The following is a 53517-nucleotide window of genomic DNA, read 5'->3' as shown; positions in this document are numbered from 1 at the left end:
CTTAAAATTTACTTAGCCTTAGTCCATCCAAGATGTATGGGGAAAGTCTTAATGATGAATTTGTTTATTATTCTCACACAGCTTATTATGGGATCAGAATCCCATAGCTTTTCGCTGTGCTTGACATTAACTGATGGACTGGAGTGGTGTGGATTATTTGTGGATTATTGTGATGTTTTATTAGCTGTTTGGACTCTCATTCTGACGGTACCCATTCACTGCAGAGGACACATTGGTGAGCAAGTGATGTAACATGCATTGAAATGTATGTTTGACTCCAGCAGAGGGCGGTATTTATGAACAAACTCCTCCTCCTACTTTGACGCAATGAAATGCTCTCATTTCCGAGGCGTTCCCGTTACTTAATCTGCGTTAAAATCTTCAGTCTATGGTTAAAATCCGCTGGCGTCACGCAGCAGAGATGAAGTGTGTGCGCGCTTTCAGACGGAGGATCAGTACAGCACTGTGACTGTGACATACAGGAAGCACTCAACTTCAGCTCAAGGACACCTAACCACCACAGATTTATTTCAATGGTATGAGCTGTCATTATCATGTCTTTACCTTGCTTGCTGGATCTGTCTTCTAATAAGGAGCATTTCGATTCTGTGCAGAGATGTGTGCAGTGTGTGTGTGTGTGTGTGTGTGTCTGTCTGTCTCTGCGCTTCTTCATGTACACGTTTATGAGTTCTGTCTTTGAGTGTCTGCGCGTTTGTTTGTTTCTTTGTGTGTGTCTGTTGGACCCTGGGTGTCAGGACTAAACCACAGAGATGATGTGAACTCTGTAACACTCTGATAGTTGGGTCAGCTGAATCTGCAAGGGAAATGTCTATACAAGTTCATCAGATCTGTATAATACTTAGCAATAAATCATCAAAATATAATTTTACATGCATTTGTGCATTGATAAAAAATAATAATAATACACTCACTATGTTCAAATTCACATAACATTTGTCTTCAGGGTTATGATTTTTATCAGAGCTCTTTGCAAACATCACCATGATACTCACGACTCTAATGTGTTTATATAGTTACCTCTTTGAGTCAAGCTGTGATTTGCAGAAAGACATTCAGAATTTTTTTTATTTTTCTTCTGGCATCATGGTGCTTTTCCCTTTTGTCCCACTTAGTTAATGAGAGTCTTTTTTTAGTTTGCTAATATTTTTGTAACATGCCCTGATTTTGACTTGACCTGTTTAGTGTGTTGAAACGTTACTGACATACTTGTAAAACTGTACCGCTGACTATCCAGTATATAGAGCTGAACTTGTTTATGTGTGGTTCACAGGCCTCAGGTATGGCAGAGTTGCTGCGGTTGCTCCTGAACGTGGCAGAAAAAGCTGCCAATGTGGCACGGGTCTGTCGACAGGAAGCATCACTTTTTGAACTTTTGGTACAAGAGAAGACAGGAGCTGACAAAAACAAGAAATTCGTCCAGGACTTTAAGACGCTTGCTGATGTGTTGATACAGGAAATGATTCGCCATGATGTTTGTGCCCAGGTTCTTAAATTTAAAACTTTCACCGAAATCAAATTTCATTTTAGTCAAGTTTATCATCTTGATGCCTAAACATTCTCCATTTTTGCTTTATAGTTTCCAGAGCTGACTGGCTTTATTCAAGGAGAGGAGTCAAACAAGTTTGAGAATGGACTTGGTATGTTACCCTTAGAAGCGTTTTGATTCTGTGCTGCATTTGAAAGGATTTCAGTATGCAATTGAATTCAAATTTTCACCACTCTTGTGGCACTTGTTATTTGAATTTTAACTCCACTGGAATATGTAAAGCTGTAGATCATGTGACAACAAATACATATTTCTTTGCATGGCAAGTGTTGTTTTTGATGACTACATGGAAAAGTAAAATCAGATAAAATTATGCAAATGTGAAAACAGTTTAACAGTTAAAGCATATTCAGATAATTTTATCATAGTTGAAGTACTTTGTGCTGTCCTTTAAGCAGAGGTGTAAGAAACTGTATGATTTCTTAAAGGAGCCAAGCATTCTGTTTTAGACAATATAGGATGGGCCAAGTACAAACCCGATTCCAAAAAAGTTGGGACACTGTATAACTTGTGAATAAAAACAGAATGCAGTGATGTGGAAGTTTCAAATTTCAATATTTTATTCAGAATACAACATAGATGACATATCAAATATTTAAACTGAGAAAATGTATCATTTTAAGGGAAAAATAAGTTGATTTTAAATTCCATGGCATCAACACATCTCAAAAAAGTTGGGACAAGGCCATGTTTACCACTGTGTGGCATCCCCTCTTCTTTTTATAACAGTCTGCAAACGTCTGGGGACTGAGGAGACAAGTTGCTCAAGTTTAGGAATTGGAATGTTGTCCCATTCTTGTCTAATACAGGCTTCTAGTTGCTCAACTGTCTTAAGCCTTCTTTGTCACATCTTCCTCTTTCTGATGAGCCAAATGTTTTCTATGGTCATTTCAGTACCCGGATCCTTCTTCTACGCAGCCATGATGTTGTAATTGATGCAGTATGTGGTCTGGCATTGTCATGTTGAAAAATGCAAAGTCTTCCCTGAAAGAGACGACGTCTGGATGGGAGCATATGTTGTTCTAGAACTTGGATATACCTTTCAGCATTGATGGTGCCTTTCCAGATGTGTAAGCTGCCCATGCCACATGCACTCATGCAACCCCATACCATCAGAGATGCAGGCTTCTGAACTGAGCGCTGATAACAACTTGGGTTGTCCTTGTCCTCTTTAGTCCGGATGACATGGCGTCCCAGATTTCCAAAAAGAACTTCAAATTTTGATTCGTCTGACCACAGAACAGTTTTCCACTTTGCCACAGTCCATTTTAAATTAGCCTTGGCCCAGAGAAAGTACCTGCGCTTCTGGATAATGTTTAGATATGGCTTCTTTTTTGACCTATAGAGTTTTGCCAGCAATGGCGAATGGCACGGTGGATTGTGTTCACCGACAATGTTTTCTGGAAGTATTCCTGAGCTAGGGCTGGGCGATATATCTAACGATATGATCATGCGCATCTAGTCAGTAAATCTGGTTCCTTGACTACCGTTAAATTGCCATCACCTGCTTTCAAATGGAGCGGCATTTAATAGACAGAGCCGTAGATCACTGACAAGGTACGCAATATCGCGTTTATTATCGAAGGCGATTCATCTGGGATAATGAACGCGATATTGCGTAGCTTGTCAGTGATCTACGGCTCTGTCTATTAAATGCCGCTCCATTTGAAAGCAGGTGATGGCGATTTAACGGTAATCAAGGAACCAGATTTACTGACTAGATGCGCATGATCATATCGTTAGATATATCGCCCAGCCCTATCCTGAGCCCATGTTGTGATTTCCATTACAGTAGCATTCCTGTATGTGATGCAGTGCCGTCTAAGTGCCCGAAGATCACGGGCATCCAGTATGGTTTTCCGGCCTTGACCCTTATGCACATTGTTATGAGATTCTTCCAGATTCTCTGAATCTTTGGATGATATTATGCACTGTAGATGATGATAACTTCAAACTCTTTGCAATTTTTCTCTGAGAAACTCCTTTCTGATATTGCTGCACTATTTTTCACTGCAGCATCGGGGGAATTGGTGATCCTCTGCCCATCTTGACTTCTGAGAGACACTGCCACTCTGAGAGGCTCTTTTTATACCCAATCATGTTGCCAATTGACCTAATAAGTTGCAAATTGGTCCTCCAGCTGTACCTTATATGTACATTTAACTTTTCCGGCCTCTTATTGCTATCTGTCCCAACTTTTTTGGAATGTGTAGCTCTCATGAAATCCAGAATGAGCCAATATTTGGCATGACATTTCAAAATGTCTCACTTTCAACATTTGATATGTTATCTATATTCTATTGTGAATAAAATATAAGTTTATGAGATTTGTAAATTATTACATTCCTTTTTTTACTTACAATTTGTACAGTGTCTCAACTTTTGTGGAATCGGGTTTGTGGGATTCCCTATTAGGATGCAAGATGCAGAAAAGAAATCCTTTGCAACTGCAGTGACAGACCCTGTTTACATTAAACTCAAATTAATGGTTTTCTGATCTTTTCTATTTCACAGGGTTTTTTAAGGCATTGCTCACAACATGACCACAGCACTTGATGGGTCCAATTATCAAATAGGATAGGCATTCTAAAAGCACTGATTAGAGATGCGCTTCTCAGTTAATAGCAGCGGTGGGTGATTTTTGTGAAATGAAGCAGACAGATCCAGACAAATCACAGTGAGGACAGTGAAGATGCTGTAAGTTTGGATTCAAGTAGCTTTTAGCCTGAGTCGAGTCGGTGAATATGTCAGGATTTGAATTGTGGTTATGCAAACAGTTTTAAACTCAGATGGGATAAAGCCAGTGGTTAGGTTGTTCCCACGGTACCTGGTAGGCAAATATTTGCATTATTATAATAAAGTCATAGCCATCATTATGGAGTATTTTATGAGTATATTGGAAGAGCTGCGGAATACTTAGCATGACATTGAAATGCTTGTGTTGGTTTTTAGGTGTCCAGAAGATGCCAGAGAATAATTGTCTTCCACTGTTTTTCATACCTGCAAACTTCTGACATTGAAATAGGCCATTCATAAGATTTGTGTAACTCCCGGGAAGTTTTTATTTGGGAGGCGGTTACTGTATATGAACGTTTATCAGAATGTCTTCAGAACAGCTGGCAATGGCAAATGGCATTTTCTTTTCATCTTACAACCTTATGATGCCTAATAAAGTAGTGTTCACAAGTGATTTGTGTACAGGGGTAACTGTGGTAAATCATTTATTACACAGAAATATGTGGTTTATCATTCTAGTAATTTTCTGAAATAATTTCGACTGCTGATTCTAAAAAAAAAATTAGAATTTTTTTTTCCCAAGTCTGGAATTTGCAGGTATGCTTTTGCTTTTCAGAAATTGTTTAGGCATCTCTGATGGCCAAGAACACTTAATCTCAGAGCTGTAGTCAAAGTATTAATCAAATAATTAGCACCGTTTGACTGGAATTGATGTGAACTGTATTTCTTTCAGGGGAGAGTGTAATTGTGACTGTATGTGCTCAAGAAGAAGACACGACTGCTCTGTTGGCTAAAGTTCTGGATGGTAATCAAAACGCTGCGTCGCTCCTGACCAAGGTGATCCACCAGGACCTTCAGATTAGAGATGAGGCAGCTGAATCTCTGCAGCTGTCCATCAGCCCAGCTGATGTGGGCATCTGGATTGATCCCATCGGTAGTGTATTTATTTTCTGTCCAGATTTTTACTTCGCTAATTTATTTAATTCATTTATCCTTTTATAACTTTTTTAAATCAAAATAAGGAACATGACAAGCGATTGGTTATACAGCCAACAATTCATAGTTCACAATACCAGGTTTAGTGTACACTAGATTACATCGTCACAGACTGCTGTATATCGAGTTTAAAGAACGTGTGCGCTGTAGGGATGTAACGATTCACTCAACTCACGATGCGATACGATTCACGAGACTAATTTCACACCACGATTTTCTCAAAATGTTTGGAACAAAATGAGATTCAAGACAAATTATAAATTAAAAGGTGTCCTTTAACTATTATTGCATTTTTTTTTTAATCAGACATTTTTCTATTGGTTACATTCAGCACTAAGATCAAACCAAACATTTATTTTTATGGGCATGCCAGTTACTGTGACATATCATGACTCCACTAAAAGGCTCGTCTTTCAAGTCCTACACATCGTTATGAAATATTTTGACTAATTTGACTGTGTTCTCAGTGCCATTTAAATCAGCATAGATAATGCAAAGTGTGCGGTATAATTGTGGGCCTACTCATTAAACACACATTAAACTGTACAGCATATAACTAACAACATTCAATTTCAAATGAATTCCACGTTCAGTAATTAACTACATAGCATAAATATTTAACAAACCAAAGAACTGAGGGGATACTTCCTTAATCCGAGGTTGTACATACGTGTACAAGTGTTTGTTTTTGCGTATCAGAAGTTGCAGAACTAGTTAGGAGATACTGTGAAACTTAAAACTGGAAAGATTTGTTGATTCTGGACATCGAACAAACCAACCAGTTATGTTTATGAGCCTTATTTTTTTTCCTGGTGTGTGAATTGTTCAGGTTATCTCCTCTCCACCTATGGCTGGTGTGCGCTGTTGTACTGTGACTGCTGTTGCATTATCCAGGTGGATGCTGCACACTGGTGGTGGTTGAGGAGAGACCCCATGATATGATTGTAAAGTGCTTTGGGTGTACAGCAATCCACAATTAAGCGCTATATAAATGCTTCATTCATTCATTCATCATTAACACATGTATTTGGTTACTTTCTTTTGACAGATGCTACAAGTCAGTACATTGAAGGGAAAGAGGAAGAGGAGCCAGAGGAAGGCTTTTGTCGGTTCGGACTTCCATGTGCTCTGGTTCTGATTGGGGTTTACTTACGTTCCACTGGCCAACCGGTCATGGGTGTCATTAACCAGCCGTTCAACCGAAAAGACTCCACGGGTAAAGGGTAAGAGTGCTGCTTTAGCAGTGTTAACAAGAAAACGTGTTGAGAATATTGTTTTAATATAATAAAAAACAATAATTGAAACTGAAAACCACAAAAAGATGCAAAAAACTCTGCCATTTTTTTATTTTAGATGAACATTTTTTTTATCAAGCAGTTATATTTAGGTTCAGTAATTTCATAGCAATGAAAAGGTTATTAGTCAGTTATTTTAATGTCTTATTTTCAAAAAGTCAGTTCATTAGAATTTAACATATGATGATCGTATTTTTGCGGCATGGGTCCATGGGTTTTTTTTTTTTTTTTTCAAAAATGGTGAAACAGTCCACCTCTTTGGACAAGACATAGTACACAGTTGCAAAATCACTAAATTAAATATTTTAATTGTATTTTTTGGTTGACTTATCCCTTTAATTTATTTTATTAATATGGAAAAATGAAATTATTATAATTTATTTATTTTATGAAATGATACTATAAATAGGAAAAGAAACTGTCAGTAGATGGCGGTGAATGCATTTAATTAATTCATTATTTATTCAAACAGACAATATTTTGTCTAAAATATAACACAATATTATTTTATTTTTTTTAATTTATTGCGCAAGATCACATTTGCTCTCATGCTATTTGGGACAAAAACAGCACTCGTGTGTTCTCACAACAACCGGCTGGATGTACATTATCCCGCTTATTATACAGCTACTTGCCACATAAGTAAATAATTAGATGCAAAATATTGATTTGAGTTAATAATATTTGAACGCAAAGCTTCCGTGAAGACAGCAGTTGCGAGCAAGCGGCAAATTCAAACTAAACGGACATTTAAGAGAAACGGTGCAGGCACACCACATATTACACAACATTTCACCTAGAGCTGGACAATAATTCAGTATCAATAGATATCACAATATATATTTTCAATAACGTTGATATGATTTTTAAACACATTTCTGATATTTTGATATGCATTACTAGTGTTTCCCATACATTGATTCATCTGTGCCGTTTGACTTCGCTGAATAAACATGAGCACTGCACAGTTCAAAATCAAAACAAACATGTCACGGGGTTGGAAAGGACTGTCTTCAGAAAAGTTTCGATGGCATTTGCATTTCATCTGATAAAGAAGCGTTCGTGGGTGGAGCTGCTTTGATTACATCCGTTACTGGAGAAACCGGTAGTTCTGTCGCTCTCTCAGCGACTCCTGCTAGCAGAGAGTCAGCTTGCATTTTCAATAATAAGCCCGTCTCCAGCAACATGATTTTGTTGTTGCTCTTTTTTTTCTACAGTAACTCATAGCACTTTTCATACTCTCTATAATGGCTGAAGCACATTTGTTTTAATCTATAAGAATAATCAGCCTACACTACCAGTCAAAACAGTAAGATTAAGTTTTTTTTTTTTTTTTTTTTTAATTCTCTTCTGCTCACCAAGCCTGCATTTATTTGATCCAAAGTACAGCAAAAACAGTAACATTTTGAAATATTTTTACTATTTAAAATAACTGCATTCTATTTGAATATATTTTCAAAGTACAGCAATAACAGTAACATTTTGAAATATTTTTACTATTTAAAATAACTGCATTCTATTTGAATATAACATCCAAAGATCAACAAAAGCTTGGAAATCCCCAGAGTTTGTTTTTTTTGTTAAATGGAGTCAGTATGTTTTTTTTTTATTTATATAAATTAATACTTATATTTAGCAAGGATGCTTTGATAAAAAAAAGTGATGATAAAGACATGTATAATGTTACAAAAGATTTCTGTTTCTGATAAATACTGTTCTTCTGAACTCTCTATTAGTCAAAGAAACCCAAAAAATTCTGCTCAGCTGTTTTCAACATAACAATAAATTATTTTTGAGTAGCAAATCAGAATATTAGAATGATTTCTGAAGGAACATGTGACTGGTGTAATGATGCTAAAAATCTAGCTTTGAAGTCACAGGAATAAATTGCATTTTAAAATATTTTCAAATAAAAGTTATTTTAAATAGTAAAAATATTTCAAAATGTTACTGGTTTTGCTGTACTTTAGATCAAATAAATGCAGGCTTGGTGAGCAAAAGACTTAAAAACATTAAAAATCTTACTGTTCAAAACTTTTGACTGGTAGTGTATATTAGCCTATAGTTTGAAGTTAAAGATATTAATATTAATAAGGTGAGTCTGAGACATATTTTTACAGTGATTTCACATTTCTTGTTTGTACGAATGCTAAATACAAATAAAAGGTGAACATTAATTTATTGTGCAGGTTTTTTTTTCTTCTAAAATATGGTTTTACATGAGGTGTCAGACTTGGCAAATTCATTTTTTATTAGTTTGTATGCACAGACATCTGTTGTGGGTGTTCTTGGCAGTTTTTACGAGGCTTTTTTTAATAGTGTTCATATCGATATCGGAATTATATTGTATCGACCGAAATTAAGAAATATATTGTGATATAAATTTTGGCCATATCGTCCAGCCCTAATTTCACCACAAAATAATTAAGGCAATAAAAGAATCAAGACGAAAATGTTTTAAAACCTTAACAGTTTGTTAGTTCTCTTATAATCCATTACAGCGTACAAAACAATCATATCAAAATGGCAGCAGCTGCGTTTGTATGAAACGAGAGCGAGTCCGCGATACCAGGATGACATAATTAAACAATTCTATACACCATCTTGAATCAAGATTTAATATTTTATTAGCTAAACAAACGCAAAGCTTCCACCAAGAAAAAAATTGTTCAAGGAAGAGTACAGCGCCGACTGCGCCGAGCCTGTGCTAGTTACCAGATGAGCTCGGAAGAAGAGTACAGCGCCGACTGCTGTTACCCAGAAGAGCCGTGTAATAATTATACCATATGATATAGACACGAGACAGGGGCATTTTTGCCCCAATCTCCTGAATTTTAGGGGCATATAACTGTATTGACTCTCACATTTCTAGCTAAGTAAAATGATAAACTAAGTATGTTATTTAAAAATATACAGATTAATCCTTGAAATTTTGCATACTGCAAGAAACAAGGCCTTGTTAAAACAACCATAAAACAGATCTGCATCCAGATCTCCCAGTTTGTTTGTCAGTTGTCTGTCTTTTGTGAATTTTTGCAGTTGTACTTCAGCATTTTTGTATTTCAAGTCCACCATCACCATCTTATTTGATGTGTGAACCAATGAAACATCTGATCTCAAAGACATATAACTCTAAAATGGATTGTTGTATCAATTTCCCTCCTGTTGTGTAAAATGCCTTTTGCATTGTGGTGGATTTTTTTATCAATTTCCCTCCTGTTGTGTTAAAGATTCACCTTAAAAACAGAAAACTTCATCAAAGGTTTTGTTCATCTTCAGAACACAAATTAAGATATTTTTCTGGGCCTTGAACATGTCTATGCAGGGTCAGAAAGCTCTTGGATTTGATCAGAAATATCTTAATTTGTGTTCTGAAGATGAACCGAGGTCTTACGGGTTTGGAACAACGTGAGGGAGAGTAATTAACCACAGAATTTTCATTTTTTGGGTGAACTAACCCTTTAATGTCTTCATGTTGTGGTGATTGTAGATGGAAAGGCCAGCACGTCTGGGGTGTTTCGTATGGAGATGTGAACATTTGCTCCGTCACCAAGCGCAGGCCGTTCTGTCCGCAAAAGAAAGATTATTTGTCTGTGCTGCTGAGCTCCAGCGAGAGGCCGGCTGTGAAGAATGCGCTAGCAGTCATTTCCAACGGCTCGCTGATGTACGCGTCCGGCGCCGGATACAAGATTCTGTGCGTGGTCCAGGGTCTGGTGGATGTGTATGTGCTCTCCGAAGGCAGCACGTTCAAGTGGGACTCGTGCGCTCCTCATGCACTTCTGAGGGCGCTGGGCGGCGGCGTCTCGGATCTGAGCGAGTGCCTGCGTGCCCACGTCAACGCAAACAAGGGACACGCAGCTGAACTGACCTACCATCAACCTCACACCGAGAGTCAAGGTGTGGACAGATGGGCGAACCAAGGAGGAATAATCGCATATTTGGACTCCAGCGTAATTGATAAAGTCGTGGCGGCACTTGCTGGAAAGATATGATAAAAAATATTATGATGCTCTAAGACAAAAGCTTATGTGTATGTCCAAGTTGATGTGTACGTTTGTATTGTTATGCATAATCTTATGTCCTTAAGGATGCTATTTTTATGGTAAGATTTAGTGGCGTATTCAAGTATTAATTTAAGGCTGTAGCTTTTCAGGAGAAAATATATATATTATAGTACTTATCTGCAATGTATTTATCAGTAAGTTTTATTTTTTTGGAAGAAGTTGGTTATATTTTCAAGACAAAGAGGAAACTGTTTTGCCTCATTTTCATGGTAATGTTGTGTAAATGTTTCAGATCATATCATGTTTTACAGTTAATTAACTGTTGACCGGTAGTGTACATCACAGAGAGAAGCGGATGTGCAGCCTTGATGTCTTCACATACAGCAACCTTTCTTCATTTTATGGCTCATCTTGGCTTCATTTACTGAAATATTAAATAATGGAGACTTTCTATTTGAAAAAACACAAATCATTGTTTTGTTGTCGCAATGGAAAAACTTTGAGAACTAAGAGGCTTATGGGGAAAGTGTGTTAAAGAGCACAGAGAGGACCATGGATGCCCTTTTATGTGCAAAAGCTGTCTTGCATTGGCTTCATGTCAGCGCCAATGTGCTTATGACTAGAAAAGGATGTGATCCAAGTGAATTTATAGCAAATACTGGATTAGTTTACAATCAACAAAACCTCTTTGGAAAAGGGGCATAGTTCTGTAATGCTCGAACAATATCCACTATAATGTTCTCATGAAAGGTGACAGATCAAAATGAAGTTTAATCAAGTGAAATGCTAAAAGTTATTAGATTTGCAGAAATTATATAAATGTTAATATGACAGCTGTTTACGGTCATAAATGGTAATGGTACAATAGCAAAAATCTGTTTTATTGTATTTGTTTTTTCTGACATGTTGGTGTTTTATCTCTCAATTGCATTGAGTAAATACAGCTGGATGAAGCAAAAACTGTCCGTCTTCATTTCAGGATGCAAAGCAACAAAATGTGATTCTTTTAAAGATTATTTTCTATACCCACTGTATATAACAAATGCATTTGTCAAACAAAAGCAACATATGAGCTACTCCTTTTTTTGTTGTTTACACAAAACGCCATTATTTTGTTCAAATGGTCAGTAATGCCTTAACATCAGTTTAGTGCAATAATAAACTGTCTGTTTTATTTCTATTATACCACTTCAATTAACAGCTGTGAATAGAAATTAAATAACACTTGCCATTGTCAACAGAACGTTTCTGCTGTAAAGAAAAGAACATTAGAATAGTTTTGAAATCTGACTGATGGTAAACATTTACAAAACTCAAGTTTCCCCTAAAGATTCAGTAACAATTACGCAATCGAACCATTGAGTAAACAACCATTGAGTTCGACTCAACTATAGTTACAGTGTGGTCAGTCATTCTGAATGACTGAGCAACCACATTAAACCATTATACCCACTTTATGCTTTCTCCATCTGAAATCTCTTAAGGTGGAGTCACAGTCTGAAAGAGGACTGACAAAGAGCAAAACAACATTCTGACTATAATTCTGGAGTCTCTTTAATATTCTGGGGATTTCTGTTGTTAAACAAGATCCTTTATCAGGACTTTTAAGTAAAACTGAACAGGAAGTTCCTGAAAGCATTTCTGAGAAGTTGAGAACATATGAAAATGAACAGGTATGTATTAGTACGCTTTTATGTTCAGCTGTACAGAGGGAAAGCAGTTGTGTCGTGAAGTATTTTGGGTCTACTGTAAAATAAAGAAAACGCTGCCCATGATGTCATGAGCCAAAGACGTCAGGTTTGGACATTGCAGGTTCTGTTGGCCTGGAATGATGGCTCCCGTGGATGAAGGAAGCAACTCTCTTTTAAAATGGTTCCTGAGTGTTAAAAAAGTGGTCAAAAGTGACAAGAGGACTTCCTCATAAAGGGGGGCTCTGGGGTTTTCACATCAAACCCTTTTTAGACTTCAAAATATATCCATTCAGACATTTAAGATTCACACACCGCTACATGTGTGCTTCAGCTCGTTTAAATTTTGACTGGTATCCTTTTTTTCCCCCTTATTCTAAATACAGTGCACATTGGAGGCTCTTCCAGCTCCAGAGATGCACTACATAAACAAACACAAACCAAATCAGCCAAGAGCTCCAGTTAGCAGAAAATCCCTCTCGATTCTTTCATCTTCTGATCCAAAACTTCATTCAGATTAAGTGAGTAGCTGATGATCAGTCTCTGGAATATTAACCCATGTTGAGGTTTTTTTTTTTTTTTTTTTCTACAATAAAATATTTGTAGATATTTAAAGTAATTCTCTCCTAAACAAGTGATTTAAACAATGAAACAAAATTAAATCTGGTTTTAATATGAACTGCTTGAGGAACTGGTAAAACAATTCCTCGGGATTGCATGAGCTCTATACGGTAACACCAGGAGCATCTGGAAATTTCAGCTACGTCTTCTTTCTGTTCTCTTACTAATAGCAGATGAGGAGAAAGTCATCCCTGAGGTCACATTAATCCTTATGTGTTCATACATTACAAAACATTCAGCCACACTGTGAACATTTTCCATCAGATTCACCATTTCAAACCTGACAAAACCAAACATCTTTAAAGTAAAACTTCACCCAAAAATAAAAATTCCACTATTAGCCTCATGTCTTTTCAAACTCTCTTTTTTTTTACTCAAACAAATATTTTTTTTTTTTTCTGGGAGGGGGTTGGGGGGCAAGAATCTTCATGTGGTTCATAGTAACCAGGTCGATCAATCTCAAAAACAAAAGGAAACTTTTATTTGCTACTAAAGCTCCCCTCCACTGAGACTCAGAAATGGACTACGAAAGGTTTGAGCTTGTTAATACTAAACACCATTGGTTATCATGTATCACATGACCATCAAATCAAACCTGGGCCAAATTTAATAGCTATGCTGGAGAAGAACATAATCAGTGAACAGCTTAAATTCGGGTATTTTGTTGTCGCACAAAGCTAACTGACGTCTTTAGAAGACTTAAAATGTAGCATACTTAAGTCACATGGTCTATAATGTTATAATGTTGGGTATTTTTTGTTTGTCCTGGAGCTTGACCTTCTACTGAAAAAAAAGCTCTGAGAAGATTCAAAGCAAAAATAAGGCATAAAGGCTTGGAACAACATGCAGGTGAATAAATAGTGACAATTTTTAACATTGGGTCAACTATTCTTCAGATATACCAGGAAATCTACTCATGACTCATGAGTCCTTCTGTTTCTTCAAAGAATGTTATTTGAGATGCTTGAATGTAGGTTAATTTGTGACAAAAAAAAAAAAGAGAAAAAAATGAAAAAGGACTTCAAACATGAAACAGCAAAGATCTTCTTCTTGCATCCTTCTTTGATTGCTCCTCCATGAAATTTGATCTTGCCATTTCATTCTGTATCAGGAAGCTTCAAAGCGCCAACACTTAAATGCTCAACAGAGGTCGAAAGATTCCATCCTCGTTTTGTTGCACTAGTTGGCCAATATCATGTCAAAACATGGCACCAGACAGTACTCCATCTCTGTATAATATTGCATTTCTCAGCGCTGGAATGGCTTGCGGACTTTCTTGCGTCGGCGTGGGGGCTTTCCTCCGTCAGTCCAGTGTTCGCTGGGGTCGCCCCGTTGGGCCCCTGGACTAAAGAACCCTGTTTGTGGAGAAGATCCTGAAAACGTTGTTGAGGTCCCTGCAGCTGCTCCCGAGGAATGATGAGGCGGGTTTCCTGTTGGGAAGAATCCTCCGTTAGCAGACATGTCACTGGGAGCTCCACCCTGGAAGAAGCGGTTGAAGAAGTCCTGCAGGTCTGCAGGTGAGCCTCCACCTGGTGCGTGATCTGGGGGGGATCTAGAGGACGCCGAAAGAAGAGTTCAACATGAAGACTCTCATTACAGTTACATACAGGCAGTTAATTAGGGGCCAAGCTCCAGAAGTGAACAGGCACCTCCTGTTATTGTTCTTCTGCTCAAGTCTATGGCAGTCCATAGGACCACTTGTGGGAAATTTGGTACACAAATAGAGGACAGTTTGAACATTAACCACAGCAATTTTAGGGTAACTATCTCAACCCTTCCTATTGCTACCAAATTTTGAACCACACGGGCTAGAAACAGGCTGGAAAATACTTTTTTCCTTGGCTCATGCAGATTCGAATGTCATACTCCCATCATGAAAATTGTCCAGTTAGAATGTTTCTGAAAAAACCTACTTTTTAAAACTCCTTCTAGACAGTTGCTCCAATTTTCATGAAAATTGAACCAGATCATCATCAGACAATGCTGGCAAAAAGTATTTAAAAGATTTTTGATAGATCAAACGGTTCTTTTATGATGCATCAATGAGTCAATGATCCAACAACTCATATTGTGCCAAAACTTAGCACCTGTTATTACCAGCATGAATCAAACAATACCTAACAACTGGCCATTTTGAATTTTGTCATAAAATGTTATACTTTATGAACGCATTGGCATATAGTTATGGAACCTGATTTGTGTCAAACTTGATTTTCTCTCAAAAACCTATTTTTTTAAGTCATCCTACACTGTTTGTTCGATCTATATCAAATTTCACACAGCTCAGCGTCAGATCATGCTGGCATCTCAATCTGGATCTGTGGCTGCATTTCTGCAACACTTTGGCATACTGACACCAAACTGACATGCTGAAGTGAACTATATTTCTATATTTTCAGCCCAATACAGACCCCTTTCAAACTTTGTTTTGTAGATTGATCCATGAGCAATAAGAAAAAATGTGCACTTCTACTTTAAAAAGCATGTGCAAGTTCTTATAAATGTTACAAAAAGTAAATCTTTGTATCTCAGTTGGCAACATATACCACTTCTATCACAAGATACATAATTAGCATATTTGCATATTTTAAAAATATTTCCAGTCTGGGAACCCCTGACTGAATTTGTTTCTCATGATCTTACAAACCTCGTCATCTAAAGACTTACATATATATTTTTTTAACTACATTGTTTTTGGAATATAAGAAAAACGATTGGCAATTTTTTTATTGATCAAATAAGTGTACAGTAATATAGGCAGTCACATGGTCGTTTGTGCAGTTTGCTATGACTAAATCATGTTCTCTTGATTTGTGCTTACGTGAAAGTGCAACATTTCTAATGAAATATAAAAAAAAAAAGTTTAAAATGACAACAAACCTGATTAATAAATGTGACTATATTTTTGAGGAAAGTAATTGTAATAATCATTTAACTATTATTATACAGCCCTAGTTCATATTAACTAATGTTAACAAATGGAACCTTATTGTAAAATGTTACTTTAAAGACCGACGTGTGCAAGTCTCCCACTGACTTGCATCGATAGAATGATCAGCATTCCGAATCTGTCTGACAGTGATGATATCATAATGGCCTTTGAGTAACTGATGAGGTCATAATGGTCTGAGGACAGAACAAATCTTAGGAAGAAAGTCAGAGTGATTACCTGTGGCGGCTGGTGCCGCTGCTACCTTTCGAGCCAAAGGAGATGTGATATGGCACGCGATGCATGTCTGGAGAGATACTTATTCGCTGACAGCCTGCCCACTCTGTTGAACATAGAGATGTGTCTCAGCTATCTGAACATATGCATACACAGCAATTTTCTGAGAGTGGCAATGTGAATAAACTACCAGTGATGTCAAAGACTTTGCCATCCATGAAGGCGAAGTATGTGATGCGCAGTCCCAGCATACTAGATTCAGCCCACAGGTCTCCCTCCTCGGCGCTGTGCCACTTACTACATTCAGCACAGAACCGGGCCTCACCAGGCTCACGGTCCATCTCGAAGCGCCTGTGGAAGAGGCCATGCTCAGATGAACGTAGAAATGCTGCTTATAGCACAAAACAAGCTTTGTATGGAATGACAAGACTGAAGTGATGATCAGTAATACGCACTTGTGCTTGCCCTCACATTTAGTGCACATCATTGTGTTCATGGCTTCTTTCAGGTCATCCTGCAGTTTAGTCAGGAACTCATTCATGGATTTTGAAAGCTCTGTCGCTGCCATACGCTTCCTGCAGACATAGAACCCAATGAATACAAAAACACTCAAGACTCACGCATTTGTGGTTATATCCAAGAAACATGTACAGGTCACATTTGTAATTCTCATTATTGTCATTTTTAAAACAATTAGTCACACAATGTTTTTAATAATTTTGTAATTCTCATTTTACAGATTACACTCATGTTATGTTGTCATTTTGACCATTACACTCATGTTTTTCCCGAAAAATGTTAATGTTATCACATTGGACTAAACCTTACTGACACAGGGTACAACAACTTCCCCAAGGGTAATGGATCATTTTTGTAATTTTTTGGGATTCTTTTTTTTCTTACCATATTGGTCAAAAACGGGATCTACAAACTGGCCTACAAGAGATTTCTCTTTCATTATGCCAAATCAAGTTATCACCAAATCTCGGATTCAATCTTTTTGTCATCTTGTTCTCTTTCAGTTAGCTCAGGCTTTGTGTTTCTGTAAGGAACAGACTGATCGTACGCCTCACTGATCTGAGCATATGCACCTCAATTTTTGAGTGAATCCAATTATTTGGTGACAATATGGCATAATCAGAGATTTTCAAGCTATTTTTAAAGGCAAGTCATTTTTGACTGGGATCACCAAATTACATTTTTAACACAACACAAGGGTTTAAGAGAACAAAATCACTTTGCATTAGAGTAATGAGAATCTGTGGGTAACAGTATTTAATTGTCATGAGAACATTGTCACAATGCAAAATAACAGAAGCCATTTTCTTCATGACAATATTTCATTCAAATGTTTGTGCCAGTTTAGTATGTAGATCAATCTACTCACAATTCATACTCTCGCCGAGTCTCGGGGTTACTGACAATGTCCCACGCTGCTCTTAACACCTTAAAGGCCTCACCAGCACCTGGGTGCTTGTTTTTGTCTGGATGAACCTGTACACAAACAATACATTAAACCTCCACAGATAAATATAATCCACAATTCAGCAGAGATATAATAGATGTTTCCAGGCAATGATTTGAGGTCATCTCACCTGTACTGCCAGCTGTCTGTAAGCTCTCTTGAGCTCTGATTCAGTGGCATGAATATCCACTCCAAGAACATTAAATGGGTCCAGCTCCTCTTCAGGGATCTGTAGCAGAGCGAGAGTTGATAAAATGGTTAAAGCACACTTTAGCTTCAAAGATTTGCTACCTGTCTTTATAAAATGACAGTATCCAACATCAAATCACTAAGCAACACATTCATATTTTAACATTTCAAAGATCGTTTACAGGTGTTTACAGATTACAGACAAAGTGAAATAATAAATATATATATTATTAGTTTCAGGTCTCGCCTATCACTCTACACTCTCTTCTACAATTATAAAATAAACTCAAATCAATATTTTATTTCTATGAATACACTTGTTTGGCAAGTAACTGTAAGTGGCATAAAGTACAGTCAGTCAGTCATTAATCAAAGTAAACCCTGATGTGAAGCACAAAGCTGACTGTACTTTATCCATTATTAGTCGGATAATACTTGAAGTCTTGATGAAAAGGACGTAGCGACAGATCTTTTTTTTCTGTATTGTGATGCACATCCGAGTGTAACAGATTACTGTAAAAATATATGTTGGTAACACTTTAAAGCATTACATAGGTATTCATAATGTACATCATAAAGCATTATATCTTTTCATAAATAATTGTAACCAAAGTTAAAAATGCATTATAATATTTGTAGATTTCTTGTTACACTAAAAACTGGTTGTTTGTCATTAGCATTATATTTTGTAAACATAAATATTATACTGTATTATAACTGTGGTTACAATTATTTAGGAGATTATTCAATACACCTATGCATTAAATATCATACATATTATCATGCAATTTATATATGTGTGTGTGTGTAGAAATTATTTTACTGTGTAAATTGTTTTTACACAGTATAACACTTTTTAAACTAAGTATAAACTTCAAAATATATAGCGCTGCTTGAAAGTTTGAACCCTTTAGAATTTTCTATATTTCTGCATAAATGTAACTCAAAAGATCATCAGGTTTTCACTCAAGTTCTGAACGTTGACAGAGAGACAAATCAAACAAACCAGACAAAAGTATTTTCAGTCACTGAGATGGCCATCAGGTGTAAGTGCATGCCCTACTTTAATTAAAGAACAGGGATCTATCAAAGTCTGATCATGTTTGTGGAAGTGAATCATGGCACGGACAAAGGAGATCTCTGAGGACCTCAGAAAAAGAGTTGCTGTTGCTCATCAGGCTGGAAAAGGTTACAAAACCATCTCTAAAGAGTTTGGACTCCACAAATCTACAGTCAGACAGATTGTGTACAAATGGAGGAAATTCAAGACTATCAAGACTACCCTCCCCAGGAGTGATTGACCAACAAGATCACTCCAAAGCAAGACATGCAATAGCCCACAAAGTTGCAAAAGACCCCAGGGTACCTTCTAAGCAACTAAAGGCCTTTCTCACACTGGCTGATGTTAATGTTTATGGGTCCATCTTCAGCAGAACACTAAACAAATATGTTGTGCATGGCAGAGTTGCAAGCAGAAAGCCAGTGCTCTCCAAAAAGAACATTGCTGCCCGTCTGCGGTTTGCTAAAGATCATGTGGACAAAGCCAGAGGACTATTGGAGAAAGGTTTAAAAATATGACTTTTTGGTTTAAATGAGAAGCGTTATGTTTTGAGAAAGAAAAACACTGCATTCATTTCCAGCATAAGAACCTCATCCTATTTTGTGAAACATGGTGGTGGTAGTATCATGGTTTGGACTGGTTTTGCTGCATCTGGGTCAGGACAGCTTACCACACTCAAAAAATTATTTTAGTTGTTTGCTCAGTTTACTTGAAAAAACTACATAAAACTACATAAATCTTTAGTTTTTTTATTCAGTTGTCATTTGCACTCAATTTTATTATATTAAATAAAATTACATTTGTAAAATGTTAACTTAAACCATTGAAGTTAAGTTGGGCCTACATGAATCATTTTCATTGCATTGACTGAAACTGGGCAGTGGACTTCTAGTTCCCAGCATGCTTTGCATAGGGATAGACCAGGAGAATAAATGTTGAAATTAAGTGCCGTTTAATGTGTTTTTGGTAAAGGGAAAGACATATTAAAGTTTGTTTAGTTATTTTTGACATTTAAAAGAGTTTATGTTGATTTTTGAGGTTACCAATATGGTGAAGTATAGACTTTGTGGTTAGGATATAGGTTGCATGAGCTGTAACTGTGCTAATGTCATGAGAACATTTTTATTTGATCATTAATTGCATGCTACTAAAATTGTACTTAGCATGTGAACAAGTGTTATGTTGGCTGTTACATTCTCATAAGAATTAATATGAGAATTAAAAGAAAAAAGAAAAGAAATCAGTTTGAGGGCCAGCACGTGACGCTATATTTAGTCTATATTGTCAGCATTTCTATCCTTCACAATCAAACGATCATAGAACATTTACATGTGTGTATGACAGCTGTTGACAACCTAAGAACAAGCTCCACTCTTCACCACAATGGTAACAAAACAAAACAAAAAAACATCATTTTATGTTATTTGAACTCTTTCAAAATAACTAAACATTAAAAACAAACTCTAAGAGGCCTTTCCATTTTCATAAAAATGCAGAAAGCTCATGCAGCTCTGCATGAAGGCACCAGTCTGAACAGCAACAACACTGGTTGGATCAACAAGAGTGAATTATTTTCAGGGAACATTCACAGAATATGTCAAATGAAATTGGTGTGATCTCATTAAATTAGCATGAATTTTACTCATCCGTACATTTAACTTAATTTAAGTTAAAATAAATCAGTTTAAATGCATGGAAATATACGTCATAATTTTAGACCGACAAGCTATTTTTTTGAGTTCAATGAATTCTAAGCAAATTCTAAAGGTGTAATGGTGTTCTGTAAGTGAGTATCTAGAGAGAAATGTGTGTTGTGGAGAGCAAAGCACAACAAAAAAAGAGCACAAGTCGTTATTACACTAAAGAATGGTTAAAGATGAACAAAGTGAATGTTTTGAAACGGCGAATCAAAGTCCAGATCTTAATCCAGTTGAAATGTTGTGGAAGGACCTAAAGCAAGTTAATAGGAGGAAACCCACCAACATCACGAGAAGAAGCGCTTCTGTACTGAGGACTGGGCTAAAACTCCTAAAAGCCATTGTGCAGGACTGACCAGCAGTTATTGCTGCAAAAGAGGGTCACACCAGATACTGAATGCAAAGATTCTCATACTTTTGCCACTTACAGATATGTAACACTGGATCATTTTTCTCTATTAATAAATGACAAAGTATATATTTTTGTCTCCTTTGTTTGATTGGATTCTCTTTGTCTACTTTCCGGACTTGTGTGAAAATCTGATGATCTTTTGGGACATATTTATGCAGAAATATAGGAAATTCTAAAGGGTTCACAAACTTTCAAGCAGCACTGTATACTTATAAATGTACACTATATATATTTGCTCAGATGCTGCAATCATAAGCTCGTTCCGATCATGATACAGTTTTCTCCTAAAACATAAAAAGAATAATTCATATTCAAAATATAGTTTTGTTTAACTTATCAGACATTAATGCTTCCATCTCCATGAAAACACAAATCACTACCTTTGCTAGTGCCAGCAGTCTCTGCAGTTCTTCGCCAGGTTGCCACCTGTCTGCCCCCCTGTCGGGAGACTCTGGGTTTGAGCTTTCACTCATGACGCCTTTTTTAAAGAAACACCCATGAATCCTCATGGTCAGGTCCGACACTTTCCTCCAAACCCTGCTGCTCTGGAGGGCAAGCCACCATTTCCTGCCTCTCTCTCCTGCCAGCCTTCCCACAACACACCTCATCATCTGAGAGCCAGAGCTTAGTGTGGCACAAACAAATCTCAAACTGGAAAGAAGAGGATGTCGAGCCCAACGCACAGACCTGCCAATGCCCTCTACTAAAGCCACACCTGAACACCAGCTCCAGTCCAGGAGTCGCCTCAAATCTCGCGTCATGCCTGGAATATCTGTCACTTTGTAAAGCATGTGTGTTCCAAAGTGGTATAGTGCAAGTGCAGATGATTCAACAGCAACCCCACAGCGGTGGGTCAAAGAGATGATGAGCTCCACCACCATATGGATGCAGGAAATGCACCAGGGGCTGACGAAATCTGCCAGGAAATCCCAACACACCATGACCAGCTGGATCCCGTTCTTCTGTCGTACGCGGCTGTGATTGTGCAGATGGTGGTTTCGTCGCTTCACCTGCTTGTGTCTGCTGGGCCCAGAGGACGCAAGCAAGGATTTATGAGACATGAAGGATGGAGAAGTCCATGATGGGGTTTGATCGCAAGGCCCCTGCCCTGATCCACCCTTTCTGGACTTTCCTTTCCTACCAGTTCCAGCATTGCGAGTTCTAGTCTCTCCATTGTCTCTAAACGCATTCTCTAATTCAACTTTTCCTCCTCTTTCACATTTCTCCATGTCTTTCTCAGAAATCCCATCTTGCAGCTGATCATCATTAAAATCCTCAGTTTTGGTATTTTGCTCTTCAATCTCGTCTACGTCCAAATCAAAGTCTTCATCAGGGAATTCACAATCAAAATCATCAACCGTCTCATGTTCACACTCAGGTCCTTGCGACGATATCACATGGCTGTCATTTCCATAACATGGACTGGCCAGAGAAGCAACGGGCGGCTCTATTGTATCCCATTGTACAGCCATGTCTCCCTCCATCGTGCTCAAATACCCAAGGGTTCACTCCCACACTCTTAAGACAGTCATGGAGAGATCCATCATGAACTTCAGGGTGGCAGCAGACTTAGACATGCATGCACTGTATTTAACAACAGTCTCATATTTACAAATGCAACACAGTATGGGGTCTTCAGCATGGCAGAGGATCAGAGACATTTCCAAATCACAGTGGCATTCTGAACCCCTGCAAATGAGAAGAAAAATCGGTCAACATACTCAAAATAGTACATCTGAACAAAGTACTTATATTTGAAACCATATGATGCTAACAAATAACACACTTCGAAATAAAACAACTATTAAAACTTTTTATGTACTATATACAAGGACCTCACCAACACAAACATCAACACACACACACACACAGGGTTCCAGAAGTAAAAATCTCCTTCATTTCCTCCAAAGATTTTTTTAATGATAACATATAAACCTGTTTTAGCATTGATACATGTTTCTGTAGACAAGTAATTTCTAATTAATAATTTTGAAGTTGAAATTAACTAATAATCTTGAAAAGATGCATTAAACTTGATATACTGTTTTTAACCACATAATCAATAATTGTAAATTAATAGTTTTATATTGCACCGTTGTGAATCGAGAACATCACTTGGAAAGCATCAAGACGAGCACGTTCACAGAGCCGTCCCCTGACCGGTTTTTCAAATACTTTTCGTTTCGATTCTGTGTTTGTGAGAATTAATCTCAGAGTTTGGTTCATGGCTTAGAAACTGAAGATATTTTGTAATGCCTACAGATAAAATTAAATTGAAGATGCTTCAGTCACTGCTGCATTCTATATTCAGATGTGTGGATTATCAATATGGTTATAGCCTACATTCTTAGTTATATATATATATATATATATATATATATATATATATATATATATACATATATACATACACACATATATATATATACACACACATATATTATACATGTGTATTATCTATATATATATATAAAATATACATGTGTATTATATATATATATATTATATATATGGGTCATATATATATTATATATATATATATATCACCATCAAAAGAAATGTACAAAAGTGATTTTGTGTCCAAAGAAAAAGCATTTTGTGTCCATTAAATGTAAGTAAAAGGTCTACTTTTAAGGTTTCAAATAAGTTTTTGGAGAATAAAATGTCAAAATTTGGTTGAAATAATGTTACATTGTCATTCAGTGTAACACAATATTATAAACTCATTAGTATTTGGGGTGAAAGTAACTAGTCTTTTAATATGGCATAAATTGATTTTTGTTGTAAATATGCCTGACAAGATTGTTACACTGAATGACATTTAACTGGGTGTCTTCTGTAAATAAGAGGAAAATGTATGATATTTATTTTTTGCTCAGAAAAACAAAAACAAAATTGCAATTAAATAAAACAGAAAACGTTTTGCATTTTTTTGGGGAAAAAAACTACAACAGTTTAAAAATTACACTTTTTATGCTTAAACACTTTTTTTTCGCCTTTGACCAATATATATTATATATATATATTATATATATATATATTATATATATATATTATATTATTATATATGTGTGTGTGTGTGTGTGTGTGTGTGTGTGTATGTATGAAACCTACTGGTTTAGACGTTTTTACAACCAACCCGTGTTAAAAAAAAATAGAATGCATTTACAATTTGTGGAATTAACAAATTGTTGTGTACAATATTTAACTTAGCATTTTGTTGAGTGACTCATATCACTATTACTGCCAGCAAATTAGTCCCACAGTTAAGACTACATAACATTCATTCTGATTGTTTAACCTGTCACGAAGCTTCTTTTTTTAAGCAATAAAAGCATATCACACCCATGAAGTACCAGAGAATAAAACGTAAACATGCAAACATCACATGTCTGTAACTTACTGAACACTCAGTCCTGATAAAGTGCATGAGTCTCTTCTCCTCAAAGGCTGCTCACTGAGAGTTACAGACGGCGCTCGTTGTTGTAACGTTAAATGTTTATGTTTAATACTCTTTATATTTGTTTAATCTCTTCCTTAACGATGCTGTTTTGCTTTAGCAGGCATGCTGACAGAAGAACGTCCCCGGCGAGCGTTGCTGCTTTTACTACACTAAACGAACAGTGTACAGACAGGAGAGTTGATTCCGGGTGTAAGATGAGTTTGAAGCCGCTCAACCCATCTCCTCATCTATCTTTAGCTTCTTTCACAGCCCTTCTCTCTTCATTCTTATTCACTTCCGAGTACAGCACAAGAGCTGAAACGTCACTTCCGTTTAAGTAACCCTTTCCTGCCTAAAATTAAAATACAATACAATAAAAACAACACTTAAAGCAAATGTTAAAATGCCTTGAAAAGCCATTTACGTGTTTTATTTTAGCTCCTCGTTTTATTAAAGGCAATGTTAAACGCTACAAAGTATAAATTGCTAGCAGAACAACAGCCCACGGTTTATTAACAATTTAGATTAAGAATAATTAATCTCTAAAACATTGATCAACAATTTTATCTAAGCATTTATTTTCTTCCTACATATGCCAACAAATATTTTTACTTTAATCATTTTGCTCTCTAAATAAACTGCAGAGCTTATCAATATGCTGATACATTTTGCATATCTAGAAGTTGTGTCGACTGTACACTGTTATATTAATTTAGCATATTTCTCAAAGTGCTTCATGTTACAAAACATGTCAGTTACAGCTAGAAGGGTTGAAAGATTATAAATATCCAAATTTGTTTTCATTTATTTTCTGAATATGACTGTTGTTCCCTTTCAAACGCTCTCTCACACTGAATCCGGCTTGGGGGAAGTTCTGTTTTCCTCCAATTTCCAAATACTGAAGTCTGATTTGTTAACGTTTGTGCAGCTGTAAAAACCTGTAGCATTTCAGCTCACCAAAATGGGTGGAGGCGACTGCCTATTTAAATCATCAGATTATCTCCTTGCTGTCTCTCCCCTGTGGCTCTCCGGCGAGACTATTAGAGCATATTTCACCTAAAAGAGTATATTTTCAGCAGTGTTTGCTGCAAAATGGCGTGCAACAGGTGTGGCTCATGTGAGCACTCCTGCATTCCTCAGATGAGCACTTTGCCGCCTGTTTGGCAAGCTCACGCAGAGGCTACGCTCACAGAGATGTGCTTGTGCACCAGACCCGGTCTGAATAACATTCTCATACATGTCGTCACCAATGACTATGAGCGTGACCTCAGTTTCTATAGCCATGGTGCTGCCAGCGAGCCCCCCATCAGAGACCTGCACCATTGTTTACTGGAAGTTCTCAATGAACCTTTAATGTTGTGGCGCAGCCCTTCTCGGCCTGCATCAACTTTTCAGTCTCGGCTTCCCTCATTTCCGTGATGCCACCAAACAGAAGGGAGAAGCCCCTCCCCTCGAAGGCTGTCCACCCTTTCTGAGCCCTGCAGGGCAACATTGGCCTACTATGCATCTGGTCAAGGTGGTCCCACTCTCCATTCAGGTTTTCTAGACCAAATTCCTCTGTGCCCTGGATGAGTCTGCCCAGATCATTCTGCTTTTAAGGGGCTGCGTAATGCAACCTATCTGATCTGTGCACAACTTAATCAACGACCCAAGCAATCGGTGAAGCAATGGCCAACCTGGTGGTTCTTGTTTACCACCTCTGACTCCCAAGTATTCCTCACAGAAATGTTTGGCCCTGCGGTTTGTTGCCTTGCCGGACGCTTTACAGAAATTGTTGCAAGCCATGCTCCACTTCCTGTCAGATCAGTCTAGCTCAGCTGCTTCAAACCACCAGAGGGCCTCATTAACTCAGCAGTCTGCCAAGCCAACATCAATAACTGGGGGGGCCGTGGAATGGAAAAATGAATGGCAACGGCCTCTTCGAGGGGAGGGGCTTCTCCCTTCTGTTCGGTGCCATCACAGAAATGTTCACTCAGTATTTCAAGATATGTTCAAATGACGTGTTGTACAAAATATATATTCTACTAACTTAAACTTGGAGTTTATTAAGTTAAAGAAATTAATATATTTGATTGATTGATTTTTAAATTTTCTGATATCCAAACTATAGTGATAAATTAATATATTTGATTGATTGATTTTTAGGTTTTGTGGTGTGCAAGATATAGTGTTGTGGACTTCTTTTTTAGGTTTTAATATAGTGGTTATAAGGGGGGGGGGGGGGGTTACAATGCTGCTTTCATGCGTTCATGGGTGTTGTTTACACTGTTAAAGAACTCCTCATGCTAAGCATGGACAAAGTTTCAGTTCCCAATTTGGACATATGCGTATTTCTGTGCCAAAATCTTACTTCCGGGCGAGAGTTTTTTTTTTTTTTTTTTTCTCTCGATTGTGGCTCTTCATGACGTAGACGAGGGTGGAACTCCTTATATGGGCATTTCTCCCTGGAAAATGCGCCCGCGCAGCATCACCAGAGCCAGAGCGAGATCGCGCCCATCAACGAGCTTCATCCGCGGCAGCGCTGCACGGGACTTGCTCGGGAAGAATGTCTCCAGAGAAGTGTTTTTTTGGTTATAAGGGAAAGATAACTTTGTTCAGCTTCCTAAAGAACCCAGCGTTATGTAAACAGGGGATACAGTTTGCTCAAGTGTTCGTCACTCTTTAGCTCCGCCCACGGCGCCTTCAAGAGCTCGGCTTTTTCCGGAGAGAATCATAAAGCTGTATCTTTCTTTTATAAATATCAAACTAAAGACTTTTAAGAGATACGAAGGATGCAGTACTACTCAATAGGTAGGCCTACTCAAGATTAACATGAGATTGGGTGAAACTGTGTGTTATGGCCCCTTTAAAGCAAAGCAAAGCATTGTCCCGTGGAAAACGCAGCACAATAAAAGATTTTAGTGGAAGGTAAAGTTGAGGACATCCAATCTGAATTTGTACACCACTATCGACTTAGAATTGTGAGTTATGACAGTTACTAGTAACTCATAAAAACTCGTCCCGGTGTCTTTATTTATTTATTTTTATTTTTTATTTTTATTTACAACAGTGGTTTAGTGTTATTATCCTACCTGTGTAAACTTATATTTGCTCCTCAAGGTGGCATTGTTGTTTCAGTGACTTGACTTTTGCTAAGTGACATGCAGTGCAACACACGAACACTGTTACATGGCAGATGTGTTGACAGAAGAATTTGAGTGTAGTTTCATTTGTGCAATTTAAATACAAATGCGCGATAAAATATCAAAGCACAATTACCAATACTTTCTACTATTCCACTTTTAATAGACAAGGAGTTAAATAAATCAGCTGAGCTGAATCATGCCACATGCGTGACAAATTATGGTGACATTAAGAGCGGAGACTAAACTCAGGCTTAGTTAACAGTTTATGTGTCATTAATGTACACAATTAACGCAAAATAAAACCATTCTATTCGTGTTCTATGAATATCCTGTATTCTATTTAAAATGAATACATAAAAATCATATAAAAAAGAATGGTGAATAAAAAGATTGTAAGTCCGTCTTTTAAAACAAGAACAACAAAAACAACAGCAGCCCGCGGATCAGACTGACGTGAGGTGCCGGGGAATCCCGCTGCTCTAGCCGCGTCACTGAGCAATGATCACCGCCCACAGACAGTGATCTCCGGCGCTCTGACTGCGCTCATGTTTGCTCATGTGCTGAAGCTGCTGCTTATTATACTGGGGCTCTGTAGTGCTGTTTAGCTTCTAAACGGCTGGCTTTGACATTATACAGATATGAGCTTTAACAGTGAAATGGACAGAATTCCCCGTCCGTCCACACCCTGACGCGAGAGTCGGAGAGGAAGGCGCTTCCCCCTGAGCTCAGACCGGAGAGGAAGGCTCTTATTCGGTCAGATGGCGTGCCGCAGTCCGCCCACGCGTTTCTCGCGCCCACACAGGCAGCGAAAGGAGCGTCATTAACTCACCGCTACTGCCAGCACAGCAGAGCACAGCCGAGACAACAGAACACAAGAGTTTCAAGAATAATTTACTTCAGTCTCACATCTGTAGAATAAGGTCTAACAAGCACAGAAAACAAATCAATTAGGCTACGTGACAGAGGCGTAAAGATACAAGTCTGTTAACAGAACGAAAAGTTTGATTGATTTTGAGTTGAGTTACAGAGGGTAAAATCCGATAGATTCGGTCGTCTCGGACACTGGAAGCTCAAGTGTTCTGCTGGATCCTGTCCTGGGTTCTGTCTCGAAGCCTCTCGAGGTGAGTAGTACAACTACTGACGAATCGTCTGCATTCAGCAATTAGCGACTATCCTCATTATAAATGATCAGAGGAAAACTACTGCTGCGGGTTATGTTTAACAACAACTACAGCTCAGCAACACCTCACGGAATCGTAAACTTCGTAGACATAAACTAGCTTATTATTTGTGAAGTTTATGCAAGCTGAAAAAAAAGATACGATATTTCTTTTAACAATAAAATATTCTGCAACTACTGTGAGCTTACTCTGTAGCTTATACATGACATGCACGAAATATGCAACTTAATTAGAGCTATGAGGTTTTTGTAGCTTAATATTAGATTAAATAAACGTAATACATAAATAAAATAGTAAACAGTTATTTAATTTGATAAAGCTCTCTCTCTCTCTCTCTCTCTCTCTCTCTCTCTTTCTGTCTGAAACTTTTAGATTTTTAGATTACAGTTTTCGTCAGTGTAGTTAAAGGAGGATGCATTGATGGAATTTTCACATGCCAAATCTGTCTCCAGCTATTATTTTGTAGGAGAGAGAGTGATATATAGCAAAAGCAGAAGAAATGAGAGGTTGCAGATTAAGAGGCTTCATATTACACTGCAGGAGGAGGAAATTTGACTGCACTCTTGATCTTGACTCTTGGATACAGTCTTTTAAAAAGAGGTTCCAAAAGGGTGTTTTTGCAGCAATGCCATAGAAGAACCGTAAAAATAAAGGTCTTTCATTGCCATTGATGGCTCCATGAAGAATCTTTAACCTCCATAGAACCTTTAGCACAAATGGCACTTTATAGTGGAAAAGGTTTAAAATGTTCTTAACACAGACACATAATGGTTCTTTCAAGAACTGTTCACTGAAATGTGTGTTTTTGCTTTTAAAAACATGACACTAGCACAACAGTATCCAACTGCAGAGCCAGTGTGCTGATGAATGCAAAATAAGGCAGCGTCTCAAGACAAGTTTTTGAAGTTACACTTCTTTCTTTTCAAAACATGTTTTTGAGTTCCACTGGATGTGAAACACACACACACACACACACACACACACACACACACACACACACACACACACAAAGTGTTCTGCGTGAACCAGCCCTGAAGAAGTTCTGGATACAAAGAGTGACTTATTTCTTAGGAAATGTACATTGCTGTTATAGCAAGTGTCTTGTACTGTGTTGGTGGTGGTGGATCCTCACATTAACTAAGTCTATTCAGACACAAATGTTCTTTTATTCTAGTTATGCTTCTGCTGTGCACACATTACCTGCTCTGCATTATCTGTCTCATTTTATTTACAACCCCTCAGAAGCTCCCCTTTAGCAACCCAACAAGAAACAGTCAACATTGCCAATTTATTTCTTCTTAAATCCATTGATTTGAAGTGAAAACAATATTTCTTGTCCCTTTATTTATTTGATAAGTGACCATGTAACAAGTGGCATAAAACTGTCATCTGGTCATTATAGAAATTTTAACACATTCAGGGGTTATTCTGTGTTGGGCATCTGTTGGCTTACTGTAATGGGTTATTCTGTGTTGGGCATCTGTTGGCTTACTGTACATTATCTAAAATTTATATAATTTTCATTGATTGATAATTTGGTTTTATTTAAAGGGTGTTTGGTTTTTTTTTATTTAAAGTTCATTTGGTATTCTCATTTTTGGATTGTGTTTTTACTTATTTCTTTGTATAAAAATAATTTTTTGAAATTTTTTTTGGATATAGGTTTATATTGTAATTTTTGTTAAGGTTTTTGGGTGTGTATTTGAGGACCTTTTAGAAACTACAGCAATTTATTCTTCATAGAAACACTTTCTATTGCTGCAGAGCAGACATCTGGAGCAGTGAGGTACAATTTGGCACAATCATCTTCAAAACTGAATTCATGAATATTATTCAGTCCTTTACTACAATAGAGCTACCATTACACAAAATATGTCAGCTGTTTGATATTTGTTCATTATGTTTTTATTGTAAGATAACATATTTTCTGTGGATACCTCAGTAACACCTTGTTCTACTTGTTTAGAAATTTAATATGTTATTGTGGAGCCCTGTACACACACACATACACACACATGTTGGTATATGTGGTTTATGGGGACTCTCCATACGCGTACCCCTCACACAAAACTTTCTTCATTTTTAGATTTAAAAAAACAAAAACAAAAAAACACTTAGTATGTTTTTTAAGCTATTTGAATTACAGCCTTCACATTGTGATACCTGTGTCATACCCATGTCATTATCAGTGATGGGAAGGTTACTTTGAAGGTTAAATGTAATAGGTTACAGATTACAAGTTACCCTATTTAAAATGTAACAAGTAGTGTAACAATTTCATTTATTTTATTAATTTAATGTAACTGATTACATTTATTTTTTGATAACTTTTTTAAATTTTTAATGAATATTTTCAACTGTTAATCATTTTTAAACGTTTAAACCTGGCAACACTGATTACTGTCAGACTTTCAAAATCCTTAAAATTTAAGCTAGCACAGCCACCACAAAATCAGACTTTAGCACCTCTTTTTACTCTGAAATCATTCTGCAGTTAAATACAGATTTATAATCAAAACAAGATAAAGTTTATTAACTATGAAACTGTTTTTGAAATCAAATCATTGCATAGCAAATATGCCAATTCCTTGGAAAAGCAGTTAATCTTAAAAAATAAACCATACACCCAAAAAAGAAAATAAAACAGTTATTGAATAAGCATGTGTCCTATTTTGTGTCTCGTATTTTAAAGCAGTCAATGCATTTTGGGAAAGAAATCATTAAATCTGTTTATGAATGTGTACTGGTTTAACTATACTTCTGAGGACCAAATGTCCTCACGGTCGCCGTGATTTTGCCAAGTAAGACATGTTCCTAGATCAGCATCTTTTGATGATCCTGGATCAACATTATTGTCCAAAAATATAGACTTAACCCAATCCCTACCCCTTAACCTAACCCTGCCCATAATTTATTCCTAAAAACAGTGGGAAATGACAGCTGATTAACAAGGGTATAGAAGCACCTAACCTCGATTTTAAGCCTAAAACAGATATTTCCTGAAAAGTTATGTCTCAATTCTGATTGGTTGAATGAAATGTTGTTCCAAGATCAACAAAGATGTTTCATGTGGTACTCCGTGAAATCACGCTCGACATGTCCTCACAGTGAGTACATTTTACTGGCCCTCACTAGTTAAAGAGACTTCTTAATCAGCGAAAATATGTTTTTATTTAAATCTAATGTTTTGCACGTTTCTGTGAAGGGTAGGTTTAGGGGTAGAGGCTGGGTTGGCTGATAGAAAATATCGTTAATCTGGTATAAAATCAGTGGCAGTCTATGCAATGTCCTCACTAGTGTGTGTGTGTGTGTGTGTGTGTGTGTGTGTGTGTGAAAATATTCAGATGTATCCTCCTTTGTAATCATTAACATTTTCATAAGTAACTGTAATTTAATTCCACAGTTTTGTAACAGATTACAGTTACATTTATTTTGTAATTAAATTACGTAACTCCGTTACATGTAACTAGTTACTCCCCAACACAAATTTGTGTCCTCATAAACCACATAAACGGTTCGCGCACACACACACACACACACACACACACACACACACACACACACACAATGTTTTTAAATGATACTAATGACAGGTTTTGTGGAAATCCCGTTGCAGCTGAGCATTAGGATGTCACTACCACGGACGCTGGGTGAGCTGCAGCTCTACCGAGTTTTACAAAGGGCCAACCTGCTGATGTACTATGACACCTTCATCCAGCAGGGAGGTGATGATGTCCAACAGCTGTGCGAGGCTGGCGAAGAGGAATTTCTCGAGATCATGGCACTAGTTGGCATGGCCACAAAACCCCTGCATGTGCGGCGTTTGCAGAAGGCTCTGCGCGACTGGGCAGCAAACCCAACGCTGTTCAACCAACCTCTGGCCAGCAATGTGGCCCCTTGTGGAATCCCTCTCCTTAGGATTGACAGTAGCAGCGCTGCTGGCTCAGTGGTTATGGGTGCCAGAAAATCTTTAAGCAATGGTCAGCCAGGCTCTCCGTGTGAAAGAGAGGAAGTAGGATCTTGCCTTACGCCACTTAGAGATAACAGTCCAAAGAGCCCCTGCTCACAGGCCTCTCCTGTTCCTCCAGACCATCTGTACAGAGAAAAACTGTCCCCCATGGATCCTCACTGGCTCAGTCCTGAAATGTATGGAGCTGCTGATTTAGATGAAGAACAGCCCATTACCCCTCTGCCTTTCGCTTGCCACTCGCGTCTTCTTGGTCCTCCGACTCCAACTTCTTCTTCATCCCCCTCCTCTATGACCTCTCCGTGGCCCGGAGGTCAGCTGGACCCAGAGACCATTAAAGCCGTGGAGGAAAGCGTTGATAGGCTTCTAAGAACCATGCCGCAAGCAGATCAAACCGAGGTGAAGACACTTTTGAGACACAATAAGAAAATGGCTAAGACGGTGGGACACATTTTCAGCCTGGAACCTCAAGACAAGAGCAAAGAGGAGGAGATTCGCAAATACAGCCTGATCTATGGCCGCTTTGACTCCAAGAGGAGGGAAGGGAAACAGCTCACCCATCACGAGGTCTGTTAAAGAGAACGTTTTGAACAAATTGCACAGATAAATGTTATAAAAATGTAATTTTTTCTCAAGTTTAGTTGTAATAAACCATACTGAAGTAAAGTATTGTCCTGTATCTCTACATTGAATTAGCTCAATTCAAACTAAACTAATTTGCTGTAAATATCTTCTATTTAGTGTAATTAGTGTTTGCTAAGTCGAAGTTACTACTGTTACAGTGTATTAAACTGTAAACTATATTACTACAGTATACTGTACAAAACTCAAAGTAGGGAGAGGTGTGCTGTTACTTACATAAGCAATAAGACTTACAATTTATATTGTAGATAATGAAATGGGACCATTTCCATCCTAAAGCAACGACTCATAACACTCTAGCAACTGAATAACACACAGAAAACTTAAGCAACTGCTTAGCATGGCAACCACCCACAACATCTTAGCGTTGTGGCGATGACTTTTGCACAGGGAAGCAAGATTTGATTCTACAGTCTTTTGAGTACGGCCCATTTTTCAACCAAGATTTGTTTGTACAGTTTTTTGAGTATTTAAGATTTTTTCCAGCAATTCCACAAGTCTTTGCAAATGACTTTCCAAGACATTTTTATGTTATATTTTATAGAATTAATAAATATGTAGGCTACTGAGTTGTCAAAATGCCTTGACTTTCATAGCTCAGATGATCCGGTTTGAAGGTTTATGAAGGTTTGATTGAAGGTTAAAATGAAGGTTTAATTTGAATATTTCCACTTTCAGATGCTCATCAATGAGGCTGCAGCTCAATTCTGCATCCGTGACAATGCTCTGTTGTTACGTAGAGTTGAACTGTTCTCTTTAGCACGACAAGTGGCGAGAGAATGTGCCTACACGTCAACATTTAAACATAACAGGTCAGGAACTACTTTTATTAAGATTTTGAAATGCTTTCAGATTTTGCATTCAGATTAATGTATTGTTAAATATATTTACATATATAGATACAGGCATAATTGAAATATGCACATATACACAGTACATGTAGCAGTGGGGAAAAAATAAAGAGACCACTACCAAAAATGTCACTTTCTCTGGATTTACTGTTTACATGCATGTTTAAGTAAACTGAACATTTATATATATATTCAACAAACTACTGTTTCAAATAATACTATCAAAACGACTTTTATAGTATTCATTTGCAGAAAATGACTTCGGGTCAAAATATCAAGGATACAGTGCTTTCAGACCTTGAATAATGCAAAGAAAACAAGTTCATATTCACTTTTAAATATCACAATGCTATTGCTTTATCTTGGGAAGAGTGTGTAAATCAATATCTGTGGAATAACTCACAGCATTAATGTGTTATTCTCTGAGGCCAGAAAGCATATTTTTTTTAATTATTATTCTTATTATTTAGAGCAGTTGTCATTTTCTGCAAATGCATGCCAGATTCCAATATTTTTATTTGGAACCTGGGAGAAGTGATGTCAGTAATTTATAGAATAAAGCAAAAATGTAAATTTTATTTACATAAATAGTAAATCCACATAAATTAATTGTTCTTCTGATACCTAGGCTGGTGCTAATTTTCTGAAAAACTTATTTTAATTCCTCCCATAATTTTAATTTTAAATTTGGTTCATATCATCCTCAAAAGTTTTTTTTTTTTTTTTTACCAAACACTTCGCATGTAATAAGTAATCAGACAGAACAGTCATTCAACAGAAAGCACACCAAAAATGACCTGAATTTCACAATGCTATAAGATAATGAAATTAAATTTGATTTGTCATTGAAACCAAGACCTGAGAGTACCAGAGCATTTTGGAGACAGCGCCACCTACTGGCCATGTAAATCTGAGAGAGAAAATAAGGAATTTCACAGTTGTTTGGCCTAAAAGAGTGGTTCCCAAACATGTTTTTGCAGCACATTTTGTATGTCTCCTTACTCACACACACCTGATTCAACTCATCAGTTCATTACTAGACACTTCAAGACCTGAAATGGGTGTGTCAGTCAAAGGAGACATGCAAAATGTGTAGTGATGTGGGGGATTAAACACTAGCCTAAAATAATGAGACTGCTCAGTTTACCACAATGCATTGGCTAATCATGCTGAAACCTGGCATGTGTCATCAGCACCAAGTCCATATAAATGTCCATGTAGAGAGACTATTACAAAACTACCAGTTATGTTTGACCATACGGTTGAAAGGATATAATCAAAAACATAAGTGCAAATTTGAACTGTTGGTGTGAGAAAGAGACCCCAAATATGAAGAACAGTTCTTTGGTTTTATTGTGTTTATTCAACAGCTCAAGCAAAGATGTGACCCTGGAGCACAAAAGCAGTCTTAAGTTACTGGGTATATTTGTAGCAATAGCCAAAAATACATTATATGGGTCAAAATTATAGATTTTTCTTTTATGCCAAAAATCATTAGGATATTAAGTAAAGATCATGTTCCATGTAAATATTTAGTACATTTCCTACTGTTAATATATCAAAACTTAATTTTTGATTAGTAATATGCATTGCTAAAGAACTTCATTTAGACAAATTTAAAGGCGATTTTTTCTATATTTAGATTTTTTTGCACCCTCAGATTCCAGATTTTCAAACAGTTGTATCTCAGCCAAATATTCTCCTATCCACACATCAATGGAAAACTTATTTATTCATTTAATTTTTATGAAAAATTGACCCTTATGACTGGTTTTGTGGTCCAGGGTCACAAATATGATGATAGTGGAATTTTAGTTTGGACGACAGAATTCATAAAGAACAATTGATTATGTACAGTAGTACATTAAAAACCAGCAAGTTCAACTTTTAGCTGAGTGGAATCTTCAATGCATTCAAGACATAAAATAAAAAACTGGTTCAAAGTGTTTGTGCAGAGAGGAATTTATTGGGGGTAGTAGTGTAGCATGGTTCTTCTGGACCAAGGTTACCTTCTTGCATCTCATCCTTGTCCCAAGTACTGTTTGTGTGAACAGACCTTTATACCTGGTAACAGATGTACGTCTAATAAATCCATCTGACATGATCTTTCAACTGATGGAGAAACACATTTTTGTAATTCTTAAAGTTTCTGAGATACAGCCATTTTCACAGATATCTACATGACAGCTAGCCCTTCCGTCTCTTGTGTGTTAATTTCTATATTTGCCCTTTAATATTAATAGCATGAGTGTTGGACTTCAATACTGTGACTTTTTTCTAATTAAACATATTTGATCAGATTTTGAGCTGGGTTTGTTATATTATCATCTCAGGACATACTCAGATGATTGTACTGCCTCTGTTGACTGTTCTGCTCAGAAGAGAATCAAGCTTGATGTAAGTACATCAAGATATGTATCTATATATAAATCTGCATAAATGATGTACAGGACTTTCAGGAATATGCTCAGGTGAAGTTTGAGCAGATGCTTACACTTCATTAATAGTTGACTTGACTATATAAAAAATAAAATGACATGAAAATTAACGATGCCTTGTAGGATTAAAATAAAGATGTAACATTGGATGTCAAGTTATAAAAATACCATTGCACTCATATCTGTAATTATAGTGAAGCAAACCAACTACTACACTTTCATTAGAAATGAAATCTGCTTTCTTCAGGTCCTAGATCCTGACAGACTGGCTAAGGATCCAGCAGCCAACAGTGACAACAGATCTACAGCAGATGACAACAGCCTCTCTGGAGAAAGTCTAGATAGTTTAACACAAGGTAAGATTCCTTATTTTTATTGTTTTTATTTTAAACATTGATATATTTATGACTGTCCGGTGTATGTCAGTAAATCTTAGGCACGTAACCATCATTGTCCCACATTCTATGTTGCATTTATTGCAAATGTCATAACGGTCATCGTAGCTATGAAGGACTACTTCACACGTAAAGTGTGATCACAATGGGTTACTTTCCCACTCTGAGATGATGTAAAGATCAAGCATAGAAGATTACAAACAAATCTGTGTCCATTCATACTCATGTGAGGGAAAAACATCACTGCTGAAAGAAAACGTAACATTTGATTGAGAGGCATGTTTGTCTAATTCTGTGTCTTGATAGATATCAGCCCTCAGTTGCACCCCTCCTCATCCCCTCACCCCCTCACCGACACCACTGGCCTCATCACCTGGAGTCGCCAGCTCATGCAACAAACTCTCATGGATGAGGGACTCAGATTGGCTAGAATGGTGTCACGTGACCACGCAAGCAAAGTCAGCCTAGGGTCAGAAAAGAGACAGATTTCAGGTGAATACTAGAATTCTGTCATGTTTTATAACCTCCACGCTTCTCATGCACCTGCCACAAACAGGGTACATGACAGTTTGGATTTACTTATCACTTTTAAACTAAAGGGTCAGTAACAAGAGATGCTTAGTGCTTACCTTCAGATTTTGTTAATCTACATGAGGACAGATTTTTTTCCTGTAACCCTTTATTTTAAGGTGTAATTACACTGAAACAGCATCACCTTAAAATAAAGTGTAACCTATTCCTGTATCATTTCTAAGTGTGACTTTTTGCAAAAAGCTACGTCAGAACTGGTAACCGCTTGGCAATTTAAAGGATTGACTGGTTGAGTCAACAGCACCATTTATTTCAAATTGGAATTTATTTTAAAGGAGATTATTGTACTGTAGAAAGAAGTCATAAGTGTGTTACTTCTTGGGTTTCACAATTGCTAGAATCATGACATTTTATGATTTTAATTGTCTGGATACAGTCAAGTTCTAGACCTCCTGGGTGTTTTTCAAGTTAAATAGTTCAACCTCGCTAAAGAACAAAGTATGTGTGCCATGATTCTCTTCTGGCATCATTTACCCTCATTTTGTTCCTGTATGAAAGTCTTAATTCTGCGAAACAAAAGAAGATATTTGGGTTCCAAAAACAATGAACCCCATTGACTTACACTGCACGGAAATAAAAAAAAAGCATATACATTTGAAACAACTTGAGGGTGAATAAATGACAGAATTTTCATTTTCGAGAACTATCCTGTTGCACTTTTAGAAATTTTTTTTAGAGGCTGCAGGTTTGCAATAAAAGAATTAATTTTTACTAGAGATGATATTGAAGAGACTAACACACCTTGAAGAGTCTCTGAGGAATATATAGTGACGAACTGATTCATTTTACTTATCTGGTTTGCTAATCTAGTTAGTCTTTAAGGATGGGATGAATCAGAGATTGTCAGATTCGAGAAGCTCTTACAGAGGCAAACATCTCAGTCAGATGTCGTCATTGGGGACCGCAGAATAGAAGAGAAATGAGAAGAGAAACAGTGTAAGGGTGGTGGGGGCCACAGGAAGTGCTGTGTGGGTGATAAATTGGAGCCCCCCTTCCCTGTCTGACGTCAAAGCTTATGAAAATGTGTGAGAGGAGGGCGGATGGATGGATGGAGAGAAAGAGGGGGTGAATGAGTAGGAGGGAGTGAGAAGGGCGTCGCTTTGACTCAGAGAGACAGAGTAAAAATAAACCATGTGGGCAGTGAAAGGATGCAGCCGCTCTCTCTCTCTCTCTCTTAATGAGCAAACACTAGTGCTTCAGTTCAGTGGAATGGCCAAAAATGAGCTTTAATCAGTCTTTCTTTGTATTTTTTTGTGTTGTCTCTTTCAAGCGAAAATGCAGGTTCCTCATTTCACTGCACTGTCAGTCATTCTGCAGTTACACAGTCATTCCTCAGCATTGTTCTGCCTTCACATAATAATATGAGTTTTAATATAATGTTTTATTGCATTGCTGTCATGTGTTATTAATGTCTGCCGAAGTGTGGGAATTGTGATGTTCCCATCAATAATAGCACACGAGTAGAAATGCAATGGGGAACCCAATGACACAAATGCTGACTCTCCCAGTTCCAATTGCATTAATGAGCAGAACATATTTAGAGGAATAGTTCACCCAAAAAATGTGCTGAAAATATACTCACCCTCAGGCCAGATTTGAAGAAATGTAGCATTGCATCAGTGTCTCAGCAGTGGATGCTCTGCAGTGAATGGGTGCCGTCGGAATGAGAGTCCAAACAGCTGATAAAAACATCACAAGTAATCCACACCACTCCGGTTCATCAATTAGCGGGTTGTGAAATGAAAAGTTAAAAACAAATCCATCATTAGGACAATTTAACTTAAAACCATTGTTTCTGGCCAAAATATGAGTCCACAATCCATAAGTATCTGGCCATATCTCATCCATGCCCTTCAAAATCCACATCAAAATCTGCTAACTTATTTGTTTAGGACAGTTTTGGACTGTGTTCACTTGCAAACAGTGCTTGATCTGTGCATATTTCTCTCCTGGTTCAGATGAGATTACTTTTTTACTGCAGAAAGTATATTAATAGAGGACTCGTATTTCAGCTGGAATCAACGGTTTAAAGTAAATATGTCTTAATGATGAATTTGTTTCTTACAAACATGCAGCTTTTCACTTCACAAGACATTGATTGCAGGACTGGAGTTGTGTGGATTACTTGAGAATTACTGTGATGTTTTTATCGGGACGCTGATTCTGACGGCACCCATTCACTGCAGAGGATCCATTGATGAGCAAGTGCTGTAATGCTACATTTCTCCAAATCTGTTCAAATGAAAAGATTTTTAAAAGACAGGAAAATAAACAATAGACATTTGATACTGTAATGGACCGTATCGTGTTCCCGAAACTCTTGATTATTAAAAAAAATATTCATTCTCAAATTTAAATAAAAAACCTTGTTTATATTCTCATAGAGATGGAGGAGAAAGTGTCAGAGAGGAGAGGATCAAGTAACAGAAGCAGTCCAGCAAACACCAAAGACGATCCATAACTAACAGTCCACAAGTCTCATGTTGAACTCAGGTTGGATATCATGTCTAAATGCCGCCGTGGTGTTCGGTTGGCTATGTTGAATAGTCCTGTTCTGTATATCTTGTATGCACCGTATGTTCTGTTAGAACATTTAAAGACGTTTAGCAGAAAGTTCTTTGGTCTTTGCAAATGAAATTTGAAGCACATACAGATTGTTACAACAAATACATTTCAATGATACTTTGACCTACCAGTAAATAATGTCAGTAAAAAGCTTCAATGGTGCTAATTTAGTTTCAGAAAATTCTAGAATCAAATCGCATCTGCATCCATTACCCAAACCTTAATTTATTAGGATAGATGACATGCTTCTCGTTCTAAGCAGAGCTGTGAGACATTGGGATGCAAGTCTCATTCCATTTTCTCAGTTTTGATGAAGTTCTAACAAAAGTTTGGTAGGAGCATGTTTATTTAATCCAACTAATCACAACACTAGAATAAATATATATATATATATACACTGCTCAAACACTTTATTATGTACAGCGTGCAAAACACATTTACATTTACAAGTTTTGGATTATATTAACATGTGAAATCCTGAATTTGACTATATTAAGAACCGTGACACTAGTTGCTGATGCAGTAAATATTAATATATCAACGCTAAATGCACATATTAGATCTCACAGGTTACAAAATGTAAATGACTCAAATGAATCATGGGGGGAAAAATGTATTCTCACTGTTTAAAGGTTGAATGGCTAATGAATTTGTAAGAATTGTGCGTTACAGCGCTAATGTTAGAAATATATATGTGGCCTCTTCAATGACAGATTATTTATTTTTTAATTTCTCAATAAATTATATTGTAATGTTTCTCTTGTTTACTTCTCTAGATTGTTAATTTTATTTTGACAAAAGTGTAAAAATAGAAACTTGTTATTGCAACATGCAGAATATTGCTGATTTATACTGCTTTTGTCTGAGGTCTTTACAGTATTGTATGTGAAAATGTATAGACAATTTTGATATTTCTGTCTCATTTCTGACACACGGTTCCACCACCCACACTTACCCTAGTCATCTCAACAAACCAAGACAGATGATGCCTGTGATTCACTAGCCCTACCCTGCCATCATCATCATCATCATCAAGCTCACAGATGGGGAAGTGTTTGGGAAAACTGTCTGAAAAAAGTAGTTATTGTTTCAGTTGTCTGGTGCCACTCTAGTGGCTAATTCACTCATTTATCAATGGCTAATCAATAAATTGATTTTATTTGAGTAGTATGCTTGTAAAGACCTATAATTAAAGGGATAACCAAAAATTAACCAAAGATCAAGCCATTCTTTATTCTGTGAAACACACAAAAAAGGATATTTTGAAAGATATTTTGTAGTGTTTTTTGTCTATATGAAATGAAATGAAATTCAAGGGAGTCCAGTGCGGTTTCAAACCCTTGTGACAAAAAACATTCTTCAAAATATTCAAGTGTTTTATAAAAAAAATAAAAAAAAAAAAAAAAAGAAATCATACATAGCCCTTTAGGCTAGCTTGCTCAAGAAACAATAAAAGTGCTGTCTACAAAAAGAGCATGTCCATGTGTTTCAATGCAACAAAACACTTTTTTTGTGAATACTAAAAAGTAACATCAAGTAGGATGTAAACAAGACTAAAGCGATTTGGGCATGTCACGTAAACATCTTAATCCAGCTTTCCTTGCTGTCAATTATCAAAGCAGTGGTGTTCATGTGAACATAACTACTGATAAACTGAGGTTTTACAGCATTCATGCCATCAGTTGGGAAGATTCGCTGCATTATAACATTTTCCAGTGTATTTAATCCTTAATTGTTAAGACAGCACTACACTCTTACCTTGTGCTTTATGGTTGTGAAAATGCAGCATTTGGGTAAAAACAGTAACTCATTCTAAAAATAATATGTTCACACAGTTTCTACTGGTACAAAACAGACACTTTTTGTGATGGAACCAAATAATTCTAAGATTAAAACAGGACATGAATCATTTTATCATCATGATAAAATGAAACAACAAATACATGTGCATGCAAGTTCTTCTTACTTTCTCAATACTTTTTTTTTTCTTACTTTTGTTAAGCACTTGCACAACAACTTTGTGTGCTTTACAATTTAATAAAAAAATCTTCATCATCACTGACCAAACCTCAGTTAGTTTCAAACCCAAACAAGTGATAGTCCATTACTGACATTATCAGTGTGTTTGTTCCCTTATCATCTCATCTTCATTTTTGATGAATTTGATTCCCAGCATTGCTTTCCTTCAGGTCATATGAGTAGTGAGGTGACGCAGAAACTCTCCGCGGGTGCTTGTGTGTCCAGGAAACACAGCGTGACAGAACTCACACACCTGAGACTGCAGCATGACTTCAGACATGAACAGCCCTCCGGCTTGACTGACCAACTCACTGTCCAGAAAGGAGGATGACCAGGGCCTCTGTGGGACAGAGAAACACATGTCAGATGTTGCTTATATTGTAGTAAGATGTTCAGTTTGTAGTAAGGACTAGACACATTCAAATTGGGAACTTAAAGGAAAGAAACTGAAGTGAATCAAAGCTAACTAAACACAGGCATGATACGAACCCGCAGCCTTTGTGAAGTCTGGTTAGCATAATAATGTTGCTCAACTCTCCTCAGGTCATCCCAGGCACTGTTTTCTGCCATCTTTACCGGATAGTGGAAAACTGCTTTATCGTGGTCAGCCTGCTTCTGATCTGGCACGTCCAGGTTAAGACGCAGTTTGTCTAGTCCTCTATCGATATGACCGAGATCATTACCAGCTGACAAACAAACATATGCATAACTTGAGGTCAAATGATTCAGAATTGCAGACAAAAGTAAGACCGTTTCATTTTGAATAGAAATATTGTATTAGTGTTAAGGCCTGTTCACACCAAGAACAGTAACTGTAACAATAACTACATTAGCATCCACACCAACACTCAATAACGCTGTTTATTATAAGTGCACACTGCAGTTCTGTTGTCTTTAAATGATCAAACTGTTTTTTTTAAGCAGGATGGATTCTGATTGGCTGACAATATTTTTCTCATTTGCCAATATCAGCTGGAAAACTAATTTTCAATGATGATTCAAATGATATCTGTGCTGTTATCATTACTGTTTTGGTGTGAATTGCTATTCTTTTAAATTTAGAACTATTTTTGGAACTATATCATTATAGCCATCATCCTTGGTGTCAATTGGCCTTTAGTCAATAATAGGATTTAAATCTTTCAAGTGATGGTTTTAACAGGCATAATGAGAATACTATACGTTGAGCGTCCAGTATGTGTGGTCCAGTGGGATGTCCTAGAGCTTTGTGTTCATAGCTTTCTGCAGGAAGGAGTTGATGTGCTGACCTTTCTTCTGTGCACTGACACGGCTTTTCAAAGTTTCTAGTTGGAGCCGTGGCCAAACCTGAATGTGAACATTGATATCATTAATCATAATGTATACTCGGGGTTCTCAACTCTTGATTAAGGTTGGAGCTAAACTCTGCAGGAAAATGGATCTCGAGGGCCAGAGTTGAGAACCCCTGGTGTATACGATCATTTAATACATTAATAAGTGACATTAATAATACATGAAGTAATTTGAGTCTTCTGACCTTGCTGTCGTTGTATTGTGTCAGAGAGATGTTGTATTATTGCTGCTTGTTTTAAGCAGAGTGACTGGAGACGGACAAACTCCTGGTACAGTGCTGCATACGCCTCCTCCATCTAAGAGCAAATTAAAAATACAACTTATTAAAAAGTCTCTGAGCTTACAGTCTTGACGACTTCTGTACAGGAAGATATAGGGGGAAAAAATAAGGAAAATTATTTGCTAAAAAACAGAAAGACATTTTCATAAATACTAGCAAAGGGAAAAAAAGTACAAAAGTAGACTACATTTAATGGATCATTGTGGCAAGCTGACTTAATGAAACCTGCCATTAAAAAGCGTATTAGATTTTTTTTCAGCAAATTGTAACAGTAAAACAATTATGAATGTTTAGTTATGAAAATGCATTGTTATTCGCCATGGAACAAAAAAAAATTACTTGAGAAAGAGGGGAGCACACAGAAATATACAGACTCCAGGTGTCTGGGTGGCACACACATGTTGCTTATTATTTTACATATACTTTAAATATAAAAGAGACCAGGTTGGTGGTTACAGGGTTGATCTCTTGGGTTTAACTGGGTACTGTAAAGTTATAGCATCTGAATATTTACTCTCTTGACACTGACATTAATAAATTACAATTTGTCAGGTGAGAACAACTTTTCAATCTTTCTTTCACTTTTGCCTTTTCTAGGATGGCGATTTTTTGACTGAGCTGGTGACATTTCCTTGCTGGACAATTGCGGTGGACCGATTTATAGGCCTAGCTAGTACACACTTCAAAGTATTCTAATCTTTCGCGCAGTGGGTTCCTCCGAGACATCACTTAAACCACAGACGACGACCGAAACCACGAAAGTTACACAGTAGCCCACCGTCGCTTGTACCACTAGATACTCAAGAAAAATATGTAGAAAACAACCTCTGTATACGTCCTCGGAAATATACAATATACATATAATAACAAGTTATTTTCTCCATAGAAATATTCAGCTCCTATCGCTTTGTACTGTCATCGCAATAGGCTACATTTCATTACGGTGACCACAGAAAGAAAGCATATAATATACATGCTTACTAATATCCAAACATCCGTGATCAACTCGATACACCTGAAGATATCTTTTACGTCTGTAACTCTGTTCTGCAAAGAAGAGTCCGTATTTGCTCTGCAGTGTAAAATTTACTAAAAGAAGCAAACAGTATGTGTCAGGAAATCAAAAACAGGAACTCAAAAAGGAACCTCCTCCTGGGTCTCCTTTAAAGTGACCCAGCACAGAAACAGAGCGTAGCTTTTATCGCATCTAAACTGTCCACACTTGAGGCCTTACCGCTTGCGTGAATAAGGTTTTGTAGTGTTACGTCGCAGAGTAGAGCGAAATAGTGTCTGTCTACACTTATTACAGTCTTTATAGATTATTTAAAGTATAATAGTGTTGTACTATTTTTAATAGCCTATAATTGTATTAATACAAGAAACTGTTTAATATCACAAGTTAACATTACAGCAGCACTGGGTAGGTCTACATCTTACTATTTGGCATACTGATCGTTTTTGTGTCTCCATTTTCACCAATGACATCGTGATGGAAAGAGTTAATCGAATTTAAAGCTATGCCTTTTATCAAATTATTTGCGAACACAATTTTTTAAATAACTTTTTGCAGAAATACCAAGTGCAAAAACTTCATTATATAATCATCAAGAGAAACCCACAGGATGGCTATTTTACACGTGCAAGATGCAGTCCTCAGTAAACCATATTAGTAAAGTAGTTTTTTTTTTTTTTACACAAACCAACAGGAATGTAATGAAAATGCACCTTATATATTTAATAAATCCATGTTATAGATATTGTGAACAATTAATTTGTGCAATAGGCTATATGTAATTTTTTTTAAAATGTTTTGACCTCATAAAGTTTAATCAAAATGTAATTTAGAGATGTCATCTCCAAACATTTAGTCTGCTTAAACCCTGCCTCTAAGTTTGCATTCATCTGCCTTCGATGCCTACATTTCAACAAAAGTCAGACCCCTAGGGCTGAGAGTTTATCTGTGGAAGAGTTGCCTTTCTCTCGTCATCTCTACTTTTTCTGGACATGGATCTGGATTCCAGATCAATTAGACCTGTCCTTGCAGTGGAGAGGAGATTGGCTGTAGCAAAGATCCAGGTTCATCAACATCTTCTGTATGTGGATGAGCTACTCACTGAATACTCAGCATGGGCTGATATGCTGTCCCTGTCCTTCCCCATCTTTGGGCTGCTCTGAGCACGTACTGGAGAGAGGTCATGACTGGTCCTAGAGCCTTTGTACTGGTTGATGGTGCCATGGTTCAGTCTTCTTATACCCCTTACCTGTTTGCTTTCATCCCCAGGGAGGTTAAAGCCGTGCATCTGGCCCTGGGATTGAACAGGATCTTACACACTATCACCAGAAGCCAGGAACACTGTATCAACCAGATCTCACTCAACGTGTTACAGTATATATGACAATAAATGATTAGTTTATGGTACACAAGACCAGGTTTTTAATCCATTTAATTGTCCTATTCAGTGCTGTGCTGTATATTCCTATGGCACTGACCGAATCCTGGGCGGTTGCCATCAAAACTTATAGGGCTAGTTCACGGTAAGTGTTTATAAATGAAGCCATGATCATGAAGGACCTGCTTTGCTGGACAGGCCATGTTGCACAAATGGACAGTTCCTGTATCCAATGTCAGATTCTCTAGTCCAAAGAGTGCTGTCTCAAGGCCACAGGCATCATGGTCATCCAAAGAAGCGTTATAAGGTCTGAAGCACTTTGATTTCCCTGAGGCAGAACTGTAATCCAGAGCCGAGGACAGGACCAGAACCTTAAGAAAGTTCGAACAATGTTGATGAGTAACTGTCATGGCTGCCAAGCAATGCAGTTAGAAATCTAAAACTGCTCTGCTGACAGTGCCCTTCTCGTGCCCTTATACTGTCCTAAAGTGTGCGCACCCAGAAAAGGCCTTATCAGTCACACATGCTCCCACCACAGAGGAAGACTGCACAAGAAGTGACATCATTGTAACTGATGGTCAACCACCAAGGTGTAAAATTATTTAAAATGATTAGAAATGAGTATGTGCTGTGGTAGAAATGTATCAGAAACAAAGATGATACAGTGCACCTATTTAGTGTATGCCAAGAGAGGACTGATGAAATAAGTGCAAGTTTTTGTAAATATTATTACCACATTACAGTTTAAAATAAAAGACTGTTCTGCATTCTCACAAACACTAAACCTAATGTACCTATATATTGGCTGTGTTGCATAATGTATGTCACATGACCTGCTAACTTGTCTGCTTCTCCCCAGACCATATATCTGTTAGACCAACACTTCTGTTAGATGGCTTGTGACTGTTGTATTCAAGATACCTTTAATAAAGTGCACACAACTCTGTTATCTATTCTGTTACCTAAAATAAATTAAGTATCCACTGCTATTGACATCATTCCAAAATAAAAAAGTAGGATATATCAGGATATATCATTTATACAATAGGTTAGATGTGTCTCTTCGACTGGATTTATTGAACACATTCACACTCACTCTATGGGCAGTTTATTGCCAATAATTAAGAAGTCTGAATTTGCAAAATATTAAAACAACTAGTTGAATCAACAACCAGCAATTTGAGGAGCATGCTTCAAGTTGCCAAAGAACCTCCTATGATCACCATTGGAGAATTAATTGGGTCCTGGGAGTCTCTAAAACTACAATCAGATGCCACCAACACAGTCGCGTAGTTACAGTAGAGATTGTCCTTACTATTGGGAATTGAGAGTGTCTGTATTACTTACTATTGGAGAACACTTAATGCTCAGCTTGGATCACGTGTGCCTTAATAACTGTCAGGGAATCACCTACACAGCCACCTCCATCATCACCGTCACCTGTTCCTAATCACACCCGATCCCAATCGCCGGAGTACTGATCACCTGCACTCACTAATCCTTCTCAGCATAAAGCCACCTTCACTTTAGTGTTTTGGTGTCTGGTCTACAGTTCACCACACTGAACAGTACACAGACTCTCTAGTCGCCAACCTGTGTCTATGCTATTTCCAGAACCTCTGATGTTCCTCCTGTGTTTCCCCATTGTACTCCTCCTTGTCTCTGGATTCCAGTATCAGTCTCCAGCTATTCAGTCACCCACTCATCTGCAAGTTTACCCAGTTGGACTAGTTACTATCACCTTCCCTTTTCTCACCATTCAACACTGTTCAATAAACCCTGTTCCTCCGTTTACCATCCATCTGTGCCTTGATTTGTGATAGAAGACCGGACCTAAAAAAGGAAGGATGACTGCGCCTGAGGATTGGCTGTGCTGTTTGCGGCAGGGTGGTCGGCCATTGGAACGGTATGTGGAGGAATTTCTTGAGCTGTCTTAGTGGGTGAGTTGGCAAGAGGCTGCACTCGGTGCCTGCTTTCAGTTGGGGCTGGATGAGAACACAATACGTTGTGATTATCAGACATATCAGTTTCCCTTAATCGAGTTGATTTAATCTAGTCCTTTATTTAAATGGCTCTAATTTCAAGGTCGAAGAAATAAAGGATACAATTAGTTCACATCTAGACCCCACTGAAACACACCGAGCCTCTCCAACTCACCCCGTGGGGGCTAAATTTTATGACCCCGCATTACAGTCTGTCAGGTCAGCACTAAAGGCTGCTCCCCTTCCGCTACCTCCAGCCATCCCAGTCCTCGGCCCCAAATTGCCGGCCTCTGCCACTAATGCAGGCCCCCCTGGTTGCTGCCACCCCACTCACCCCAACCCAGAGGAGGATGAGGGAAAAAAACACTGTTCTCCGCCCTCATCCTAGCCCCTGTTCCCGAGTTAAGCCCACGGTGGGCTCATGTTCTCGAGTAAAGCCCATGGTGGGCTCATGTTCCCCAGTTCATCCCAGGAGGGGCTCCCGATTCCCAGTTCAGCCCAGGAGGGGCTCCTGCAGCCACGGTGCTACCATTGGTGGTCCAGGGCCCACCCATTTTAAGTCCGGGCCCACCCATTTTGGCCCAGGCCTATGAGTAGTGAGTGATTTTCATTCTAGCGGTTCATCCAATCCAAGCTTTGAGTGAACGCTTCTCAGCCAATCAGTGGCTTCTAGCCCACGTGTGGACTCTGCATCGTCACCAGCAAGTGATCCAATGAAATAAATGACGTTGGCGGATGTCATTCATTCAAGACAGACACAGACAGTTTTGCTAATATGAAACGTAAAACAAAACAAAGCAGCTTATTTTATTTTCAATTCAGCAAGAAATGCTCCGAGGAACAGCAGGAGGAAACTCCTGCAATTTTACGTTGCGACTTACCATCCTGCTCGGCCGCATTTAATTATTCTGAAGAAATAAGCTACAGGAGAAATAATTTTGTATCGTTTTCCTGCTGTTTGTGTTTAGCAGCTGTGTCAGATTCAGTGCTGCTGTTATTTCATGTCAATACAGTTCTTTTGTCATTCTGAATTTATAAGAAACAGTTAAATAATTTTGGACAGTTCCCTGCCCGCCGTGTTGGGTAAATAAATGGAGAGAGAAACAGAACCTCCAAAGATATAATTCTGTTTTAGTCTTGTGTATTGAACGTTCAAAAGAGATAAATGAAGTTAGCTTACTGGCAACAATTAAGGTGTATTTCTTTGTCCGCTTCAGCACTGAGCTGAGGACAGCGATACAAGTTGCTGTCCTCAGTGCCGCAGAAAAGCGCTGGGATGGAGATGAAGGGAAACCCGTTTTTTTTGGGGGGGGGGGCTTATTTTAACTGGCCCATCCAGTTTTCTGGAGGCCCACCTACAATAAAAATCCTGGCGCCGCTAGTGGGCTCCTGATTCCCAGTTCAGCCCACGGATGGCTACCAATTCTGAGTTAAGCCCAGGGAGGGGCTCCTGAGTTTCCACCCAGGAAGGTCCTCAGGTCCTCAAGTATGCCCAGAGCTCACTCCAGCTCCTGAGCTCGCCCCAGTGTCGGCTCCAGCCCCAGAGCGCCCATCAAGAGAGCTAGTTTTCACCAAGAAAATTTTGCAGCTGATTCTGTTGCTCATGAAAACGTTTCTGAAAAGTCTGTGCATTTCACAAATATTGCATATTCACTTCATCTCTGATAAGAGTATGCAAACACCGCGAAAGCATCATTACCGGGATCAGAAAGTATCCGACTTCACGTCCCCGCTTTCAATCACGCCACCGACTGCAAGCGGCTACTCTCGCCGATAGGACTGCTCGAACACACCTATCTGCTCTATTATGGCTCTCGCGGTACTTTAATGTCATACACCGATCGGTCTGCGCAGCGCTGCATGAAGTCGAACACAACAGCCCACAAAGCATGGTCCTCAGAATCTGAAGGGATCTGGAGAGATTCTGTCAGAGTGTTGTCAGAGCCCTTGCTACGAGTTTACAGGCTCATTAGTTAAACATTATAGGAAAAAAAACATTATTATCTTGACATCGGGGCACTGCATTAATTTAAGGCTGCCAATAATTGTGGCACACATATATGTGAGGGGGGAAAATTATGATATATTTAATCTAAGGTTAGAAAACAGTATGTTTTGGTCATATTTTACCATTAAGGGTCCCACTATTTGTAGAGGCGCGAGTGGGTCGCTGCTCCTCGCTCCAGCTCGGTTGGTGGCGGTAATGCACCAAAGACAGCCAATACAACTCAAGAAGAAAAAAAGGGATTGCGTTGTACGATCTCAGGTCAGCTCCTAAACTACAATTATCCCTGTGTGCACGTCATCAGTTCACGAACGCGTGTGTGCTGTGCATTTAAAGAAAAAGGTTTGTATATTTACGTAGTGCCTTAAATATGCATGTGATGCAGTTCGATTAATGAACACATTGACACATTGCATGATATTATTGCTCGATTGTTTTGTGAAAGGTAACTTGTTAACCGGCCATTCAGAGCCTATCGAAGGCTGCAATGTAACGTAATATAATTGTAAGCAATGACCTGCATTTACATGACATTTTATTTGTTTTGTAGGTGGGGATGGAAAACCATTTTTACGTTGTTATCGTCTATGCATTGATGCACCTATTGTTAGTCCAAGGAGCCAGACAGGGTCAAGACATAAAATGTGGAGGTATTTCAACTTTTTAAAACCTTTTATAATTTACTGTGCATATATACGTGTACATATTTTTATACCTAGAAAGCCGTTGTGGATTAGTTGTCTTGAAGGACAAAGAAACATTAGGAATGTAATACACTTTCATAAATGCATCTTCAAACTGTTTTAATAAATGATTGTGTTTTGTGATTTAAGAAGTACTTTCGAATTGCATCATGCACATGTATTTTCCAGCGTGCAGGGCATTAGTTGATGAAATGGAGTGGGCCATATCACAAATAGATCCCAAGAAAATGATCCAGACCGGCTCATTTAGGATTAATCCTGATGGCAGTCAGTCAGTAAGAGAGGTGACATATTTTAGTTTCATAATTACATGATTTTTTTTGTTTGTTAGTTTGTTTGACACCAACTTACAGATCTTCGTGTATTTGTTTTAATGTGCTCAGGTTCCTTTTTCCCGCTCTGAGAGTCATCTGCTTGAACTGATGGAAGAGGTTTGTGAGAAGATGAACGATTACGGTGAACGGGTTGACCCTGCCACCAATCGGAAGACATACGTGAGACATACATCCCGTGATGGCACTGCCATGGACCTCTCTGATGTGGCCTTTGACTCCAGAGTCAGCTCTAGTTTAAAGTTTGCTGTGAGAATTCTTTTCTTTTTCTTTTATTTTTAAGCCAAACCTTACATTTTATTTGCAATTATGCAATTTTCTGCTGATTCGATGCAATAATTGTACACAAAATGCTGTTTGAAAAACGTCTGAATTTCCTGATCAGTTTTAGAAATAGTCTTTCTCTATGTGTTTTTTTCACAGTGTGAAACAATTGTTGAGCAGCATGAGGATGAACTTATTGAATTCTTTGATCACGAGACAGACAATGTTAAAGACAAGCTCTGCAGTAAGAGGACAGGTAATGCTATAAATATGGACATATGATTTCAAACCTATGAACCTCACATGATACGCATCTCTAGATTATCTGAAGTTCTTTTAGTCACATGCTACATGCATTTACCTGTAAAAAAAAAAACACCTTTTCAAGCATATTTAACAATATGTACAATATTGTGTAAAATATTCAGAAGGGCATCTGGAACTGTATCACCAATACATTTTTTTACTACATTGCATATGTCATTTTCTTTAACTCCTTCCACAGATCTTTGTGACCATGCCCTGAAGATACCTCATGATGAGTTATAACATGAGCCAAGCACATCATGACAGCTTCATCATTGGCCTTCTCCTGTTCTGCTGCAGTAAACAGACTGATTCTCTTACTTGTTGAGGACGCTGAACATACAGAGATCTACTTAAGTGATGTTAGGCAAAACATTACGTAATGTTCTTGACCCTGTGGGTTACCTGTTGACATGTTCAACTGTATTAATAGCGTTACCATCAAAACTGTTCATTGTCATTAATTAAAGCTGACTTTCTACAGCTAAAAATTAGATCTCTTTACGAGTCAATCCAATGGCATACTTTTATATTTAAATGTCTTTGGATGCACTTAGTTTAGAAGATAACGTTCAGTATATTTATTATAAGCACAGATAAGAGCACTTCTTGAGTTCCTAGTTCTAGTGATAATAATAATAATAATAAATTTTATATGGTGGCGCCTTTCAGAAAACCCAAGGACACCTTACAAAACAGATTTAGAAAAAAACAATTATCAATAGTACAATCAAGAATTAAAAACAAGGTGTTAAACTAATAAAAACAATTAGGCCATAAAATCAATATGGATATGAAGAAACTTATATAGGATATGCTGATCTAAACAAATGTGATTTGACTTGATGAAGAGAGTCCAGTTGACAGATATGTAGAGGAAGAGCGTTCCAGAGACGTCACATGGAGCGGAGCTGATGTTTTTCAGGTCTCGACTCTGATCAGATTACTAGTCCTTAAGTCTTAATCAGTTATGTTACCACCGTTTTGTTCGGAAGTGAATATCGGTTAATCCACATTTGTGTTCATTTGTTTTCTTGCCACACAGGATTGCATTGGTTGTTGCTTCTAGATTTGTCAACATTCATTGTATTTATGTATCCGTTCAGGACCATGTTATATTTGTATTTGTTTTATTATCGTAATATACCCTAATAATAAGAAAGCCATTTCTTTTAGACATTACATGGTCACGTGTGAATTTTTAAATTAATTATTTTTTTAAACTCCCAATTTATACAATGGAGCCTTAACTGTCAATGGGTAAAAATCTACATATTTCATATTTTCCTAAAATTTTGGGAGTGCTAAGTTTTTATCATTACATGTCAGTTTTGCTAATTGTTAAGTGATGAAACCAAGCATTAAGATGTACAATGCAGAATGAGTCTGACCTAAAGAGACGTACATCTGTAATTGCTATTTTAATTAAATGTTTTTAAATGTCTGTGGATATCTTTTACAATGTCTTTTGTAGTCATTTATGGATGAGTGTCAAAATGCTATCATTAAATCTGTTACATGTGAATATTTTGATAGATCTTGTAAAATGTGTTTTTTAATTATTATTATTATTTTTTTTTTTGCATTGGAAATACTTTATTTTTGGCTCAGTTTTTTGGTGAATGTGCAGAATCTTTCACTTATGCATTTACATTGTCCTGCCTTTTCAGACTAAAATGTTAAAACACTGAGCAGTGCCATCATTACACAAGGATGTTAAATACATTATTTTAGTTTACTTGCAGAGCCCATTGAACCTTTTTTTGTCTCTTTTATGTTATAACTTGGTTATTTTCTCTATTTATTAACT

General features: G+C 37.5%; 5 protein-coding genes across 8 annotated transcripts; 3 read left to right on the top strand and 2 right to left on the bottom strand.

Annotated features, from left to right (window-relative positions):
• Positions 1-342: 342 nt before the first annotated feature.
• On the top strand, positions 343-11558 carry inpp1 (inositol polyphosphate-1-phosphatase). Its single transcript, XM_042765934.1, has 6 exons — positions 343-536; positions 1292-1504; positions 1598-1658; positions 5037-5237; positions 6348-6522; positions 10085-11558. Exons 1-6 carry the CDS (start codon positions 534-536, stop codon positions 10584-10586), a joined length of 1155 nt encoding a protein of 384 aa, XP_042621868.1. The 5' UTR covers positions 343-533; the 3' UTR covers positions 10587-11558.
• A 576-nt stretch (positions 11559-12134) lies between these two features.
• dnajc14 (DnaJ (Hsp40) homolog, subfamily C, member 14) lies at positions 12135-24656 on the bottom strand. The gene is made up of 8 exons (XM_019071586.2): positions 24300-24656; positions 21277-22585; positions 17669-17767; positions 17461-17567; positions 16529-16648; positions 16264-16424; positions 16077-16179; positions 12135-14459 (listed from the first exon to the last, which is right to left on the bottom strand). The coding sequence occupies exons 2-8, from the start codon at positions 22378-22380 to the stop codon at positions 14156-14158; spliced, it is 1998 nt and encodes a 665-aa protein (XP_018927131.1). The 5' UTR covers positions 22381-22585; positions 24300-24656; the 3' UTR covers positions 12135-14155.
• A 3244-nt stretch (positions 24657-27900) lies between these two features.
• Positions 27901-41472, top strand: nab2 (NGFI-A binding protein 2 (EGR1 binding protein 2)). Of its 2 annotated transcripts, XM_042765930.1 has the most exons (7): positions 27906-28584; positions 32261-33178; positions 33932-34065; positions 36438-36501; positions 36790-36898; positions 37244-37429; positions 39913-41260. In XM_042765930.1, exons 2-7 carry the CDS (start codon positions 32273-32275, stop codon positions 39987-39989), a joined length of 1476 nt encoding a protein of 491 aa, XP_042621864.1. In that variant the 5' UTR covers positions 27906-28584; positions 32261-32272; the 3' UTR covers positions 39990-41260. The 2 variants fall into 2 exon arrangements, with proteins under 2 accessions (XP_042621865.1, XP_042621864.1); XM_042765931.1 differs by lacking the exon at positions 37244-37429 and having other exon boundaries at positions 27901-28584; positions 39913-41472.
• On the bottom strand, positions 41302-44901 carry zgc:113184 (uncharacterized protein LOC553745 homolog). The gene is made up of 5 exons (XM_019066296.2): positions 44706-44901; positions 43629-43740; positions 43295-43438; positions 42602-42798; positions 41302-42452 (listed from the first exon to the last, which is right to left on the bottom strand). Exons 2-5 carry the CDS (start codon positions 43738-43740, stop codon positions 42279-42281), a joined length of 627 nt encoding a protein of 208 aa, XP_018921841.1. The 5' UTR covers positions 44706-44901; the 3' UTR covers positions 41302-42278.
• A 2742-nt stretch (positions 44902-47643) lies between these two features.
• On the top strand, positions 47644-53166 carry LOC109048647 (protein canopy homolog 2-like). 3 transcript variants are annotated; one of them, XM_019066297.2, is made up of 6 exons: positions 47644-48020; positions 50652-50751; positions 50974-51089; positions 51189-51386; positions 51561-51657; positions 51907-53166. In XM_019066297.2, exons 2-6 carry the CDS (start codon positions 50658-50660, stop codon positions 51948-51950), a joined length of 549 nt encoding a protein of 182 aa, XP_018921842.2. In that variant the 5' UTR covers positions 47644-48020; positions 50652-50657; the 3' UTR covers positions 51951-53166. The 3 variants fall into 3 exon arrangements, with proteins under 3 accessions (XP_018921842.2, XP_042621866.1, XP_042621867.1); XM_042765932.1 differs by lacking the exon at positions 47644-48020 and adding an exon at positions 50285-50443; XM_042765933.1 differs by lacking the exon at positions 47644-48020 and adding an exon at positions 50458-50546.
• Positions 53167-53517: the final 351 nt, after the last annotated feature.

The sequence above is a fragment of the Cyprinus carpio genome, chromosome A11 (assembly GCF_018340385.1).
Source record: "Cyprinus carpio isolate SPL01 chromosome A11, ASM1834038v1, whole genome shotgun sequence".
Lineage (NCBI taxonomy): Eukaryota > Metazoa > Chordata > Actinopteri > Cypriniformes > Cyprinidae > Cyprinus > Cyprinus carpio.
This window is presented reverse-complemented; position numbering and strand designations above follow the sequence as displayed.

Bases quoted from the DNA above. Each gene is read 5' to 3' on its own strand.
- inpp1 (XM_042765934.1), top strand. The intron at 1,505-1,597 runs GTTCTTAAATTT...TTTGCTTTATAG, and splicing joins GCCATGATGTTTGTGCCCAG to TTTCCAGAGCTGACTGGCTT. The intron at 5,238-6,347 runs GTAGTGTATTTA...TTCTTTTGACAG, and splicing joins CATCTGGATTGATCCCATCG to ATGCTACAAGTCAGTACATT.
- dnajc14 (XM_019071586.2), bottom strand. From the start codon at position 22,380: ATGGAGGGAGACATGGCTGTACAATGGGATACAATAGAGCCGCCCGTT. The intron at 17,768-21,276 runs GTAGTGATTTGT...GCTCTGCTACAG, and splicing joins GACTGCTGGCACTAGCAAAG to ATCCCTGAAGAGGAGCTGGA. The intron at 16,649-17,460 runs GTGAGTAGATTG...CTATGTCTGCAG, and splicing joins ACTCGGCGAGAGTATGAATT to GAAGCGTATGGCAGCGACAG.
- nab2 (XM_042765930.1), top strand. From the start codon at position 32,273: ATGTCACTACCACGGACGCTGGGTGAGCTGCAGCTCTACCGAGTTTTA. The intron at 33,179-33,931 runs GTCTGTTAAAGA...TTCCACTTTCAG, and splicing joins AACAGCTCACCCATCACGAG to ATGCTCATCAATGAGGCTGC. The intron at 36,899-37,243 runs GTAAGATTCCTT...GTGTCTTGATAG, and splicing joins TCTAGATAGTTTAACACAAG to ATATCAGCCCTCAGTTGCAC.
- zgc:113184 (XM_019066296.2), bottom strand. From the start codon at position 43,740: ATGGAGGAGGCGTATGCAGCACTGTACCAGGAGTTTGTCCGTCTCCAG. The intron at 43,439-43,628 runs GTCAGAAGACTC...GTTCACATTCAG, and splicing joins CACAATACAACGACAGCAAG to GTTTGGCCACGGCTCCAACT. The intron at 42,799-43,294 runs GTATAGTATTCT...TTTGTTTGTCAG, and splicing joins ACACATACTGGACGCTCAAC to CTGGTAATGATCTCGGTCAT.
- LOC109048647 (XM_019066297.2), top strand. From the start codon at position 50,658: ATGGAAAACCATTTTTACGTTGTTATCGTCTATGCATTGATGCACCTA. The intron at 51,090-51,188 runs GTGACATATTTT...TAATGTGCTCAG, and splicing joins GCAGTCAGTCAGTAAGAGAG to GTTCCTTTTTCCCGCTCTGA. The intron at 51,658-51,906 runs GTAATGCTATAA...CTCCTTCCACAG, and splicing joins GCTCTGCAGTAAGAGGACAG to ATCTTTGTGACCATGCCCTG.